The sequence below is a fragment of the Maniola jurtina genome, chromosome 6 (genome assembly GCF_905333055.1).
Source record: "Maniola jurtina chromosome 6, ilManJurt1.1, whole genome shotgun sequence".
Taxonomy (NCBI): Eukaryota; Metazoa; Arthropoda; class Insecta; order Lepidoptera; family Nymphalidae; genus Maniola; species Maniola jurtina.
Window position 1 is genome coordinate 9,079,831 of NC_060034.1, and position 71,525 is coordinate 9,151,355.

General features: G+C 35.6%; 7 protein-coding genes across 9 annotated transcripts; 3 read left to right on the forward strand and 4 right to left on the reverse strand.

Annotated features, from left to right (window-relative positions):
• Positions 1–1,001: 1,001 nt before the first annotated feature.
• Positions 1,002–6,141, reverse strand: LOC123866104 (probable dolichyl pyrophosphate Glc1Man9GlcNAc2 alpha-1,3-glucosyltransferase). The gene is made up of 8 exons (XM_045907461.1): positions 5,883–6,141; positions 5,536–5,808; positions 4,920–5,067; positions 4,205–4,447; positions 3,681–3,786; positions 3,146–3,344; positions 2,032–2,118; positions 1,002–1,575 (listed from the first exon to the last, which is right to left on the reverse strand). The coding sequence occupies exons 1-8, from the start codon at positions 5,939–5,941 to the stop codon at positions 1,098–1,100; spliced, it is 1,593 nt and encodes a 530-aa protein (XP_045763417.1). The 5' UTR covers positions 5,942–6,141; the 3' UTR covers positions 1,002–1,097.
• Positions 6,142–6,893: 752 nt separating this feature from the next.
• LOC123866117 (transmembrane protein 60) lies at positions 6,894–8,032 on the forward strand. The gene is made up of 2 exons (XM_045907479.1): positions 6,894–7,502; positions 7,869–8,032. The coding sequence occupies exon 1, from the start codon at positions 7,095–7,097 to the stop codon at positions 7,500–7,502; it is 408 nt and encodes a 135-aa protein (XP_045763435.1). The 5' UTR covers positions 6,894–7,094; the 3' UTR covers positions 7,869–8,032.
• On the forward strand, positions 7,891–10,553 carry LOC123866113. Its single transcript, XM_045907472.1, has 3 exons — positions 7,891–8,219; positions 8,706–8,940; positions 9,599–10,553. The coding sequence occupies exons 1-3, from the start codon at positions 8,031–8,033 to the stop codon at positions 9,793–9,795; spliced, it is 621 nt and encodes a 206-aa protein (XP_045763428.1). The 5' UTR covers positions 7,891–8,030; the 3' UTR covers positions 9,796–10,553.
• On the reverse strand, positions 10,307–15,728 carry LOC123866101 (anaphase-promoting complex subunit 4). Its single transcript, XM_045907458.1, has 6 exons — positions 15,435–15,728; positions 14,481–14,584; positions 13,244–13,435; positions 12,140–12,677; positions 11,837–12,036; positions 10,307–11,707 (listed from the first exon to the last, which is right to left on the reverse strand). Exons 1-6 carry the CDS (start codon positions 15,550–15,552, stop codon positions 10,547–10,549), a joined length of 2,313 nt encoding a protein of 770 aa, XP_045763414.1. The 5' UTR covers positions 15,553–15,728; the 3' UTR covers positions 10,307–10,546.
• A 1,304-nt stretch (positions 15,729–17,032) lies between these two features.
• LOC123866111 (RWD domain-containing protein 2B) lies at positions 17,033–18,087 on the reverse strand. Its single transcript, XM_045907470.1, has one exon. The coding sequence runs from the start codon at positions 17,951–17,953 to the stop codon at positions 17,069–17,071; it is 885 nt and encodes a 294-aa protein (XP_045763426.1). The 5' UTR covers positions 17,954–18,087; the 3' UTR covers positions 17,033–17,068.
• On the forward strand, positions 17,580–26,464 carry LOC123866109 (COP9 signalosome complex subunit 3). 3 transcript variants are annotated; one of them, XM_045907467.1, is made up of 11 exons: positions 17,580–17,715; positions 18,536–18,769; positions 18,969–19,120; positions 19,945–20,099; positions 20,603–20,699; positions 22,224–22,441; positions 22,615–22,812; positions 23,624–23,776; positions 24,395–24,526; positions 25,200–25,382; positions 26,314–26,464. In XM_045907467.1, the coding sequence occupies exons 3-11, from the start codon at positions 19,066–19,068 to the stop codon at positions 26,392–26,394; spliced, it is 1,272 nt and encodes a 423-aa protein (XP_045763423.1). In that variant the 5' UTR covers positions 17,580–17,715; positions 18,536–18,769; positions 18,969–19,065; the 3' UTR covers positions 26,395–26,464. The 3 variants fall into 3 exon arrangements, with proteins under 3 accessions (XP_045763423.1, XP_045763421.1, XP_045763422.1); XM_045907465.1 differs by having other exon boundaries at positions 18,536–18,722; XM_045907466.1 differs by having other exon boundaries at positions 18,536–18,659.
• On the reverse strand, positions 26,380–29,985 carry LOC123866110 (uroporphyrinogen decarboxylase). Its single transcript, XM_045907469.1, has 7 exons — positions 29,785–29,985; positions 29,281–29,568; positions 28,826–28,984; positions 28,498–28,641; positions 27,602–27,757; positions 26,988–27,155; positions 26,380–26,669 (listed from the first exon to the last, which is right to left on the reverse strand). The coding sequence occupies exons 1-7, from the start codon at positions 29,800–29,802 to the stop codon at positions 26,526–26,528; spliced, it is 1,077 nt and encodes a 358-aa protein (XP_045763425.1). The 5' UTR covers positions 29,803–29,985; the 3' UTR covers positions 26,380–26,525.
• Between the last annotated feature and the right edge of the window lie 41,540 nt (positions 29,986–71,525).

Genomic DNA, 71,525 nt, shown 5'->3' on the forward strand with positions numbered 1-71,525 from the left:
TTACACGACGTCGTCGTCTTAATACTCCAATGAATATTCATATCGTGATCGATGCTCGCTCCTCTTTATTCTCTACAAACACGTGTACGTGTCCCGTCAAGCCTAGAGTGTATTTCGTAAATAGGTATACGCCTTTACGCTAACTTTACCTATAGTACGCGACAGGCCGAGATGGCAATCGAGGTGGGGACGGCCGCTCACCCGCACAGCTCCCACGCTAACCCGGTGCGGGATAGCGCGAGTAACGTGCGGGTGTGCGGGGCGTCCCCCCGACTCATGCCCCGATTGGCATCTCAACCTGTCGCATACTATACCATATCAGTTAATTAGTCTTCACTCTTCTCTATTTGTATCCTAGCCACAGGATATTATAATAGTAGGTAGGTACTATGGCCGAGCATAATAAGTACCAGCCTTATGTGACATGTACCTACACATCAGGCCGGAAACATCTATGCCATCGATGGCGAACCGATGGCACGCGTGCCATTGATGGCACGCAACAAAATATTTTGGGCACGCCGTACGCCACCGATCGACAAAGTAACAATGTTTAATATGAGCAAACGTAGGCGTGCGAGCCTACACTATGCTTCAGAGTGGACTTCGATTCCAGAATCCAGACACATTTAAGCTTGAAGTTTTGTCATGCTACTTTAACCATATTTTCATCTACCTATGCGATATACTTTTGTGCTGCGACACGGATGCGAGCTAAGAGCGGGTAATGGCTCATCATCACATCGTCTCAACCCAGCACCAGTCCACTACTGAGCACGAATCTCCTCTCAGAGTGAGATGGGTTTAGTCCATTGTACACTACACTGAGAACATTCTGGAAAACATTCAAGCATGCAGGTTTCCTCAGAATGTTTTGAGCTTAGATCGTGGTTACAATCATTAACATCTAATAAGAAATTACTCTTAGGCCTTCAAAGCGCCCAATAGCTTAGTGTTTCAAATTCTGGGTCATAGCAAAGGTGTAGAATTAAAACAATAAAAACGTACAAATATTATTTTATATTTTCTTTGACAATAAAGAAAACTATTATACATTTAAATAACCTACGATCTACATATTAATAACAATATGTCACTTACGTTTCTTTTTTTTCATAAACTGACTTAGTGTTGGTACTCGTAGTTAATGTAGGAACACTGCTCAAATTAAACGTAAGAAAATATATATACTGTCGTACCCAAAAGTAGAACACACCTAGGGCGCAATAGACAGAGGTCATCATAAGTGGTAGGAATGGTAGTGTCTTGTCCAGACCCAGGAATGTATGTAGCACATTTTCATAGATACACAGACCTATCAACCCATACAAATACAAACTATCAGACGCCTTTAGTTTAGGTAGAACTAAAAATCCACGTCTTCTACTCGTTTTCGTTTTGGGTTCGTACAAGGAAGGGAGGTAACTGAAGACGATGGATAGGTGCGTTAGTAAGATGAATATCTTGATCGGCAACAAGTTCTTCGGGTAAAGCAGCGGGAATAGCGAGTAGTGGCCCACTACACTCATGAACATGTAGAGCCGGGCGTCCGTGATGCCGAGAACTGAAAGGAAGCTGAAACATAATAATACATTATGTTTTTACACGATTACGAGAAGATATAGTAAAGCAAAAAACTAAAACAGGTACCTACTGATGATTACTGGTAAGATAACATTTAAAAAAAACTACGAAAAAAAATTAACAAGTCCTGTATTTTTAAAAGTTCACAATATATTGCTAATAAAACATCTGACTGACGCTAGAGGTCAACGAATGTTTCGTAAATAGGCCCCTCGAAGTCAATGCCGCGTCGTAGGTGGGCCATGGACCCGAGTTTTTAAATTTATTTAGAAATCAAGTGTAGGTAAAAACACTATCATAAAAATTATAAACACGCGAATAAATTCGCGGACATTAACTCTGCTAGTTATACAAATTTTGGTAATTTCCGTTGGTTATGCCGTTGTTGATTTTAATTGTGAATGCAACTGTAATGGCGACAATGAATAATGATGGTAATTTTCTTACCTGAGAGGGATCAAAATCATCAGTATTGCTTTCTCGTGGACATGCCATCCAAACATGAACGCGCAAGTTGCACACAGTGTTAAGCATCTAAAACAAAGAAAAGTAAAAAATATCAAAATCCGTTCATATTTGGCGGAGTAATCATGTAACAAATATACAAAAATACATACAGTTGAATAGAAAATATCCTCCTTTTCTTGTATTTAATTTTATTACCGAATATATTGTGATATGTATACAAGAGTTGATGCAGTTCAATATTAACATTTTTGGAGCCGGTGCCAAATAGCCGCACGAACCATCTACGCTTCATTTTTTTTTTCTTCGTGGGAGGAAAAAATCCCTACGGACTTCTGCCTGCTGGCAGGGTGTGTCCGACTTGCACGGACTAAAATAACCTCCCCATGTCTGCCAAGGTGAGCACGGAACTGCGTCGCATTACATCATGCTGACCTCCTAGATCTCTATCCTTCATAATCCTATCTACTCTTCATAATATTGTTTGCGACTCCGCATTGGCACCTCATTGGCACCGAGTCCAAAAAATGTTAATATAGAAATACATTAACTCTTGTATACATAATATATTCGGTAAAAATAGGTTTTGATACAAATTCAGTTGTTATAATCTCTGAACTGAACTTAATTGATAAATCTAAAAGTGTTGTTATTTTATTGTATTGCTCTCCTCGTAATAGTCTGCAGGGAACATTGACAATTGGATAGAATTCATGGATAGAATTGTTTTTAGACCTGTCAATTTAAGTTTAGCATCGATGTAAGTTTAGCGATAGCATAGTGACTCGTCGCCTTTTTACTGTTTGACCTTATGTCAAAAATAAACTATTTTTGACAACAAAGCGATCCTATAAGGGTTCCGTTTTTCCTTTTGAGGTACGGAACCTAAAAAGTACTTTTGTAATAAAATTATTTTAAATGCCTTTAGGATCTATAGAGCGTACTTTGACTTTGCTCAGACTTAAGCTTCAGTTAAAACGAGACGGTGTTATGTCGGCAGCATAGCGCTGTTTCTTTTTAACAGTGTCTTAAGCCTAAGAAAAATCCAAGTGCGTTCTATAGATCTCAACCTTAAGTGTCATACATAGCACATTACCTCAAGAAACTGCCACCTCTGTATCTTCTATCGGCCCCCAGATACCATAGTTTAACTAGCGCAGGTGCCATAGCCGCAGCGGTGAGCACGAAGGTGACGGCAGGCGTGATAGTGGGCAGCACTGCGTGCCGGTACTCCTGCACCAAGCCTCCCGTCATGGCCGCCTCCTGGACTACCACAGGGATACCCAACTTGGTTGCTGTAAGCATTCTCTTATATATTACTGTGTAAGGATAGGCTCAAAAGCATGTTTACTCAAAGCAGGTATGTTTCACTCTAACACCCAAGCAGCCTCAGATGTGGACTACAATACACAATTGGAAAGACTTTGTTTAGTAGTGGAAAGACAAGCGGTTCATATCGCATACTGCATGTTGTACCATCGATTTGTCTATTTCAGCAGATCATAGAGAACTAAGCTTTTTGTTTTGTATGCATCATAGTATCCGTAATATTCAGGGGGTCCATTAGTAGATTAACTTGGGATTATAAATATCTTAAGTAGTAGGAAAAGATATTAATCAGATAGACTTACAAAAATGTTGCAGGATTTTATCTGCAAAATTATACAATGCCCAAAAATTTGGGGCCCAGTATGCGTGGCATAAACCTCGTTTGAATGGAAAAAGTCTTGAAAAAACCTAAAAGGAATACCTTGATTTATTTTCATATTGCAGATTGATTAACTATTGAAAACAGGAATGAGCAACTTTGTTAACTGTCAAAAATTGTTTGATCTATATGTTGATTATTGGATGTGTGACTTGCAAGTTTGGATCCAATTCTAGCATGTTAACACATACACACTAATATCATAATACAATGTGAAAGTATGTCTGTCTGCTAGCTATGCCTAAGCCCATCTGTTTAACCGATTTTGATGAAAATGGTAAAAAAAATAGCTTGCATCCCGAGAAAGAACATATGCTACTTTTTCGTCTAGATAATAATTAAAGAGTTACCATAGCGTTTTTACATCATCTAGTAGGAAAGATAGTAAGGTAGCTACTATAGTTATTTCAATCCTAGTAAAAGTGATTGTTACAGAAAGTTAATCACCTGTGGTAATTGGTCAATAAAGGGACCAAACGACAGACAAAACACAAAGATAACTGTTGTAGCTAGTTTGAACAAGTTAGTCACAGAGAATGAATACCACGGTGTGTGGACCCCATCCGTGGAGGATACTGTGAAACAGTACGCTCTCAACAGGTGCACTACATACACAGGCGCCATGTACAAGAATATATGCTTGAAATTCAACAGCACTGCAAACCAAAATGCGGAATATAGGTAGTTATTCTGAAAGAGACCAAACATTGCTAATTAAGTTATAGTTATACTGTATTACTGTGGTTAATTCTACTGCACATTCCTTGAACACATACGAAGCGATTTGCTTCCTCGTTTCTTATCCTAATCACTAGGATATGGAATGCCCTTCCCACATTAGTTTTCCCTTCCACTTTTAATATGGTTACCTTCAAGTCAAGAGTGAATAGGCAACTTCTAGCGTGCTCCATCTTAGACTGCATCATCACTTGCTAGCAGGTTTGATTGCAGCCAAGCGCTAGCAACAGATCAATGGGAATTCTTGCTTAGCTATAGTTAAAGACCTGTAGAGTGATATAGGCTACTTTTTATCCCGCAAAATCAAAGAGTTCCCATAGGATTTTTAAAAACCCCAAAATGAAGTTAGATAGTAGCTATAACAATTTTTATGCTAATATAGTTTTGGGCTAAAAATTGTTTTTTTTTATTTGACAATACTTACTGATAGCATATTTGATATAGATAACAACAAAATGCCGAATAAGAATCCATTATATTGAAAATGGATGTGGTCAACCATAATAAGTCCAGGGTTGGTGATAAGAAGTAAGAACACAAGAAGATTCCCATTTGCTATATTTTTTGTACATCTGTAACAATATCAGCATGTATTAAGAGTTTAACAGAATATCATCCTCATAATCACTGAAGCACTACAGGCCTTGGCTTGGTCAAGCAAACTTACTGGAACACACAATTTAATTAGTACACTGCTTAAAATTAATTCGGCTATTTAAAAACAATATGATATCAAAAGCGCAGTTTCACTCCTGTGGGAATTTTGAGAATTCTAGGCTTTATTATCTGCACTGTCTATATAAAGTATATCTTACCAACCAAACCAAGGGCTTGGGCTGGGTGTTGAAGAGTAAGTCAGCGCTTTTCTTCTAAATATATAGTTAGATATTATCAAGTATCAATTTTGTATTCTTTGTGTATGTATTTTCAATGTTTATATCTCTTAGCTTTTAAGTTTTAGTACAAAAAAAAAACCTTTTTAGTTCTACTTATTGGACCTAGAACTAATTCATCAAATCTAGCACTATTTAAGCACTAACCTGAATGCACCATATATGTATACAATATCCAGAACAATCACAGACAATCTTTGGAAAAGGACAGTCATATCTGAAGCATAATTCAGATTTTCTATTTTCACCATCTCTGGGTCAAATATTTTTGCTACATGAGAGAGGGCAAACTCCAACCAGGCAAAAAACGGAGGATAATCCAGTGTCCACTCAGATGTGTTATCATGATACCACTGTTCCAGGGTTAGATTGTGTGTCACCGCAAGCCAATTTCTGTGAACTTCGAAGTCGGTTGAACGGCTACAAAATAAACGAACATAACAGAGACCAAGTAGATGAGCAATTTCGTTATAAGTATTGCACGTTTTACTTACTAGAGCGGCATAAAAAAGGCCTTTACAGCGGTAACAATAAATATTATTTCGAGTAACATTGTGATATTATTTTGTGCAGAGTTACAACTCAAGGTTCATGTTAGAAAACTTGCGAAATTGCAAATAGTTTTACATTTACAAAAAACATTACACATCTAAATAATAAAATAACTTAAAAGCCGAATACAAACAATATGCTAAACTCAGCTGAACACGAATCATTTTTGTTATCAGCACCATTTGTTTATATGTTCAGCTGTCACTGTCAACCACAGAGGTAAATATAGGAAACTGTCAACGCAACATCCAGGCGCTCTGTATCGGGATCACTCACTACCATAGAGTAGGATGTAAGGGTACAGAGCACAGAGTAGGATTATGCCACAGGACTACACTCGTGCTACGATCGCAAGAATTTGACCGGGACTTCGTCTGTGTTGGCGTTTGCTGGCGCGCGTGCTCTGCCTTTTGGAGTGTTTTTTTTGTTAAAAGTGGCCGGGTTTTGTGCTTTATTGGTTTTTTTGGTAGTGGAACTGACTGGGAAACGCTCTAAGCGCGCGTGTGTCAGCGAGCGCCGGCACAGACGAAGTCCACACTTATATAGTTTCCCTAACTTGTAAATAACTAACTACAAACTTGACATTGGCTAATCTTTTTTTTTCTCTCTCGTCTGGCTTTACACTGATTAGCCAATGTCAAGTTTATAGTAATTTACAAGTTAGGGAACCTGTATGTTTAAGTATGGACTTCGTCCGTGCCGGCGCCCGCCGACATACGCGCGGCGCCCCTTTAGAGCGCTTCTCAGTCAGTTCCAATGGTTCCACCACCAATAAACACCAGCAGAACACAAAAACCGGCCACTTCTAACAAAAAAAAAAACAGTCCTAAAAGGCACAACACGCGCGCCAGCAAACGCCACTACAGACGAAGTCCCTAGCTAATCTTTGTAAAGCCAGACCATAGAAAAAAAAAAGAATTTGACCACAGATAGCAGACCAGTAATTTGACATTTCAGTTTTGTTTTTATTTACATTTTACGTTTTCAGGAAATAATGTGATATTGTCATTGACATATTATTTACTTCGGATAGCCATAGCGTGAAGAATTTTTGACTAATCGAATGCAGAAACATAAAAGCCTTATCAGTCATCACAGAAGACCAAAGCTGATTTTTATTACCAATAGTTTTTAATTTTGCCAGAAACGGCATAATGGCTATTCTACACAGAGCTCTCTTTACGTGGTTTATTTTTTTGGTGTTTTTAATACTCTTATGCTTGAGACTAGAGTCAAGAACACATTGGAACTGGTTTATCGTATTTATCCCGATGTGGGTTTACGATAGCATTTTATTAATATATGTTCTGTTTCATATGGTGTCACATTGCCGAAATGGCATAGAAAGATTTAGAGGTACTATCAACAAAAATGTTTGGTATATAGCAGCTATTGGATTGAAAATGGCAGCACAAATCATAATTTGTATCAAACTAGAGTATACAAAGTTTAATCTGCCAATATATGTGGTGATGACCCCAATCTGGATGTTACTGCCAGTGCTATGTGTGGAAGTGTTTATGCATTTAATAAAACATTCAAGCAGAAGCAGTAGATATTAAAAGTTAAATATAAACAAATAAAGTTATTATTTCTAATACAGAACATAATTTTTACTCTTCTGTGTAAGTATGCAGTGTTGATGCCTATTCTGTAGTTACATCAATGGCTCATAGTGCATTTGCATCTACATGAATGCTTATTGTTAAAGCTAAGCAGTAGATTGACCAATGTCCCCAGTTAATCACTTGCCTGCAAGTCTGATTGCAACCAAGCACTAGTCTTTAAATGAAAAAAATATATAGGTATTAATAGTGGACTGCAATCCCATTTGAATGAAGAAAAGATATTCCACTCCTTAGCCTTGTTTGTATAAACAAACTTGGCAAACCAATGGTACACAATATGTGACGTGTACAATGTTATTATTAGTATTTAGTGAGGGACATGTGACTATGAAGTAAATTTAAACTTGGCACCCATCCATTGACATCACTGCTTTGCAGTTTGCACATTTATGATAAATCTGATTTAACTGCTCCAGCGGTCATATGTGATAAAAAGGAGCCTGAATATACCTGTTATTAAAAATGCAACCAATATCTGAAGTAACCGAAGTTCCTGTAGGGTCAACAGTGGTGTTAAAGTGTGCAAGTAACGATTACAATCACAACTTTTTATTTTGGATTTTGAACAACAACACAATTATTGGCCCTGGAAATCATTTCAATGAGAAAAAGTATAAATATGAAGTATTGTCTGGAAAGCTACATATACATGTAAGTAAAGAAGAGCTTGTTTAATATGTTAATATAGAATTTATCATGGGAAAAGTTTTTGATTGTGTAAGCATAAAGTGAAAAGTATTCTTCCACATTATTAATTTTTTATCTGTCATAGAATATTCAGAAAACCAGTGAGATTACAGTCAAGGGCTAACTTGTAATGGAAAAAAGCTGGGATTGCTAATATACTTAATGCAATATCCATACTAATATTATAAACGCAAAAATGTCTTTTTTTTTTTTAAAAAAAAAGAATATTAGCCATGCTAATCATGACTAATACTCCCCTTTCCCCTCCAATTAAGCGTAAAGCTTGTGCCAGGAGTGGGAACGACAATAGTGCAACGGGTGGGGTTTGAACCGCCGACCTTTCGGAATTCAGTACGTTCCTCAACCGTTGAGCTATCGAGGTCTGTCCGTCTGCTAGCTTTACAGGGCACAACAGTTTAATCAATTTTAATAACATACTTATAATTACAGAATGTTGCACCAACAGAAGCTGGCTATTACCAATGCATATCAAAGCATGTAGATGGATCTAGCCTATCAGTTGGAGAAGTAGAAATGATAGTTCAGAGCCCATCGTTCTCTACTGGGGATGCTATAAAAGTGGCTGCTATTATAATCTCCTTGATTGTTTTAATTGTCTGTGCTGTAGTGTATTATCGGCTAAAGAAAGAATGGAATCAATATGAGCATCCAGCTGAAGCTGCAGGTACAGTTACATACTAATACTTCTCCCAATTGTTTTTTTTTTTGTTTTTATTCACACTCACTCTGGACCACAATCACACCTTTTTGGTGTGGCCAATATGGGACGCGTTTACCTAGAAGATGCCTATTCTCTCTTGTTTAAAAGATGCCCAGAATACAAGTAGGAAACAAATTGCAGAAGAGTATATTCCAAACCTTAGTTTCATATGACACAATATAACATGTGTGTAGATGGAATATCGACGTCATAAGGATGGAAACTCGTCCATTCTTATCAATCATTAGGTTTCTTAATTAATGTAGGTACTTACTTAAAGTCTTAGCTAAATACTTATCACCATGAAAATTAAAAAGTAGGTTAAATAACACTACTGTCCATGTGTTCCTATTCTAAATTTTTTGCTTCCCGCCCTGTTTGAAAGAATCCATAACCACAGACATTGCCTCCACTATTATCAAGATTTCTTTTACTTGACAGTCTGTACTGTGTGTTTACTTTTATTAATTTTTGGTGCAAATAAAAAAATTCAGATGCACCTTGATGGCCAACAATATTAAACACTAGCTTGCAATGGCAGACTGCAAGCTGCAGGCCTTCCCAACACTTATATTTTCACACACATGTATAATTTCCTTTGCCAATCATTAATATTTTACAGATGAAGATGACGAAGAAAAGCCAGACGGTGAAGAAATTTACAATCGCACTACCACTACACTCAGCCAGCCAGTGCCAGGTCCAAGCAGAAATCCCTCTTCTGAACATTTGATATATGGAATAGATAATGAAGGCTTAGATACTGATTTTAATTCTGTATTTGAAAATATACAAATCAAATCTCCTAGTTTAATATAAAGTTAGGGGTTAACATATAACTAATTATTGTTAAGTAGGACTTAAATTTATAATTTTATACTGTTTAAATTATGAATTAACAATCATTAAGTGCTTATCATATTTATTAAGTAGGATTTAAAAAAATTTTTTACTATTTAAGTCAAAAGAGAAATGTGAAAGTGAAAACTAAAAATAGGGCATTATCCTCCAGTCACTTTAGCATAATAAATTTCAAGTCAGATAAGCTGAATGCACTTTAAACTTTTATAACATGTTATATTATAATAACAATTTTATAACATTTTAAAACTGGAGTGCCCCAAGGCTCAGTCCTAGATTGTTCACCATTGACTTAATCTCAAAGGCCTGAAATAATAGTGGCAACTTTTGCAGTAATACTTGCCTCCTGTAAAATTCTCTGAAACTCTACAAATAAGCCTTCAATGGATAGGTTGAGAATCACAGTTAGTGTGTCAAAGTCACTGTATGTAACTTGTCGCATGATATGGCATGCAAAAAAACTTCCAAAGAGTTAGTACCATATTCTGACTTTTTATTGAACATTGTATTGTAAATAATAGTTTAGCAGTAAGTTTAAATTAGTTGCAATATTATTTTGAATGCTATTTGTACATAATTTTTAACTCAGCGATGCATTGTATTTTAATATTTTGAAATTCTTATCCAAAAACAAAATAAAAGTGATTCAATAAGTACTAACTTTTAGTCTAAGAGACACTTCTGTATTTTGATGCGTATTAAACTGGTCTCATGTTCGACTGGTTTGTGAAAGTGGTGTTGTGTCCAAAGTTTCATCTTCTTCATCTTCATTAATTTCCATTTCAAAAACTCTTACTTTTCTGTTGCTATTTGACAAAACAACAGCTACTTTTCTGCTACCTGATACTGCAATTCTGAAGCCATCCATCTTCTCCAGAACTTTGTAAACACTTGAATCTAATAAAGGAGATATATTTTTCTTGGGAACTTTTTCATTAAATACTAGTAATGATTTTGATTTCATGTTGAACTCTATTGAATTTTCCAAAACGATTTTAAGTGGTACTTGAATAAATATTGTGCTATCATCAACACTGGGATGTTTGACGAGCACAGATAAATATTCTGAGGAATAAAATTGTAAGTCTAAAATATATAAATTTCTTTCCGGTGTTTCATCATCATCGCATAACAAACACGAAGAGAAAGAATATTTACAGCAAGTAGCATTGCACAGTCTTTCTTTCACATTAACAGATACAAAATATATTTCTTCTTTTATAATTTCTGTGTCTGTGAAAGCCATCATGAATCTATCTTCACTGGCATCAAATATCTGTGAGATTCTGAAGTTGTTTCTAGCAATTTTATTCACATTTTGATGACATTTTAGGTTGTACAATACAGTAAAATATTTGCCTACATCTTTTGTTCTCACATCAAATATTTTTCCCACTGCAAGTTTTAAATAATTCTGCTGTTGCACAAGTGAGAATCTCCTGAAGTCCATCATAGAAAATATTGTGTCATTATCTTTTAGCAAACAGGAGTTCTCCCTGAGATACTTGTGCCAAGGGTTGTCTTCATCATCAGGTAATATTGTCAGTTCCTGATCCTGCAAATACTGACCGAGCCGTTCTAAATTAAATTTCACTGGTTTTTCTGCTGTATCATTATTATCAACCTGAACATTGTCAAAATTATATAAAAAGTCAGCAATATGTGTAAGTTCTTGTTGTGTAATCTTGACAAAATCACTTGATGTTTGTTCATCTAACAAACGGACTATCACTAGAAACAGCCATCTGAAGAATGCTTTATAATTTCGCATAGACACATCAATCACCTGTTGCAATTCAAGACATTTGTTTAAAAAAGCGCAGCTAGCTTTTATTGCTTCAGTTACTAGTTTTTCTTCTAATCCTAAAACCTAGAAAAAAATTCTATTACATAACATTCAATAGGTTTTTACCTACCTATCAGACTCATAACAATTTAATTATTAGCATTTAATAATACTATAGTAATTTATAATAATATTACTTATGTAAAAAAATACCTTATATCTGTCTGGTATTCTTGTTAAGCCTCTCAATTCCGCCAAGTAATATGTAAGACTTTGTCCTACAATATTTAACTGCTTCAAAACCAACTTCTGAATGGTGGAATAACTTAGCTCAACTGAATTGCCAAACTTCTTCAAACCTTTAGCTGTAAGCTCATTTAGCAAGAACACTTCTAATTCATCAGACGGGACTCCTAAAAATTGAACAATTTACTATCCATTCTCAAAAATATTAAAACAACAAAACAATCTGGTAAGATTGCATTAAGTGCTAACTTATCCTTAAATTAAATGTACCTAACATAAGTAGTTCTAACAAGTCTGCGGAAACTCCACCATCTGGAACTGATGATGCATAATATGCCATTTTGGTGTCCATTTCTAACAAAATGTGTTCCCAAGCTTCAGTTATTGAAATCATAGTTTTATCTAAGTTTGTCACCATATTTACTATTTGACTGTGTCTTGTTGCAACCACAAACAATTCTTCAGCATAAGCTGATAAAATGCTTGTATTTACAAGCGACAGATGAATATTGTTATTGGTATCTGAATATAGTACTTGCATCACGCTAAAATCATCAGACAAATTGATGTCAAGTATTTTATATTCCCCACAATCATCTTTTGTTATCTGAGACAGATGCACTGTTCCATAGGGATATCTTCCAAAGACACTCATATAAATATTTCCTGAGCCATAAGCAATCATTAACATGCTTAGCTGTGTTTGATCTTGGTTTTCTTTAAAGTTTTTTGAAATGTCTTCAGTTACTTGATTTTTATATGTGTTGCTAGGAGAAGGCGGCTTTGGGAGAAATATTGCAGGATCGTCCTGTGAAAGAAATTAAATTTAAAATTATTCTGTTCATAGCTATGTAAATCATAATTTGTTATTTTTGAAACATAAATTTTGACAATGTAAATAATTTCTCAAGTCACTATAAATAGTTTATTTTGAAATGCAAAGTGTTCTGAATTTGCACTGCCCAATTAAATACTAAGGCTGAAATCTATAGAGTGCACTTTGACTTTGGACAGATTTAAGACATAGTTAAAACGAGACAGCGTTATACTGCTAGCATAAATCTGTCTCTTTTTAACTGGAACTTAAGTCTAAGCAAAATCAAAGTGTGCTCTATAGATTTTAACCTAAGACCACAAGTTGCACCAAAACACTGCCCATGCCACAAGTTTAAAACAATTATATTAAAAGAGTACTGTCCGAAAAACATTTTTGTAATCAAAAATAATGTAAATGATAAAAAAGTTGACCTGCAGTGCACTCCAGTTAATCACAGTACTGCAATCACTTATAAATAAAACATGGCATAATATTTTAAATTGATAATTTATTATTATTATTAATGCATATTTATAGTATTATGTAATAGTACTTACATATAGATTATATTCAACTGCACTTTCTAATGTACCAGCCTTAACAGCCCATGTTATGCATGGTATTCCATAATTTTTAGCTGTATAAAATTCTTCTGATGTCTCATAGGAAAAATCATATTTATCAATGATTTCTTTATCTTCAATATCCACAATGCATACTGTGCCATGACTGTATCCTATTGCTAATGCCTACAAAAATTAATTATAATATGAATGATTTGCTGTTATACATTGAGGAGTTCCATCCATCATCTCTGTTATTCATCAGATTTTCACCAGATAAAACTAGCGTAATAGAAGTTTGGGTTTAAATTCTATAAGGATTTGTTTTAAAATCAGAAAATAGGATCATCCATATAGCTCAGCGGATGTGAAGCTGAAATGGTAATGGACAAGGCACATAGTTTGAAAAACCGATAGTTGATGGGGTCCCAAGGTCCTAGAATGTAACCTCGCACTGGAAAGCACAGCTTGTAAGACCTCCATTATGTGGGCAGACAACATCAAGCAAAGGAAACCTTTTTTTAGGTTTCTGTATCTCCAGAGAAAAAAGGAACACTTATAGGATCACTTTGTTGTCTATCAATACAATTAAAACCTATAATTCATCACACTAATATTATAAAGCCGAAAGTTTGTATTTGTATGTGTGTGTGTGTATATGTGTGTGTGTGTGTGTGTGTGTGTGTGTGTGTGTGTGTATGTTTGTTACTCCTTCACGCAAAAACTACCAGACGGATTTGGCTGAAACTTGGAATGAAGAAAGATAATATCCTGGATTAGCACATAGGCTACTTTTTATCCCGGAAAATCTAAGAGTTTCCACGGGATTTCGAAAAACCTAAATCCACGCGGGCGAAGCCGCGAGCATCGGCTAGTAATTCCATAATTATTATTTTTGATTGCAATTGTAGTCTAATATAGAAGCAGAACTTGGAATGTGTTTTTTGAAATTATTTGAAAGGTTTTTGTTTGTTACCTCTTAACTGCTTAGCCATTGAACAAATTTTTATAATTTATGGTATAAAAAGAAGAAGAAAAAAGCTTTATTTATGTTCTTAATTAATAAAATTTATTACCCTGGGAAACAAAGAAAGAGATGATCTTTGATAAACCAAAACTGATGTGTAAAAATTGATAGCAAATGCTAGATAAAATAAAAATTGTAAATCCTAATATTTTTTACAGAATTATTAACATTTACAATTTAAATTTAAATAAATGCTTAGAATACCTTTCCATCAGGTCTCCATGCCATAGCATCAACTGTAACATTTTCTTTAGGTGGTGGTAAATTCCAAACTTTTTGCCAGTGTAGTCTGTGAACCTGAACTTCACCTATGATAATGATGATAATATAAAAATTAATATAAGGTAAATACTATACCTATTTATAAAATTCTTCTAGATTAAAGAAAAACAGAATTTCCATTTACACCTTTGTTTTATTTGGGTTCTGTACCTCTTACGTAAAGGAAAAAGGAACCTTTATAGGATCACTTTGTTGTCTATTTTTCCGTATGTCCGTCGTGACTATAAAAAACTGTATAGGGCACATCCCGTTGACCTAGAAGACTTCCCATTGGCAGGTCTGACTGTCACTTGGCCAGTTTTTTTATTTAATACTAGATGACGCCCGCGACTTAAAAAATATTTAAGTGGATGATCCTAAAAAAATCCTGTGGGGTCACCAAGGTTTAGGAATGGCAAGGTAGGCAATTTCTTACAGCATCAGGGTGGAGGAGTTAGGGCCTCGTGGTCAATGACAAAGTCTTTACTTGGTATAGATACCTTCAATATCAATTTATAACCGACAGTTTCTAAATCTCGTCAGATTTGGTGGTCAGATCCCCTGCAGCATCAGGATTGAGGATTCGGAATCCAAATTTTTTATGGAAAAATGTCGCAGTTTCTCAATCGATTTAAAAAAAATACGCAAATCGGTTCAAAAATCCCAGAGATATCAGTGTACATAGGTAAAAAAACACAACCTCCAATTTTGAAAGTCAGTTATTTCGAAATTATAGACAGACACTTCAATCTTATTTATTTAATTAGTTTAAAGATGCAAAAATAAGTCTTTCTTTTGAGTTAACTGTAGGTAGGTAGGTCTACCTACATTCACATGTTTTCATAAGTTCTTAAATTGTAGTATTGAAAATTTATTAAGTTTCATAGAATTGCTTACCTTTAAAATTGCTAAGAGCTAACAAATCAAGACGATTATTCCAAACCATAAGGTCTACTTGGTTTGCAACATGTTTTTCTTCCATTTGTCTCATTCCGCAATGGTGTATTTTGATCATTTTTTAAATCGTAAAAAAGTAATAGTGGATTTATGAAGCGGGCTGTGATGTACAAATAACGAAAATCACATTAGTACGGTAAAATTCTCAAAACAAAATTGATTATTGATTTGAATTTCTGTATTGGATTTTGAAAAGTAAGTTAACTATCGCTTGACATCTTGATTCTTGACATTGTCAATGACGACCAAAGAGTAAAGCTTTTTTTTTTTCTCTCTTCTGGCTTTACAAAGATTAGCCAATGTCAAGTTTGTAGTTATTTGTAACAAGTTAGTTAAAATATACAAGTATGGACCCCGTCTGTGCCGGCGCTCGCTGACACACGCACGGCACCCCCTTAGAGCGCTTTCCAGTCAGTTTTAACAAAAAAAAACACTCCAAAAAGGCAGAGCACGCCCGCCAGCTAACACCGACACAGACAAAGTCAGAGTAAAGCTTATGCAACCACCCATCCACAGCATCCACACACTTACTGTTTGTCAATAATATGCCGGCACTATACTATACTGGTGTCGCTTCATGCTTGTGGCCAATCACATGCAGATGCAAGCATCTGCAAACACCACAAAGTGCTTTTTTACCCGACTACGGCAAAGCCGAAAGGTAGGGTTATGATTTTATTTATACACATTGTTTGGCCATGGTTTAGTTTGCAGTACCTAGTAGCTACGACAAGGCTCTTTTGGCACTTGAATGACATTGACAGCGGCACGTAATTGTAGAACAAAGGCCGCCAGCAAATAAAATCTCCTCGTTGAAAATGTCAATGTTAAAAACGGAGTAAGTTTTATCTGAGCGAAGCGAAAATTCGTATGTCTATGGTTTTATCTAATTTTAAGTGAATGAGAAATTGGGAAAGCCGTCACTCTTTCCACCAATGCGAGAAAAATAATAAATACCATTGATAAGCCATGGACTTGCAACCTATTATATTTACCTGCTCGAATACTATATTTACGTAGTTTTAAATATAATGGAATGACTTTAATATTAAAAAAAAAAGTGAATTTTAGATTTTTTACTTAGCAACACACCATACACTACACGCGGACAGCATGACACTTGACAGGATGACGGTGTCAGTTCCGATTTTGGCCACGCGCCAAAAGATCCTTGTCGCATTGTATTATTAAAAAAAATTAAGATACACATTACAAAACCCAGACAGCATTTATTATTCAAACTATAGGAAAACCCATCAAACCGATAACATTTGTCCATGACTATTTAGTTCCATTCATAAAGGTACCCCAAGCATTGTAGTACCTACTACCTAGTAACTTTGTTATGGATGGCACAAAAATGAGATTTCAAAAAAATTAGTTACATAGTGATTAATCTTTTTTGTATTGTGAATCATCATTCAATATTTACATTTTAGATAGTTATGTTACTTATTTCAATCAATCAGCCTGTTTGCGTCCACTGCTGGACATAGGCCTTCCTGAGAGCGCTACTTATTTATATTTTAAGTAAGTACATAAACAATTCATTAAAATTATCTGATAGGTAGTAGTCAGGTGCTATTATTGCATAGCCCAAAAAAATCGTTAAATGCTTGAATTAGACCAAACTGTTCCATATATTTTGAAAATTCACTCATATCAGCATGGTTACTGCGTTTTGATGAGGGATTTTGAAAATGTATTTCTTCAAAATTCTTAAATCTTTGCTCTTTTATTTTATTTGATAAGTCAAATATTTCTGTTTTCCTTAATGTAATTTTCTTCCAACTCATAGATTTAATAATTTTCCACCATTCATTGCAATCATCCTCAGTACCCTCTACACAGATTATTCCTGGTTTTCCAGGCAAACAGAATCCTGTCAAATTATACTCTCTGGCCATTTTAGTAATTTCTTCCCTCTTCCTTTTGCTATAAATATGATGAGAAAAAATCCACAATCTTGCAAACTTATCTTTGCACATCTTGTCTTTAGTAGTAGTAGAAGAAACTGTGCTTGAACTTGGTTGTATTATTTTTGTATTATATTTTTCAAGGTTTTCTTGAATCCATGAGATAGCAGTGTAAAGACAGGGTTCTCCAAGGTGATTATCCTTTAAGTAAATAGACAGATCTGTGTTCAAAGCTGTTTCCTGCTGTCTGTTCAATTGATTACACCTTACATAAATATCAGGTTTCTCTTCTGGGTAAAAACTAGGTAAGTTTATTGATACTTCCAATTTTAAATCATCTTTAAATAGATTTAAAGTAAAATCTAAATTATTGGGCTTAAACAGTGTCTCATTATCTACAAAGTGTTTCATATCCCTAAGAACATTATCAGTAAAAAATAAATCTTGTTTATTAGGATACATAGACGTTATTAATTCTATTTCACTCAATTGCTGTGTGAAACAATCAACTAACTTATATCTTAAACTTTCTTCTATTTCCATATTAAAACCTTGTGACCTTGTAATTTGTAACAATTAAACACAGTTGTTAAACAGTAAAAAGTTGACTTTCTGCCACGCACACTATTACAATCACCGACTAGAAAAAAGATTACATTATTATTTATTTACCGTCAATTTACTAGCTACGTGCGACAAGAATCTTATGGCGCGAGGCAAAAATTGGAACCAGTATAATATTGTAGTCTTTGATTGGAACTAACGCCGCCATTTTGTGAAGTGTTACACTGTCCCTTTGTATGTGGGTGGTGTTGCCTATTAAAAAAATCATGAATTCACTGTTTTTTATTAATATCAGAACCATTCCATACGCATTAACTACGCACGCTACACTAAAAATCTGCATCTTAATTACTATATTTAGCACTACGTGAATATAGCATTTAGGCAGGTAAACATGATAGGTTGCAAGTCTATGGCCTATTAATGGTTTTTATTATTCTTTCTCACTGTGGAAACGGCTTTCCCAATTTCTCATTCAGTTAAAATTACATAAAATTGACTCGTTTTTCAACATTAACATTTTCAACATATTCTCTAAAATTGAGGGGATTTTATTTGCAGCTGGCAGCCTTTGTTCTACAACTACGCCACTCTGTCAATGTCATTTAAGTGTCAAGAGATGACATGTAAAATGACATCTGTCAGAATTCCACCGATGTAATGTCCGAAGATGCTGATGCTCTCGGTAATTTTTCTGGTCTAAAAGTCTGCGAAATAAATATCTCCGAATAAAACAAAATAAGAAAAGGTAGTGATTGCATACTCTTTAAAAATAAGAAGAAGAACAATTTTCTGGTTGGTGATAAAATGAAATGGTGAAAAACAAATATCCTCGGAATAAGAACTTTACATAAATCTAAAACTGAAAAAGTTGATTTTTAAAAAATGTTTTTTAATTATTATTGATCTGGGATTCTAATTTTTAAGTTGAGTGCCGGCGCTGGCTTCACGTAACTTCTGCGGAGTTTGATTACGAATTTTATTCTGTTTTCAGAAAAGCCGATAATAATATTTTATGGTTGAACAAAAGTAACACTCAAATTGACAATATTGTAAAGTAAAAGCTAATTAGTAAGACAAAGTTAAATACAATGGCTTCTTCCTTGGAACAGTTTGTTAATAATGTGAGAACTTCTTCAGCTTCAGGTCAGTATTAATTTTTTTACATTTGTGGTAGAATAAACGGGATTCACCTGTTACCTTCTCCAGTCTGTAATGTTCAATCAAGTAATTGTATGTACTTGCCAAGTATACATTAATAAAATCTTTGCAAATTATTTATTTTAAACTAGCTTTTGCCAGCGATAAGATTTATCTGTATATATAAAAAGAAAAGCTGTCTGACTGATCTATCAATGCACAGCTCAAACTACTGGATTGAGCTGAAATTTGGCATGCAGATACATAGCTATAATGACATAGACATGCGCTAAGAAAGGATTTTTGGAAATTCAATCCCTAAAGAGGTTGAACAGAAGTTAGAAATTTAAGTAGTCCACTAGTTAAAGCTAGTATTATATATGTATATCACTGAGGGATAAGATAATGTAGCTATTTATGAGTGAAAGAATTTTCAGAACTGGATCATTAGGAACTTTGGAGACTACCCATTAGGTACAAACTTAATGAATTTTACCTCTTTACAATGTTAGTATAGATACTGTACAGGCTACCTGTCCAGCCGGGCAATTCAGAACACTTGATCCAGTAGGTTATTTATCGTTCTATAAGATGTATTTTTCAATATCAAGTGTTCTGAATCGCCCCTCAGAGCAAAACTAGGGCTTGAGCTCAGCATACTAGTATGAAGTCAGTCTTTCTTTGTTGGAAAGTTATTAAAATGTTATTTGAGTTTATTTTACTTTAAGCATTTAGTGTCCTATTTCTATGTCCTTGTCACTTGAAATAGACTTCTATTTAAGTATTTATTTAGTACTATACAAAAAGCTATTGTACAATTTGTGCTCCAGGAAACTTTCGGGAATTATGTGACACTATTGGAAAATCAGATGAAGTATTGCAGAGGAACAGTGCCCATCTTAACACTGTGCTGGAGACCTTAGATATACAGCAACATTCTCTTGGAGTGCTAGCAGTGCTGGTTGCTAAATTCTCATTGCCTCCAGTAAGTTAAATCAATGTAATATTTATAACGTAGTTGTGGGTAACTATGATTTAAAAAAAAATTGTGGATGAATGAAAATAGCCTTCTATTATACCTAATACTAGTATTATTTTAATACTAGTCAATGCTAGGACTGCCTCCATGTCGATTTAGGTTCTTAAAAATCCCGAGTGAACTCGTAATTATTCCAGGTCAAAAAAAAGGAACAACTATATTAATGTATGAAAGAAGACTTAAAATCCTCTAAGAAAACTTTGATTTTCCAGAACAAAAAGTAGCCTATGCCCGTCCTCCGAATTCAAGCTATCTCTGTTACAAATTTCGTCAAAATCACTTATATGGATAGACAGTGAAAATCTAGCAGACAGACAGACATACTTTCGTATTTCTAATATTAATTATGAATTTATTACATAATAATCTAGTGGTTTCGTTATAATTATGTGAGATAATGCTACTACACTATGTTAACATTTAAAAAACTGATTTAAAAATTTCTTCAGGGCAACAACGATGTGGATAAATCAACAATGTTTCAGCAAATCCATGATTTCATTAATAACTGTAATGGTGAACAAGTTCGATTTTGTCCTGAGCTTTGTAAGTATACCATCATACTTATTTTATTCTAAATAATTTTTATATATATATCAAAAATTGTGTAACCAGCAGTAATCGAACCTGCGTCTTCTGGGTCGCGTTCGACGCTCTAACCACTAAGCTACGGCATTGCTTACTGCCTGTAACGAAATTTGTGATATGTATATTTACTCAGTACTAAAGCGACTGTTGATGCCCTCTAGTAGCGACACTTTGCAGCTATCAAAGCTCATTTTTAACCCCCGACCCAAAAAGAGGGGTGTTATAAGTTTGACGTGTGTATCTGTGTATCTGTGTATCTGTGTGTCTGTGTATCTGTGTATCTGTGTATCTGTGTATCTGTGTATCTGTGTATCTGTCTGTGGCATCGTAGCGCCTAAACGAATGAACCGATTTTAATTTAGTTTTTTTTGTTTGAAAGGTGGCTTGATCGAGAGTGTTCTTAGCTATAATCTAAAAAAATTGGTTCAGCCGTTTAAGAGTTATCAGCTCTTTTCTAGTTTTCTTGTGATAAAGAAGGTTAGATAACCGTTAGGTTCATAATATTATGTCAATAGACAAATGTCAAGCTGTCAAGATGGACGTTGCCTAAATACATAATTATTTATTTGAAAATGATGTTTTGGAAAATTCAAATACTTTGGATCGTCGGGGGTGTTATAAATTTTTAATTTACACTTGTTATTATTATGATATGGCTAATTCTTTTGTTATACACAATCTCTAAACTAATAAAATAGGTCAGGCAGGTCTAATAAATATATTGCTCTCTTCTCATTGCTCTCTGCAGAAAAGGATAGCTATTGACTTAGACCTTTTTTTAGTTTAGCGATTGTGTACAATAGAATAAACCACATTGTATCTAACATGAACATTGCAATTACTTGAAAATTCAAAAGTTGTATTTGAAAATTTCTGCCAATGCTGCGCTTTCCAGTGTGAGTCCTTCAACACGTTAGGAGCCCCAACATCTATCAGATTTTCAAACTATGCGCCCATTGCCACTTCAGTTTTGCAATTTTGAGCTATGTTGGTTGCTTCGTTCTCACATAGATTTCCTCATTTCTGATTTGGTATTATTGAGTAATGATGGTATTTAACTGTTTCATTTTATTTTATTTATTTCATAAGATACACTATCGATACTGTGTTGACATTAAAAATATTATGTTATAGAAATTTGTCTATTCCAAGTACAGTTATTATTATAGTATAGCTATACACAGCATTCTAGTTTGTCCAGTTAAAAAGTTATTAAACAACTAGCTGATGCCCGCGACTTCGTCCGCGTGGATTTACGTCTTTCAAAATCCCGCGGAACTCTTTGATTTTCCGGGATAAAAAGCCGCCTAGGTATGTGTTAATCCAGGGTATAATCTATCTCCATTTCTTTCATCCAAATCCGTTCAGCCGTTTTTGCGTGATTGAGTAACAAACATCCAAACATCCACACTTTCACATTTATAATATTATAATGATATTAAACAAATCTAAGCATGCAACTGTTATTAATTAAAATTACAGACGCAGACTTATGCCATCTTCTGACTGACCACCTTGTTGAACTGAAACAACCCATTAGAGGTATAGAAATCTTGAAGAAGGCAATTAGAAAAATTCAGTTATTTGATTCACAACTGACATCGATCCATGCAGATTTGTGCCAGTTATGCCTGTTGTCTAAATGCATGAAACCTGCGCTTGAGTTCTTGGACACTGACGTTACAGGCATTGGTTTTGAGGTATTTAACATTTGCCTTTGATCATAATCTATATTGTTTAATGATTGAAGTTCTAATTCAAGAATTAATCAATTAAGTAGAAAAACAAATCTTTTATTAGTACAGATAATTGTTATTAGCTGTTATTACTTAGTTTAAAGTACTAGTTTAATCACTTAAGATGTTTGTTTCAGCTTGGTGGTGCAAATGACTCTAAACATTTTCTTCTGTACTATTACTATGGGGGAATGATATACACAGCAATGAAGAACTACGATAGAGCCCTGTATTTCTTTGAAGTAGTTGTCACAGTACCAGCCATGGTTGTATCTCACATAATGTTGGAAGCTTACAAAAAATACATTTTGGTTTCATTGATTTTGCACGGAAAGGTAATTAATTGTATATTAATTTCATAATCTGTACTACCCATAATTATTCTGTAATAATTTTGTGGTGTACAATTAAAGTACATATATTAATTCATACTTACATCCTAGGGATAGACATAGACATAGGCTATTTTTGTCCCAGAAAACTGAAGAGCTCCCACAGGTTTAAAAAAAATCCAATCAACAGTTTTGTACAGGGATAGCAGCTGACATCCTGGACACAGATATCGTGACTTTACCCTGGAAAATTAAACAGTTGCCATTGGATTTTTTTTAAACTATTTTTTTGAATGTAACATCCACATGTTAATTTTGTTCATGTAAAATGTAGTCTATGTCACCCCGGACATAATAAGAAATCGATTGAGACCTCATTCATTAAAATCGGTTCAGTAATTTAAGTGCTGCAGTGGAACATACATAAATAGTCATTATAGTTCCGAATAACCGATAGTGTCGAGCTTGTCTAATCTCGACTTTGGACAGTGCATCGAATCCAAGGCAAAAACTGCTGGGAAGAAACTTGGCACCCGCAACAAATTCAAACTTTACCCCCGACCCAAAAAGAGGGGTTTTATAAGTTTGACGTGTGTATCTGTGTATGTGTCTGTGCCATCATAGCTCCTAAACTAATGAACCAATTTTAATTTAGTTTTTTTTTTGTTTGAAAAGTGGCTTGATCGAGAGTGTTCTTAGCTATAATGCAAGAAAATCGGTTCAGCCGTTTGAAAGTTATCAGCTCTTTTCTAGTTACTGTAACCTTCACTTGTCGGGGGTGTTATACATTTTAATTTACACTTGTTGTTTATAGATACAACCCATGCCTAAATACACATCACAAGTAGTCTGCCGCTTCCTCAAGCCGTTGTCGGTCGCGTACCATGAGCTGGGCACTTCTCAACACGCTGCTATAAAGCACAGGGAAACTTTTGTGAGAGACAAGAATATGGGTTTGGTCAATCAGGTCAGTACCAAAAAAAAACTCAAAATCATTTATTCAAAGTGGTTTTGTTCTCCTTTTGATGGCTAGAATCGTTAGATCATGTAGTGGTGATAATAATTAATTACGTTTGAAACTAAAGCTACAAGGGTACCTTGAGTACATATTGAATATGTTAAATACAAGTTTTTTTCTTTTCCCATAAAGCCTATGCTAGTAATATTTGAATCTTTTGAACTAGTAGCACAGAAGTAGTTCTGACCTTGTGACGCAAGCGAGAGGCACTGATCTTGCTTACTTATAGCGTTATCCACGCACAAATCGTGTGCGAACAGGCTGGCGTTCCAGTAGTAGTAATAATAATTAGTTCGCTTGTATGGAATTTCGAGTGATGTTTGTGTGTGTGTTTTACATCACATTTTGTCAATGTGTATGGTCAAGTGAAATTTTGGCCAAACGATTTTGTATACTTGATTGTACTGATTTTGATAGTAATGGAGCATCTTATCTTATATCGTCACTTCTAATTTCTAGTTGTGCTATTAAGTTACTGTCTCTAGGTATTAACTTTATTATTAGTTATTACAATGATTACCAATTTAAATAGATTATTGATAACTTAATTCATCAATTTTTTTACAGGTGCTAAGTTCAATGTATAAAAAAAATATTCAAAGGCTCACAAAAACATTCTTGACCCTTTCGCTGAGTGACGTCGCTTCACGTGTGCAGCTTTCGGGGCCTGCGCAAGCAGAAACTTATATACTCAATATGGTAATTTATTCCGCTTATCTCTGATTCTGATGGGTCTTTTAAGGGTTATAGCTCATTAGAACCACCCGGCAATCGACTTGAACCGCCTCGCCTCATTTTTTTTATTCAGCTACAAGTTAGCCCTTGACTGCAATCTCACCAGTTGGTAAGTGATGATGCAGTCTATGATGGAAGTGGATTAACCTAAACGGGGTATGCCAGTTTTCATTAAACCCATACCCCTTTGGTTTCTACACAGCATCGTACCGGAACACTAAAACGCTTGGCGGTACAGCTTTGCCAGTAGGTTGGTAATTAGCCACGGCCGATTAATCCCACCAGACCAGACGACATTATGAAATTTCAAATCCCCGCCGGGAATCAAATCCGGGACCTTCCGCTTATAACCACAGCGTTTACCACTGACAGAGAGGTCGTCAAAACTGCACCGCCTCGCTTCATGCGGTTAGTATACTTTATATGTTGTAGGGAGCGTATATTCATAGAAGTCCACATAAAGAATACTAACCGCACGAGGCGAGGCGCTGCAGGTACTGGGTGGCTCTAATGAGCTATGACCTTAAAGACCTGTGCACACTTGCAGAGTTGACAGTGAGAACGGATTTCATATGCCATATAAATATTAACACGTCTTGGGTAGTCTTTGGATACATAATCCCTATTTTTTATTTAGATTGAAGACGGTGAAATCTATGCTATGATAAATCAAAAAGACGGAATGGTGGTATTCCTCGATAGCCCGGAGAAGTATGCGTCGCCGGAGACCCTGTGCGTGCTGGAACAACAAATGGCTGCCTGCACCAAGCTGCATCAATACATTCAAGAAATGGATGAACAAATACAAGTTAACCCTCAGGTTAGTACAAATAAGTATACTCTATAAATACACGGAAATGACAGAGCCAAAAATCTCCGTGAGCATTTACTATTTTGAGCCACCAAACAATAACAAACATGTTTTCAAAAAACATTCGAAATTCAATTCAACTTGTGCTTAGACGTGTCGGCTTCTTATTCAATCTCTATAAAGACTAGCCAACTGCGCGGGAGATATTATAGTGCTCAAGAGTATGCGTATACATAGCTTCACTCTTTATTCCCTCACTCGCACAGCTCGATGGTTCGGAAATCGGACACGACCAGAGAGAAATCAGGCGCAGGACCGACAGTTTTACGTGCTCTTCGAGGCACTGGTGTGAGATACCGTGCGTAAGGGCTAGTACTGAGCATTACTTTACAGAAAACCCCAATACTTAACTATTTTTTTGGCCTAACTCGGGAATCTGACCCAAGACCTCTTCACGGCAGTCAAACATGCTAACTACTAGACGAACGAGGCAGTTTTAAGGCTCCATACCTCAAAAGAAAAAACGGAACCCTTATAGGATCACTTGGTTGTCTGTCTGTCTGTCCGTCTGTCGTGTCTGTCAGAAACCTATAGAGTACTAAACGTTGACTAGAATCATGAAACTTGGCAGGTAGTTAGGTCTTCTAGCACAAGTAAAAGAAAAAATCTGAAAATCGTGAATTTGTGGTTACAGCACAAAAAAAAATGTGTTCATGAACAAATAATTAGTATTTTCAAAGTAAGATAACTTTACCAAGTGGGGTATATATCATACCCGTACGATCTAAAACTGATTTCTATGCATCAGTTTTAATTTATAGTGCGAAATGTCGGAAGAAATACCCAAGTACGGAACCCTCGGTGTGCACTGACTCGCACTTGGCCGGTTTTTTTCAAGAACTCGTCACTCGTCATTCTGATGATGTGTATATTTTTTCAGTATGTGAAGAAATCGGCGGGAAGTCATGATGAAGATATGCCAGCTACAAGTCAAAACTCAAAAACAACTTATACAATGTAGCCATATATTTCATTTAAACCACATAATTTTAAGATAATAGTCAAATAAAAATGTTAAACATTAAAAAAAACAGTATTATTTCCATAACCTTTAACAATACATAACAAAACAAAAATGTGCCATACACCAATTCATATAGCTTCATGCACCGATTCGGTAAATACAGTCATACTTTCTAGTGGAGTTTGTGGTGTTATTCCATGTCCTAAATTTGCAATGTAGCGATGTTTACCAAACTTTTGGACCATTTCAATAGTTAACTTCTTAACTTCTTCCTGAAATACAAAGATAGTCTTGTAAATAAGCATATTATACAATTAAAGATTAGGTAAATGATAAAAGAGCGTGGATTTGACCTGCAGCTCCCTCCAGCAATGCGCTGGACTTCAATTACTTTTATGCATGGCATAATATTGAATATGAATTTTATAATTCAAATTCTCAACCTATTTCAACAGGCACAGATATAACTTGGATTTTTGGAGTATAATCATAGGTATAATTAATGTTTCCATACAAAGTAAATGAAGATTCCCATCAGATTTTTAGAAAGCTTTGCATCCACGTCGACTAAGTTAGCTGTTTATACTTACTGGAGGCTTGTATAGGTCTTGTGGGTCAAGATTGCCCTGTAATGTAATATTATTTCCAACAATTTTTCTGGCTTCAACCGGATCTACTGTCCAGTCTAGTCCAATGGTTTCGTAACCCATCTGCGCTTGTACGTCTAGGGAATGGCCACCTCCCTTTGCAAAAATTGTCTGTAGGAAAGTAATTTATATTATGTAGTCTATCAGACTATATTGAAGACATAATATTATTAGTCCTTTACAAAAATATGTTAAGAGTTAAAAGTGGACTGGTACAGTTTTGTTCACTGCTCCTCAGTAATTACAATATTTTGATGGAAGTGTCTAGAATCTAGATAGCAGCAAACGGTCTTTTAATTTGGAAAATTACTAAGCCACAAGCAATGCTATTAGTAAAATTTGTCTTCTGATAAGATTCAATTTTCATTAGTGAAATGTCTAATATGCTAGCAATCATTAAATAAAAAAAATATCCTGTCGTAAGTTATCTTTTAACTGACTGTTTTTTAAATGGGCTATGTCAGAAGACTCGCTCTGTGGGCCCTTCATTCAGCTCACTTTATCAACCTTCTATTGTTCTGATCCTGTTCGCCAGCTTCTCTATTTTAAACACTTACCATAGGCACTTGATCCAAGTGTCTTTCCTGAAGTTTTGCTTGTACACCTTTCCTTATGTCTTTCAAATATGGCACAGAAAATTCTATGAACTGTTCTCTTGTGAGGTGATCTGCACTTGATTCAAACACTTGCAATAACTGAGCTCCACTGTCAACCTTAAAGTAATCATTTAAGTGTAACACAATAATAATAACTTAATTAAAAGTATTCTTGATCACTTTTTAACCAACGTCCAAAAAGGAGGTGGTTCTAAATTTGGCCTGTATCTTTGTGCTATGTGTTGAGCCCTTGTAAGTGGGAGGTCTATTATAACTGGAAAATTGATAATTTCTAAATTGGCTTAAGTTGTGTATGATATATGATGTAAAAAGCCACTATTTACTGCTATTGTAGTAAATCTGTACCCCAGTCTGTGTATCTGTTATATCCCAAGTAAAATAATGTTTCAATCTTGATTATATTATGTCAGGGCTCTCTCCGTCACTCGTTTCCACTCGTTTCATACAATCGTAATTCCAATTTCATTTGAATGTTAAGCAACCAAAGTCCATGAAATTTTGCAGACATATTCTAGAAACTAATATCTGTGTCTGTGGTGTTTTAGATTTTTCTAAAAATATGTAGTTTTAAAATTACAGGGGCTCAAAGATTTGTATGAAAATTTTAAGACCGCGTAACTTTGAAACCGAATATTTTAACAGAAATCTGGAAAACCACAGACATAGATATTAGTTTCTAGAATATATGTGCAAAATTTCATGGACTTTGGTTGCTTAATATTCAAATGAAATTGGAACTACGATTGTATGAAACGAGTGGAAACGAGTGACGGAGAGAGCCCTCTTAACATTAGTTGAGTTAGATAACTTCTCAAATAAATGAAATAGTTATTTACCTGCATCACTAAATAATCAATGATTACTCTGGCCAATAGACTGAGGAGCCTGTGAACGTCTTTTGGGTACTTCTCAAGCCAATCTTTAGTTTTAGACATAGTCTTGCTGCCTCCACCTTCTATCATATACCCCATTAAGGTAAACTGAAAGTGATATAAATTTATATTATGCAGACTTTTATAAATTAAACCTTAAAATTACACTTCTTTAGAAAAGTAATTTGAGCACAGGCTAGCCCGTCCATAAAGGTGAAGGTGACATAATTATTATCATAAGTTCCACATGAAATAAATAATTTCATTTCATCATTGAAATAGTCAAACTTACTGGTGCTCCTGTAAAACCTATTAAAGGCACTTTTCCTTCAATTTTATGTCTGGTCAGGGTAATGGCATCACCTACATACTTCAATCTTGATACTGCACCTTCCTCCTTAAGGTTATCTATTTCAGATACATTTTGCAGAGGTTCAGGAAAAACAGGACCCTGAAAAAATTATGTGAAATGGCTTTGTTGCATTTTTTATCCTAAGATATTTGTAATATTTTATATGTACTTGTCAAAAATAAACCACCATTTTGTACAGACTAAAGTTAATTGACATATTAAACATATTGATACAAAAAAATTGATTGATTGTGCAGTTAACTGCTTAGACATGCCTTCAAGAACTTAAAAGCATGAAAAAATTTAAAATACCAAATATAACAAGAACAGTACAAAAATATTCATACTATCAGAAAACAAAATTAAGATACTTGATAATAAAATTTTAGTCATACCTTTCCTGGATGCATCTCTACAGTCATTCCTAGTGCTTGTGGTATGACGAGAATATCACTGAATATGATGGATGCATCCAAATGTTCATAGCGTCTCAATGGCTGCAGAGTCACTTCACAAGCTAGTTCGGGCGTCCGGCACACAGTGAAGAAATCATGTTGCGCTCGAACTGCCTGGAACTCTGGCAAGTAACGTCCAGCTTGCCGCATCACCCAAACCGGCACTTTATCCACTTCCTTGCCACATGCCGCTTTTAATAACCTATCGTTCTTCAATGGAGGGAAATTCTAAAAATTATAAGCATTTCTTACATTGTATTCAATAAAAATATATTAGGTTTAGCAAGAAACAGTTAAATAATAAGTAAAATAATTTTTAACTGTTTCTTGCTAAACATGAACTTCCGCAAAGTAACGCCTGATTCTATCCAATATTTAATATATTAGGTGTAAAGTATTGATCTTACAACATTTCGTTTTCGAGTTCAAATTATCATTATCTACCTTGTTAGTATACTCCATTCTGCGACACGTCTGTTTAAGATAAAGTAGGTATTTAACTAAAACTATATCACTGCCTCTGATAGTTACTATTAAGCAATGTTTAACTATTATTCTGCTTAGCAACTAATAAGAATTAATTATTGTTCTTTAGCGGTAAGCGATAACAGCTGTTCACTTCTTGTTGTTTTGTTTATGTCACGTGAAATGTCACGATGAAGTTGTCAAAGTCAAATTGTTGACAGTTGACATAGAAACGACAGATTATAAATAAAGCGAGTTCTACACCCTAGAGTATGAACCCGAAGCCGTGTAGTCTACACGTCCTCGGGTCCACACAAGACTGCGTGGAGTCAGGGTGCTCAGATTTTGTTCTGATTTACTTATGTACTTATTATTTGCGTGCCTCTAAGATTTACTGAGTATAAGCTGGTTAAGGCGCAAGCGACGGGTCTGCCCGCGAAATTCAAATTTGTTTTCGCAATGTGTAAACTAATACGACAAAGTAGACTTATGGCACTTTAATTGCGGCAATGGCAGTATCATTCTCACAGGTTTATATAAAAATATTTACTTAAAAGGGTCCAGTTTAAGAAATTAGCTCTAGTATCAACTATAACTCACAAATTAGTCCATACTAGAGCTAATTTCTTAAATTGGACCCTTTCAAGTAAAGATTTTTATATAAACCTGTGAGAATGATACTGCTATTGGAGCAATTAAAGTGCCATAAGCCTACTTTGTCGTATTAGTTTACAAATTGCGAAAAACCAAAGAATTTCGTGGGCAGACCCCTCGCATCCACCTTAAGTCCAAAATAAACAATATTCACAGCATAGATATGTACAGAACAGTAGGTATGAACATTTACATTAAATTGTAGTAGGTACACACAACAGGCAATTTAATTTAAAACGTGGTAGATCTTAAGTTTTACTGTAAAATTCAGGCTTTTACAGTCGCATTGCTTAGGTATGGGTTCTTATCTATCTACTACTATACTTACTAACTATACTAGTACTACTTACTAAGTATAATACAGTTTTTACGCTTTAGATACTTACCCATTTTTCGAGTGGTAGATAGCTAGATGTCTACATTAAACAAATGTAATCTTATAGGAAGAAAGCAAAAAGTAGATAGGGATGTTAAATACACAAAGTTCGCGAGAGGACCTCGTCTACCTGCCGTCGCATTTCTATCAAAACGTAAAAAAATACAAATGAGAGGGGTCCACCAAAGTTTTTGTTATCGCAGCGACACACTGCGACCTATCGCTATATGGATTTTTTGTGTCAAACCTTTATCCCACTTGCCTAATAAAGTTTATTCGCTTTAGAGACGCAAGGTTGCAACTCGATTATAGTTTGGGAATTATCATCATCAACATCCCCCCAACGCTGACTCACTGCCAATCTGCCAATCCACACTTGGCTAGCGTGGCGGGCTATGGTCAAACTGAGCACGGGTCTCCTCTCCGAATGAGAAGGGTTTGACCATACTCCACCACGCTGGATTGTGGATTAGTAAACTGCCAATTAAATGCCAAACACAAACTGGGTAGGTATATAAAGTGACGGACGCGTTCAGACTTCGGACCGACAGACGAACGGTCTTCCAGCTTTTCTGAAAAATTGCTTTTGTTTCTGATGAATGTTAGCAGTCACCATGTGGCTTGTACTGACGCTACGTTTTCTGGTGTGGGGTCTCATGCCAGCACCTTGGGATCCCAACGCATGTTCTTTGAGCTAAGCCATGCCCATTGCTAATTAACTTTTGCAATTCGTTATCGTCACCCTGCTGGTCGTGTTTGTAAAGTGTCTGTAGATACCAATAAATATTTTTCATTCTTATAAGTTTTATGCCATCGTCATTATCATAAAGATTATGATCGATTTTTGTGTTCATTACATCGAATATGAGTTGCATTAGTGTTCCTCTGAACCTAAAATTGCATAATTATTATTATAGCAACAGAGCTTCGGATACAGGTGCCGCTGTGACTTGTGCATTCTTTGTGCGGAGTTGTCTATTGACACCAACCATGGATAATGTCCGTGCCTGTAATTTTTAAAAAATGGTCAAGTGCGAGTCAGACTCGTACACGAAGGGTTCCGTACCCCCGTAATTTCCCTTCTTTTTAATTTTTCTTTCCTTTTAATTTTTTTTCATATTCACCCTTCGGGTACGAAACCTTAAAAACAGATGGTTTATATAGATCTTAAAATCTAACGCGGAATTTAAAAATATTCAATTCAACTCATTGAATTGCATCGTTCCAAAGTTACTTACATGCACTCCTCCATACCTACCTACTCATTCTTTATCTGAATAGAGAACATTAATAATATAATTAACAGTAGTGTGGGAATATTTCTTTTGTCTTCACAAAAGAAACAATATATTATACGCTATAATTCGGACAGGTCCGTTATGTCTGCAAAAAACGAAAACTTTTTCTAAAAAAGGTTCGCATATCTGCGATTCCCTTTTTTACAAAAGTTTTTTCACCGTTATCAAAGTTCGGTGGGCCCAGTAGGGGTGATTTAGAAATATAATAAGATTAGCTGATTTTTAGGGTTCCATAACTCAAAAGGAAAAACGGAACTCTTATAGGATCACTTTGTTGTCTGTCTGTCTGTCCTGTCCGTCCGTCCGTCCGTCGTGTATGTCAAGAAAACCTATAGGGTACTTATCGTTGACCTAGAATCATGAAATTTGGCAGGTAGGTAGGTCTTATAGCACAAGTAAAGGAATAAATCTAAAAACCGTGAATTTGTGGTTACATCACAGAAAAAAAAAATTAAAATGTTTAAAACACATTTTTTTTTCAAAGTAAGAAACGATACCAAGTGGGGTATCATAATATGAGAGGGCTTTACCTGTACATTCTAAAACAGATTTTTATTTATTTTTAAGCATGATAGTTTTTGATTTATCGTGCAAAATATCGGAAAAATACCCGAGTACGGAACCCTCGGTGCGCGAGTCTGACTCGCACTTGGCTGGTTTTTTTTATTACTAAAATGCTAGAAAGTTTTAGCATGTCACGATTCAGGTAGGTAACGTTAACTTTAATATGCTATGATCAAAGTAGTCAAAGCTTTTACAGTAGGTAGGTATGTACCAATCTAGCAGGTCCTTGTGATCATATGAATTTCAATCAAAAACAGCACAAACCTTTTTGTCCGAATCCGATATGCTATTTGATCTGAAAGTGCTACGCAACTATACCTTCTCTCAGGTTTCCCTAAAGTTTCGCTAGAATTTTATTTTAATTATACCTACCTACTTACTTAGTAACTCTTAGTTTATGTAGGTTTTATATATTATAATTATTATGTACCTACATAGGTAACTGGACGAATTACGAGGGACAGGATTTTTGGGCTATAATACGAAAATTATTTTACATTTCAGGTCAACACTACGAAAATTGTGTGCAAAAACTTAGTGGAAAACTTGTTGACCCCTGATTTGGTTCGTGAGATAATGTGGTCTGCGACCTGCGAACTATGCCCGAAAGCCTTATCAACTAAAACACGAACATTTTTATATTAGCCACTTTTTCTTGGTTTATGTTTTTACGTGGAACGATAAAGTAGGTACCTACCCTGTGTATGAATTGTACTTACCAAATTTGTACATAATAATATTTAGGTATATCAATTTACTCTTATTAAGTAAGTACTTTTTATACCTTTGTAAGTTTTCGTTTATTTTCTCTCTAAGTAAATAATAATATTTAATCTATATTTAAGGCTAGCATTTGTTCACGACGCGGACGTGACTGCGTCCGCATGGATTTAGGAATTTCTAATCGGGAACTCTTTATATGTTTTTCGAGCAAAAAATCATCTACAATTTACATCACTCTTTGCACGCATATAGGTAGGTTACCTATATGCGTAGTCGTCTACCCACCTGTGAAAATTCTCTCAAAATCAGATAGATCAATAGTTTTTTTTAATGAGTTTGGGACTTGGGTAAATAACCTTTTATTAAAGAGTAGCTAAGTAATTAAGTACATACCTATCTATTACGAAACAAAGAGACACTTTAATTTTATTTATTTGTACCTATATTAGGTAGATAAATATAGTTAATAGGTACATAGCAAACATCTACTTGCTCGCTCTGTAGGACTGAAAATCCTAGCAAGTGGCATAGTAATATTATTACAATACCAATATTAAGATTTCTCGCTGGTTGTAGACCAAGGAGAACCGATCCTTCTACGGAGGAAGATATTCCGGACCAGTGACAGTGGTAGATTCAAATGACGATTCCAAAGCATTTGTAAACGTTTACTTGAATAAAAAATCTTTTTAGTAATTTCTATTTATTTTGACTAGGAAGGATACAAACCAAACTTTATTTTATTTTAATTGGTAAATACGTTAGGTATGTTATAATATTCATACGAGAAATAACTTCCTCGAAATTTGGAAGGTGCAAGCAAGCAATAGCGAACAATTGTCACTAATGCAGGGCTCAATTTATTTACGAGACAGCAGCTAGGGGCGAACTCGAACATAGTCACTCATGAAAGATAGAATAGCAACACATAAAAATATTTTTTTTGTATCTCATTTTCGGTGGCTAAAGCGGCGACAGCATAGTGGTTAAGAAGTTGGCCTCTTATTCAAGATGTCCGGGGTTCGATCTCGAGCACGCACCTTTAGCTTTTCGTGGTTATATGCGCTTAAAAAGCCATTAAATATCCCTTTTTTAAAGGAAAACTTCATGAGAAAATTTGCATGCCTGAGATTCATCTGTTAGGTTTTCAAAGATGTGTGAAGTCTGCCAATCCACATTCGTATCCGCATTCGAAATGTACCTACTGAACTAGCGACATTATAGTAAACGATGTCTAAATGAGACATCAAACAGTAAATATACGTAGAATATTAAATAAATTGACCACAGCAGATTTAGATTATAATAGATACAATGGCCACATTAGCGCGTACGTGGCTGATTACAATTATGCATCAAGGCGGATCATCACCCTGAAGGGTTATTCTGAAGGTTGGCGTGCGAGCGGAAGGCGCGTTAAGGTTCTCCAAGGTTTTCCCTGTTCGCACGCAAGAGGACATTGACTCAAGCATTGTAAACAGTTCCTTATCTCGAGCTTGCTTTGCTGCGTTGTTGCCGTTTGATGACTCGCTCACAGCTTTATCTTGAAGAAAAATGTAGTCAGCTATGTATCTAACCCTGGCTGTAAAGTATGTTCTAAAATACTAGAAAAGACGTAAAAAGCTCCTTTATTTATACCACCTGCCATTATGATTTCGTCTGCATGGATTAAGGGAATAAGGTTTTTTAAAAATCCCGTGGTAATTACTCTTTGATTGTTAGAGATAAAAATATCCTATATCTATCTGTGCCGGGGTGCTAGCTTTCTCTATCTATTATGCATAATTTCGCCAAGATCAGGTTCAACGGTTGAGCTCTGAAAAAGTAACAGACAGTAAAATAGGTAAGTAGGTAGGTAAGTTTATTAGTATATCTATGATCTGATCATGGATTCCGTAGTTCGATGAGTCCGTTTGTATGTTTGTGTACACATCACGCAAAATCACGCACTGGACCGAACGCGACGCGATTACGAATGAGTGAACAACATAGCTATGGTGAAAACAAATAAAAACATGTAAAGTTATGTTCCTGATTCCTACATAGACCAGAAGTAGATGTGCTTGCCGATTAAAAGTTATACCTACTTGTAAAAGTTTAATTGAATAAAAATATTTTGAATTTGAATAGCCCTATGCCTAGGTAGGGGAAAGTGGGGAACCACGAACACCTAAGAGGAAATTTAAATAAAACAAAGGAATAATGGCTTACACTTTCTTTCATTGCTTCTACTTATCCAGCGAACTAATTCATTTTAAATTTTTTGATAAAGAGGAAAATCTTAGATAAAATAAAAACCTTTATTGTTCGGAGACTACAACACTAGGTATGTTTATATTTTGAGACTATTTCCTTGAGTACTTTTTTACTTACTAAATTTACATTGAGGCATTGAGGAACAATGCAAAGATATGGTAAGTAATTAGAATAAATTTAATTATATATTATACATAATATTTATTTTAGTAAAATAATAATAACTATGATTTAAGAAAATTACCTAAAAATTAGGTAGGTAAGTACCTAGTAATGATTAACGAAGTTGAAAGGGCTAAAAATTGTGTGGCATTGATAAATTTTGTTGTGAAGAATATTTTAAAATTTATGTATGAATCTGTTTGAAAACAAAGTAAAGACACTAAAGATGCGTAGATTATTTATTATTAGCGCTTATTTAATACGGAAGCATGGCTGTGGCTCCGATTGTGATCTCAAGAGCAGTGTTCGCACAGCGCACTAGGTAAAGTTTCGTTGTTGATATGAGCTGAGCGGTAATTTAGAAAGCAGGTTTTTTGCTTTTACGGACAGCTGCCCACCAATCAAAATCCATTTGCAGTTGGGGTTGCTCATAATTCCACGAGTCATGTCGGGCGTCGGTTGTTTTGGTCAAAAACTGAATAGGAATCGATCAATGAATGACTTCAAAACAGGGCATCTGATATATTGTTTGTTTTGGTAGGTAGGTAGACGTAGGACCTATATAATACATTAATAAATAATGTGATCTAAGATATGATCTAGGTATCATAGAGAAAACCTACAAGCAAAATCTTAAGTTCCTATGTATGACTAGGTGTTTTATAATAGTCGACCATTTCATGAAATGGTGACATTTTCATATTCCAGGTTAGCCCGCTTCCATCTTAGACTGCATCATCACTTACCTCCAGGTGAGATTGCAATCAAGGGATAACTTATATCTGAATAAATAAAAAAATATACCTATATACCTACCTACACTGTTTGCTGACCATAAAAACATTCTAAATAAGGGTAGGACAGACAAGACTGCGTGGAGTCGGGGTGCTCCAGTAGGTATTTACTTACTTGTGACTATTTCATGAAATGCCATTGAATTATTATGTAGGTATTTAATAACGTGAAATGCCACCATTTTATGATATAGTCTGGCGCTTCATGAAGTGGACAATTTCACGATCTGGCTACGACATTACTAATTGTACCGTTTTGACAAAAATCACGAGCTCTGGATTCAATTTCAGCACAGTTTTTGATCATTTTCTTCGAAATTAGTTCAAGTTTCAAGTTCAGTGACCGAAATAATGAACTTTGGACTCAACTTCAATACAGTTTTAGGACTTTTGTTGGAAATGATTTAGAATTTGTATTCAGTGGGTAAAAAACATCCGGAATAAAGTAAAAAAAGTATTACTTTGATCAGAAGTGTACATTACACTTTTTGTACGCCAGCTTCTTAGCTTATTATTTTCGGATAAATACGGACTCATGAAAGTCTAGATTCTACAAAGGTTAATAAATAGGTAGATTGAGCTACTAACTCTACCAAGAGACCTTCCATTTTCATTGGAGGGGGAAAAATGAGGCGGCGCGGCGCGGCAGGGCTTCGCGTAGGCGCGGTGCGTCCGCGTCGCCTGCGCGGGCGTATAGTCTTTTACCTTTTTTGCCGCTTTACCCTTGCCTTACTATATCTACGCCTATGTATGGATTGTATGGCGATTGCCTTACTATAAAGCTTGGGCAGATATAACGCGTGACGGCAGCATGTCCAACGCGGCTTTTAGAATTTCGTGATGCAAGGAACTGTTAAAAGCATTCACAATTTCATACTAGTAGAGACGTAGTGCATTGCTAGACCACATGAGTAGACTGGTACTTGCTTGTTGTGTAGGTACCGCTGCCGTCGTACTTCACTGTGTGATTTAAAAAAAATGAAAATAGCGGGCAAACGAGCTGGTGGATCACCTGATGTTAGGCATTACCGCCGCTCATGAACATTTGCAACACCAGAGGAACCTCTAATCTAATGCGTGGCCGGCCTTTCAGGAATTGATGTCTATATGTACCTACTTACAGTCTATCTTCTATTTCTATGAATAACATATCAACCACCTTAACCCACTGGGTCTAAAAACATGAGATTTTACTTAAAGTTTCTTTTAAAGAAATTGTACTAAATAGGTACAACGGATTTTTCAGATATTCTACCTTGAAAAATTTGTATAATAAGTAGGTACTTAGATAATTTGATGCACTCTGTACATTTCACACGGTGATATTCTGCTGTCTCTTGTCGTCACGCTTTGTGTCTTTCCAGGCTTTTATTATCTCTCCCAAACAGGGCTCTTGCAGGTAAATGATGATCCTCGTTTTTCTTATTCTTATTTGTTTCGCTACGGGTGGAATTTGGTACGCGCTGTTCTTGCTTAGCAATGATGCTGTGTTCTTTTAAATTATCAAAGGCTTTGTTAGAATTTAGAATATTGAATAAAAAAATATATTTCCAACTCACGGGTGAAGAAAAACCCCAGTCGAAAAAAAACGTATTAAATAACTAAACTACGTAAGTATATAAAGGCTACAGCTGCTATGTATGGTACCTACCTACCTATAGGTACTATTATAGGTATCTACATATAATACTTAAGAGCGTTAACGCATGAGCCTGGTTGGCAAGTTTAGGTATTTACCCGAGGTTCTTTGTTTGTTTCCGTGAACGGACGTACCGAGTTCAGTTTAGTTTATAACAAACCGTTTTGATCCTAGACGATTTCAAACGGATTATTTTTTCAATATTTTTAAGTATGTGGTGTTAGTTTGTCGTTTTTTTAAAACAGTGATGTTTTTTAAAACAGTGTATTGTCTTTATAGATTAAGTACGAGTGAATAAAACTTATAATTGTAGTCAGTACTTAATACTAATCTTTTATATACTTGTGTAAGTATAAGAGAGTCAAGAAATTATACAAAATTCAACTTTCCTTATACATATTTACGAAAATATGGTTCCTTTATCATGCACAGTATAAATAATTACACCTACTATATTAATTTTCACATATATATTTATAAAGGCTGGTAAAATAAATGTGAAATCCGTCTAAAATTTAAACAGTCTTAAATATTTCATTTGCAATATTATCAAAAATATAATGCAATGCTACTAATACTCATAAAGACATTGAGCAATTTTTCTTATTTATGGTCCTTTACAATCTTTTCAAATTTTATTGTAAGTACTAAATCGTACTTACCGTAAGCGCAAAACAATGGACAGTACAATGAAAGGGATTAACAGGTACAAAAATGCAGATGTTACACTTGAGTAGGTATTTATTCATCAAAAATAAGTGCACTGCTACGCGAGTCAGCTAGGGATACAAAAACAAAATAAGATAAAGTTCAAAACTGAAAGTACGAAAACTCACCAACTACTTTTAAAGACTTCACCGCAGATGATTGATTATATTTGAATATGTATAAATCATTATATACATGTATTCGAAATTTTCATAGTAACTGCTATGATTTGATATTGAACTCGATCCATCTATTTCAAGTTTATTTTTTCTTGATATACATTTTTTTTTCATGTCATGTGTAGGTAATACCAATTTCGATATACTTTTTGGGTTTTGTAGGTTATATCTCTTACATTCGTTTTGATTATGATAAGTTCTTTTATGACATATGCCAATATAGCCTCTAACATACGGAATGGTAAAGCTAAGCTAAAGAGAGATCTCATTTATCAATTTAATGTGCAGTTTGGCAGTAATAAGTGAATTGATGAGTCGATAAACAAACAAACACGCAACACAACACGTGACAGGTTGTGATGGCAATCAAGGTGGGGACGCCCCGCACACCTACACAATCCCTGGGCTAATCCGGTGCGGGATAGCGCGGGTGACGTGCGGGTGTGCAGGACGTCCCCCGCCTCATACCTCGATTGCCATCTCGACCTGTCACGTACTATACATAGCTGCCGAAAACTCAGTCCTCCCTTAGTTGGATAAAGAATTGTTTTATTCAAAAATAAAACCATCATAAAGATCCACGAGGGATGACCACGTGCAAATGATAGTAATTATCCTATTGTTTCAGGTGTTATGCTAGAGTGTACAATGTATACAACCAAAATCTAAATATAAAATACCGTACTAATGCTGTAAAAGACAATAAACTAATGCTATTATGCAAATGCAAAAAAAGAAATCATAATGGAATACAAGAAACCGCGCTAATGCCATAAAAGGACGATGAATCATCAAAATTTTATTTAGCGGCTAGGACAAATAGCAAGGGTATTGGCATATAGCATTGTCAGCCGGTAATAACTGTAAAACTATAAGCCTTTAAGAATATTTAATTCTGAAAAGTTATAATTCTAGTCAATAACTAATTATACAAAATTCAACTTTCTGTTTATTTAAAAAACATGGTTTTCCTTATCACAAACAGTATAATGAAACCTTGAGTATTGAGTTTTACAAATTTATAAAAGCTTTTGAAATAAATGTGAAACCCATGTAAAATTTAAACAGTTAAAAATTAAATTTTTAGAAATTATTAAAAATATAGATCAATGCCACTGCTCTGATAGGCATTAATCTATTCTCTACCGAAATCGCGTTTTACAATCTTTTCAAATTTTGAAAATTAAATGCAGCTATTTGCTCGAGGCAATACTTATTTATTAACTAGCTGATGCCCGCAGCTTCGCCCGCGTGGATTTAGGTTTCTAAAAATCCCGTGGGAACTTTTGATTTTCCAGGACAAAAGTAGCCTATCCGTAATAGCACGTCCCCGGGATGCAACGCATTTCTGTACCACGTAAAAACATCTAAACGGATGATCCTTTAAAAATCCCGAGGGATCACCAGGATTTAGGAATGCAATTCCTTACAGCATCATATAAACACAATTTAAAAACATACAAAAAGTTTTTATCTATCTTTAAGAAAAAATAGCGAGTATTAAAAATACCTAGTATTGAGAAGTGATAGTCGCACTACAATTTCAGGTAAATCGTAAATAATCCGATAACAATTGCTAAGCAAACAAGCGTTACGTCCGTTCTCGGAGAGGCCTCGGCCGGTACTGATTTCCTAGTTCAATTTACTATTGCTCGTTGCACGGTTTTGTAGTGTGTTTCAAGATTATTTTTTGGAAAAAAATATTAATTAAATTTAGGTTTTTTTTTTCTGTATATATTGCCAATATGTTCTTCTTTAATGAGTACTTAGTTTTATTTATAAATGAAGATAAATAACCCACCTAAATGACAGTTTTATGTGTCTGTAGTTTTATGAAATTATGACTTTTTTGTTTGAATTTTTATAATGTAAAAAATGCCAAACGAAAGATTTGGTTCTGTCATCTTATTAGTTCAGGACCTTTTCTTTGGTAAATATATTTCTTTGTGAGAATCGACCAAGTAACTTTTGATGTAGTGAACGTCAAAGATGACACGAAATCCAAAATTCAGTAATAGTCTTTTGGTATTTTAGGCAATAAAAGATAAACTATGAATAAATTGCAAAATGTTTTCTGTCAATTTAATAAAACAGGAAATATTCTACAAAGTAGTATATAAATGTTTTTCATAAATGCAGTGTTTAATAAAATATAGGGGGGCAAAATAGCTTAAGAATAGCTCATACCGGTTCAACACTCTTAAGTACCTAACGAGTTAAATAAAGGTATTATTTTCACTGCATGGGTCTATCTAGCTTCTACTTAATAAGTGAATTTTTTTTTCTACCTGTTTTCTCTTAATATTTATCTATCAAACGGCCACGTTTAAGTGCGGAAACCAGGCCAAGGAGAAGAAAGTAGAAGATCTATCTATTAATGCACAAGTAGGTAGAAACCTAGGTAAGTAAGTAGTTCCAGATTTTCCTTTAAGCTCCGCACCGCATAAAGCGAACGAAACTCGACATAAAAAACTTAACATAATCAAATATCCTTTGCCTGCCGTTGTCTGCGTAAACTCACATGCCGAAACACACCACTCGTTTTTACGAATGCGTCTAAGATTCCTATAAGAAAGTCAGTTGCACGGCTAGGAAACCGACAGTGTGCATCGGGCCTCGGAATTCGGGTTCGGGGTGAATACCCTCGTGTCAGTAAAAACTATTTTCAAGGTTAGCACGGCGCAAGGAGGGGAACGTCGCGGGTCGAGGTGCAGGGCGAATTCGGCGCGCGGGCAGGCGGGGGACGCGACGCGCCGAAATGCTGATAGCCTCCGCCGCGCCCCTCCCGCAGCCCGCAGGCCCTCCGTTGTCCCTTGATGCAACTCCACCATGCGGTTTGCGATGACTTTCCAACTTTGAGTCTTTGACTTCATTGTGCAGTGATTGATTGACAAACTTGGTAGGTAGGTAGTATGTTTCTATCGAGGTAGGTAAGCCTGCGTGTGGTGCTTACCTAGGTAATAGAAATTAATTGTAGGATTAGTGCTTCTCTACCTCATATCTACAGGACCTATGTAGTTACTTATCTAAGTCGAAAAGAACCTCGGTACCAATTTCAGTTGCATATGATTTCAGATAGTTACCTACTTAGGTACCTATTCCTTTCAGAACAAAGATAAGTCTAGGTCTGCCAGCCCGTGGTGGAATGATCAAATCCTTCTCACACTGAGAGGAGGCTCGCGCTCAGTAGTGAGCCGGCGATGGCTTGATGATGATGATGATTATGATATAACTACTTAATTGTCGTATGTATTCTCCAAAACTTTATCAGATTTGTCTGTGTTCAGTCAAGTTCAGAAGAACATTGAACATGACTTCGTGCAACATTGTTATTATTCAGTAATGGTTAAGATATTGTTACGGATTCAACATCATTGTCAGGAAATCAAGTAGGTAAGTAAAAATCGTAGCTCTATAAGTTTTTCAATAAATGAAAAACTGTCAAGCCTACGCAGTGTGACTAGGTATGAAGTACTACCTAACATTTGAAGCACAGTCAAATGTAATTTTTTCAGAAGTTTCAGCTGTTTTTAACTTTTTTACCAGCGTTGGCTACGTAAATTATTCAAAACATTTTCAACGTTATCGGCGTTTGTTAATTAGGAAGAGCGCAGTAAAACTCGCAGCTTAGCCGGGTGGGTGCAAAGCCTGAAACAAACACAACGCGTGGAAGGTAAGAGCTTCACGGCAGGACGCCATAGGTAAGTAGGTTTATACTGAGTGTTCGCGTTTATGTGTAGTAGTTTAGGTTAATTTGAGGAGCTGGTGAATAGTAGGTACCAGACTAGTCCACGAAATTAAATTTTACAAGATGGCAAAAAAATGAGACCACGAAGGCCTTAATTGACTATTCTAGTTTTGTTTGAAAGCGCATTTTTTGAGGCTTTTTTATCCTACTTCGAGTAAATTCACAGCTTCACAAGCCTGCCTGAAATGTAGAATTTTTGAAAGGGGTCCTCTGTGTCATAAAAAATAATGTGCCTCTATCCTTATCCTAATACCAACCCCTATCTAAATAATCATAACATCTCGTTTTCAGCCCCAGTGGTTTGAGCTGTATGTTGCTGTGTCAGTCAATCAGTTGCTCTTGTTCTGTAGCAAGTCAAAATTCAACGCGTGAAGCAGATGGCGCGCGACGGCAAGAGCGCGACTCCAACGCACACTTCCCAGTGTGAACGATTTCATTTCCTTGCGGTTACCTATAAATTCTGGGAGCTGCGTTGGACACTTTTCCGTCCCGCCGCGCGTCCTGTTTGTTCCAGCCTTATTTAATAAGTTCCCCTTCGTGTAATTCGCTATTAGTCGACGTTTGCACTCGGCTTTTTACCTTAATGAGCTTCCCCCGTTACTTATTCGGGCCCGGCACACGCAAACAATACGCATTTTAGTGCAGTAGTTAGATATAAGCTAGCTAAATCAAAACAAAGAAGAAAAATTCACAATCAGTACCAACTTAATTTCGCTAAAATTGCGAAGTTAAACCTGCCTAAACACATTGCAGATTATATCTAATTTTAGTTTGATTTTCAGATTTTTCGGTATCTATGGATTTAGCGAATCTGCAGTAGGTACCTACATAATAATGAGTGTTTAGTGCATAGGTAATAGTTACGAGTCCTAATGTTAATCAAAATATCCGACATTTGTTTTTACGGTCGACTTTCTAGCTTCAAAGCTACACGGCATAATATTATGAAAAGCACCGGAACCGCTTTAACCGCTTTATAAAGAATGTGATGCAAAGTGCCATGCCAATTCTTTTCTCAAATGCATCATTGAACTACTACGAGTATGTAGTAGGTACTAATGAAATGCACCAATATCAGAGTGAACTACACCGATACGTTGAGTTTTAGTAAGCAAACGTTCCTGCTATGTATGAAAGGAATATTTTAATAGTTGTACAAAACTGAAATTAGTCTTATTAAATACTAGCGACCCGCCCCGGCTTCGCACGGGTGGACATTTACTTTTATTCTATGGAAAAGTGGTTATAATGGCTAAAATATAAATGTTTGGTTTATACTATCGCGGACTTTTTTGTAGGCATTATTGAGTTCTACAACTTTTCTATAGAAGTCAACCATACATCTCTAACCATTTAGGCAGCGTTCGCGAGAATCGTTAACGTACGGCAGTTTTTTCGACGCCTTACTCCACAATTTTCACTACCACGAAAAATCCTATCTATTTTCCGGGATAAAATATAGCCTATACGGATTCGGAAGAATCCCTCTAAGTAATGGTAAAAGAAATTTTGAAATCGGTCCAGTAGTTTTTGAGCCTATTCAATACAAACATACAAAAATACAAAGGTTTCCTCTTTATAATATTAATATTATAGTATAGATTTGCCAATTAAAAGGTGCTCATTAAAGCAGTCGACTTTCAGTTTCTTCGTGAAAGGCAAAACGAATTTGGGCACCACATACATAACAATTAAGTGGGCTCTACCGCTCTAGGATAGTGCGTGCAGGAGGTGCGTGCGATAGCGATCTCCCAACGAGCCCCGCTCCCCTCTCACCAAAACAACAATCTAAGTTAAGGTTGCCAAGCCAGGTGGATTTCTAGGATCGTCCTCGGAACTGTAACTCTATTTCAAAACAAATGCAATAAACCTGACGGATTTCTTTCCTTGGATTTCTACTATACCTACTGGTGATCTCTTTTCAAAACCAGAAGTCCATATTAAATACTTACTTCTTTCGGTACAAGTTCACGGGTCGTAGGTAGGTGCACGTTAATATGACTAGGTACCTATTTCACCAGAGTGCAATAAGGACAGTGGTAGAGACTTGCTTAACTTTAAACATAATAATTACTAGCTGTTGCCAGTGACTTCGACCGAAATTCCCGATAGGAACAATTTGATATTCCGGGATAAAAAATCGCCTGTCTCTGGGATGCAAGCTATCTCTGTAGACTTACCTACCAAAATTCGTCAAAATCGGATAGGCCGTGAAAGATTAGCAGACAAACAATCGCGTTTATAATATGGCATGAATATACTTACCTATATTTATATTCTCTATAGGCCGTCGTCGTGGCTATGAAGACTTTTTAATCTTGCTATACTTGGTTTATCGAATGACGAAGTCTTCTCCATTCGCTACTTCTATAAAGCCTAGCCATAGAGAATTCGTAGAGTAAATACCAATAAGAATTTTTTGTAAGTACTTAATTTTGAAAAGTCCCGGAAAAAGCGGTTTCGTATCTGGCAGTCCTATTCTAAGTATTTGAGCGGAGGGTTTTTTGCGCGAAGCCCAAGGGTGGCGGAGCGCAATCGCCCGCCACCGCACAAAAAATACTATTAAATAACTCAACAGAACCGCGGGGCGGATTGTGCGTGCTCGTGATCCAGCCGAATTAACGCCGGCGACAATGCCTTAGCCGGTTCAGCTCGAGTATTTCTACACTGTTTTTGTTGGCGTGCGTTTTGGAGATTTAATCCGTAATGAGATTACTTATTTACAGTCGAGTCTTTGGGTGTTAAGAATGAAAATGTTTTCATTATCTGGATTCGTACAAAAGAATTTGGGGAATATTATAGAACTTACAAGCCAGGTCATACCTAAGTGTCTAATCTAGAAAAGAAAACTTTTCCTTGCATATTCCTTTATCCGAATCCGCCTGGATAGCGATCACACTCCAGTCGTAACCAGCCTCAAAGCATCTTATGAGTTCCGGCTGTGGGCTGGAGAGCCAGTTCCCCACTTCCAATCCCCTGGAATGGTACATTGCCTGCGGCCATTGGGTCCATTAACCTAGAGACTACCAATGCTGCATCATTCATCAAATTCTTGAAAAGCCGAGGTTGCATTGGAGGTCCTTCTGGTGGTGAAAAAGGTGCGGTGGTCGTTTGCTCGTTATTTTTATTTAAAAAAAAAGAGTTTTTAGCACAATAAGACACTGAGGACTGAGTTTAGATAAGTAAGTACCATCTCAATGAAATAAACACTGTACTTACTTACTACGTAGCTAATCCTTTTTAAACTATATATTCTTCTGATAGTTACTTGTTTTGTTAAGATATTTCCCGCCGTAAGTCACCGCTAATTACTCAAAGTTTTATTGGTGCCACATGGCTGAAACATCATAGATTCGGGTTTTACAGTGTTTGTACAGCAGCCGGTTATTATTACCATTCATTAAAGTTATGTTACTAAATATAGGTAAAGTTTAAAATGACTTAAATCCATAAGTAGGAACCATTGCTTGGTTATTGGTTTTACCTTCGGGTAGGTCTTGTTTGATATCGTAATATACTTACTTAGTTATAACTGGCATAAGTAGGTAATACTAGAATCTATTGATCATCATGTATTTTCGTTGGTTTGTTGGATCATATTTATCTCTTATGCAGTTAATCTTACCTACTAGGTACCTACACAAATGATTTGTAAACTTCAATAAGGCAGCTTTGTAAGTAAATCGGTAAGTAAGTACTTAGGCATCTAATCATGGGTCGGTAGGTAGAATAAACAGGATCAGCCCGGCTAGCATGGGCAATAGATAAAAATTATATCCCCCGATTATATCCACCGATGTCATAGAAATCAGTGGATATAATCGGGGATAAAATTTTTATCTACTGCCCATGCTAGCCGGGCAGATCCATGCTGGGTAAGAGCGGATTGGCAGAACATTATGGAAAACTTTCAGCGTTATTTAATTGCTTCAAACGCACATAACTAAGAAAAATTACACGTGCGTGCCTAAGATGGAACCACGGATCCCCAAACTATCACCAGCGTAGGTAGGTACCTCATCATCATCATGATTCATTGCCGGCTCACTACAGAGCACGGGTCTCCTCTCAATATGAGAAGAGTTTGGCCATAGTCTACCACGCTGGCCAAGTGCGGATTGGCAGACACCTTGGTAGGTACCAGCTTAGTTGGATTCCCCTTGTAAATTATATCTGGGTTATTGTTTAAATTTCAAAATGGCAAAATCCGAAAGCATTAAGAAATCGATAAGGTAAATTTGAATTTTTAAAAAGGGAAACAGCCCAAATCAGACTAGCATTCGTATGCAAGTCAAAGTGATTAATGATTATTATACTAGCTAAAGCAAACAAATTCGCTAAGTATGTTTTAGAAATGCATAATTGAGTGATTTATGACTCGCAACCATTAAGTAAGTAAGCGTTTGACAGGCCCCTGTTTCGAGTTGATGAAAGAATCCTGAATTTACAACATGTGTTCGGGGTCATTGCCACTAATGCCACTGCATTTGGCAATCCGATCGAGCGACATGTTATCTGCTAATGGTGTTGTTTTGACAGATGCTTTTGAGCAACAACTATTTGGTTAATCGATTAAATTCTCAAGAAGATCTTATCTATAAGTACTTAAGTTACAGTCTTTCTCAAAAAAGAATAGGTACTTATTAAAATTCATCATATCTACACTAGGGTAGATAGGTATAGACTCCTCTACAATACAGCTGTATACTCTAACTCAGCACTTGTTACCTGAATAGGTACTACGTTACGTTAATATTTTCATAAGAAAAGTCTATTTTCTATTGGTACTTAGGTGAACGTTTTGCCGTTTTGGATGACGAAATTCGGCTAAGAGGGTAGGTACCTAAATATTTCTTCTGAGGTCAACCCATCGGCGGCCCACTACTGAGCAGCTACGGGTCTTCTCTCAAATCTCAAAATGACCAGACTGTGGACGTTTATCTTATCGGTTGATGATGATGAATTAGGTGCTAAGTTTAAATTATTTTAATTAAGTAAGTAAACAAGTGATTTATAAATGGAAAAGAGATTTTGTTTTGCGGAGTGACCTTTCGTGTGTCCGGCGAGTGGCGAGCGAATCGCGCGAAAATATCGATTATTCTTATCTTATCGTTATCGCTGGCGTGTCGTGCGGTCGCTCACATAAAATAGGAATCAAACTCGCTCACGAACACCGGCAATCTTTGAACTAGGAGCACAGCGCATGCGCCGTCTAGCCGGCTGTATTGGATGCCACCAAACTCCGCCTTCAAATGAATAATTCCAACTTCGCGAGTTTCTTCATACTTAGTTCATGCTAATTTCATAACACGATGCAAGTGGCGCGATATGACCATGTCGCATTTACCTACTGAAATCTTTGGTAAATTGTATAGGTACATAGTAGGCAGGTAGGTAGGTCTTATAGCACAAGTACAGGAATAAATCTGAAAACCGCGAATTTGTGGTTACATCATTTAAAAAAAATTAAAATATGTTCCAATTTTCAAAGTAAGATTACCTGCACATTCTTAAACAGTTTTTTATTTATTTTTATGTATTACTTATAATAATTTTTGATTTATCGTTCAAAATGTTAGAGAAAATACCCGAGTACGGAACCCTCACTGCGCGAGTTTGACTCGCACTTGGCCGGTTTTTTTTATTTTATAGACTAGCGAGCGCTTGGCTGCAATTAGTCTGCTGGCAAGTGATGATGCAGTTTAAGATGAAGCGCGCTTGCCTAGAAGATGCCTATGTACTTTTGATTTGAAGGTACTCATTTTAAATTGGAGGAAAAAATATGATCTATCTACTTTTTTGCATCTACTGTTCTAGTCCAGTTAGTTTCTACAATCTGCATTGAAGAAAGTCGCTCCGAGCGAGGCCTACCTAATTAGCGCATTAGTATCGCACCAATGTTCTTGGAGAGAATTAATTATAATACTTATGTATTCGTTAGCATGTGAAAGCATTTATTTAAACTAGTTTGCGGCACATTCCACCTGCTATATAATCCGCGCTGTTTCGCAACTGTACATACCGGTATCTATGTCATAGTGTTGGAGCGTGACAACGGTATATCTCGGCTACGGGAGAGAAAAGGACGTAAGATGAAGACCGGACTTCGCAAGAGGACGGAGGGGCACAGCACTCAGTACCTACCTACTTTTTGTTATCTGTTCGCGAATATTCTTGCGCAACGTACAACGGGGAAAATAGGTTTCTATTATCATTGAAAACATGCCCGATATTGCAACACTTATGACCCCAATTCGAACCAATGTCCTTACCCAAAGGGCTTATCGACATGCCCTATCTGTCCAATAAAAAACAGTATTCTTTTGAGCGCTATGATTCGACTTCTTATTAAATAGCTATAACTATGATTAAATTCGCGCCTGATAGGTCTACTGTAAGCGGCGGGGAAAATATTGAAATTTCATGAGATTCAGCGACTTTTTTTGGATTTTCAGGGTCGCTTTTATTATTTAGAGTGACAAGACACCACTATTGAATATTTTTAATGAAGCTACTTGCAAAATTAAGCCTTTCGACAATACCTAAGCTATGTATATAGCATATAAATGGATATAGATATACCTACTTTATGGAAATACCTATCCGTTCGTCGTAGCATGCGTAGAGTCAACCTACTAGATGGTTTTTTGGAAGAGTCACCTATGTAGCTGTAATGAATGGGTCATTGCCTGTACTTGGGTAGGTCCTACCTACTTGGTTCGAGATACTTAGATGCACGCAGTAGTATGCAGGTCATATAGGCACATAACACTGCTTACCCTAGTTGAAATGGCTTAATGCTCCTTTTCATAATTATTTATCATTAACTACCTATGTAATAGACTCGAACCCTATGCACGCTACTAGATGCAGATGTAGGTATCTACTTAGGTATTTTTTTCTGTTGAAGTAAGCAGCTGATTTAGACAATACCTCTAAAAGCCAATATAACAACAAAATAAGAAGTAGATAATACCTAAAGCTACATGAACATGCCAAGATTCGTCAGTCAAGAGTGCATAGACATTTTTTATTAGGCAAGCACGCTCCACCTTAGGCTGCATCATCACTTGGTAACAGGTTTGATTGCAGCTAAGCGTTAGTCGATAAATTTGAAAAAAGAATGTTCCACGTCGTCGTTATCAGTACGACAAGCATGGGCCCTCACGTCCGCGACGGCTTGACGTAAACACGTTGTGGTTACGAAAGCGCGCGAACCAGAAGCGGCTGGATTCGCGCTCCATAACTACGGTCGTGCCACCGCGCCAACATGGCGGCCACACGTCAACCAAGTCAATGGCCTCCAGCCTGCGCTTGCGCAACTACACGCGCGAATCTCAACAGCAAAACAAAGTCTTTTCTACGCATGTGTGCTGTCAACACAGGTACACCTACAAGCTTACGTTGTTTGTTTCATTTCTGCGTGTTGCGACTGCGCCTGTGTTAGTGAAGGGCTTCGGCATTGCTGATTAATTTAATATTAATAGTATTGGTGAAGGATTTCCTGTACTTGCATACCTAAAAGATAACGATAATTTAACACAAATTAATAAGTCTCAATGTTAAACTCTGTTGCTCAACGTTTTTTTGACAAAGTTTAAATTCTACCTACGTTATAATAGAAACGTCTACATTAAAAAGGTAAATCGGTAACAATTTTAGGTAAATAGGTGCTTTTGAATCCACCTTCTAATAAGTACCTAGGTGAACCTAGATATTATACGAGTCGGAATGATAAAAAATTTGTATTTTGTCATTGTGATTTTGCAGTAAATACCCATAGGTAAATATTTTCCGAAAAGTCTACCAATAATTCTTTATAATAGATCATAAAGAATTATTGGTAGAATTAGTGATAGATCACTGTATGTATCTATGTACGTCTACGTGTTAGGATATGTAAAGTACCTATCTAAGTACTATAATTTGATCTATCTATTTTTGACCCTTTACCTAAACAGTTTCATTGCGTGGGCAGTCTTTTAGTAACAGCTGTGAGGTACCCAGCGTTATGGCCGTGGTAGCATTTGCATTAAATGGAGACAGATTAAAGATAACAGAAAGATAGGAATGACAATGAGTAAAAAAACTAGGTCAGAACAGTAATATGGCAACAATTACCTACCGACTTACCGAGCGTTGAAATAAAGATTTCGAGTAGGTCTACGGTTTGTCAAATGACGACAGGACTCGGTGCAGCAGGCATTGCATTTATCATCATCATCAACAACATACCGGTAACCCAATACGAAGCATGGATCTCCTCTCAAATGAGAAGGGTTTAGTTTAGGATATAGACCACCACGCTGGAAGATTAAATCAAGTATAAATAGTAATAAGTACCTATCTACTCTCAGGGACTTGAGTAAATATTCTCAGGCATGCAGGTTTCCTCAAGATGATTTTCCTAATGACATAAATTACTTAGGTTGGTAGGTATAACGCACAATATACTCTCTTAGATTTCCCAAAAGGGTTTTCTTCATCGGAACATATTTTTTCTACAAAAATACATCTTAAATACATATTAACTAGGTTGGTACATACTTAGTTGGCTTCAAGAAATCTGCGTAATGGTTTTTATATCTGTCGCAAATTGTAGCTGTCGTTTTATTCTGAGGTACCTACTGCCTAGGATACGTATTGGCTCTACTTACGTGTCCTTACTAAGTCTAGGTCATCACCATTACCTCATCACTATTGGTACCTAGAACCCTGGTAGAAGCCCTGGAAAACTTGTCAATATCTACTTATACTCATTACTCAATAATGAATTTTAAATACGTACCTAGGTAAGACTAAGTAGGTACCTATGGCTCAGGTACCTACCTAACGAAAGATTTGTTTTCGTCTCAAAGTATATTAAATTTCAAGGAGAAAAGTTTTACGCGACGAAATGTTGTCTTGAATGTAGTTTGCAATCACGTTGCCAGCGCGACAAAAATACAATACTGAACAAAGATGTTAGGTATTTTATATCGATAGATATGGCTTCTGGATGCACTATCATTTTACTGAAACAAAAATAGTGTTAATTTATGGACAGACTGACATGGTACCTATGGTCTATAAAAACTTTTTGATGCTTAATCGATCATTGAGATTTTTCAAACCAAAAAATCTCTTTTGTAAGATTTAAGATTAAGAGATAAAATACAAAACATTCATCACAGTAGTAAGTAGGTGATACCTAATATATTTTATTTTCACGTTTTACCTAAGTTTCAAATAGCGTCATACAGCCGCCATACTGAATTTTATCAAAACAAAAAAATACAACCAGTGTCCCTCAGGATGATGTAAGGATTCTAAGATACCCCACACATACAAATCTGTTCGAGCATTTAAAAATTATAGTATAATAAAAAAAGCTCACCTACATACATACTTGTATGAACCCTGAAAACATGTTATTATTTATTTGGGCAGTCGAGTAAAACTAAATAATAACTAATAAAATTAAACATAATAAATTAATAAGAAAATAGTAAAAAGTGTTGTCGCTTCTAGGGCTCGTAGAGCTGCGTAAGGTGGTTACGACTTTATGCTACGCAGTGCTACGGTGGACTACGAACGGCTGGCGATTATTATTTAGGTCAGCGACAGTTTGCATGTACATTACAAGCTATTGGAAAATTACAGCAAATACTTGCACAGAACTATTTTATTTAAACTGAAACGTTTCATATGAAATTAAATAAAAAGTAAAAACTAGGTAAGGAGGTATCTAACTAAATTCTAATAATATTAGTAATCAAAGTTTGGATGTTTCTTTCTTTCTTTCTTCTTTCCAAGTACCTACTAAGTAGTTTTGTCCGACTACCTATTTATAAAACCTACCAATCTAAGTAAGTGTATGAAAAAAATCTAGTCTACTAATAAAATGAATTTCCAACAAGCACCTATAACATACGTTTGCTGAGATCTGACATTTTTAAGTTTTTGATTTTTCCTTACGTAGTTACCTATGTAGGTATAGCAAAGAAAGATACTGTTGCTGTTTCGTTACTTTTCAAAGAGTTAATTAAATACCGGCCAGTTTTTTGTATAAAATTGGTAGCTTTGCACGACGACGTGGGCAGAGTGCGGAAAACTGTATAGCAAAAGTCTTAAGGTTCTGTTTCATGGGTACGTCCATGGTTACCTTTCAAATATTCAAAAGTTGTTGTGCATGCGAATCGGAAGTGTTCGGATGAGGTCGCGCCAAGCGACACGTGTAACTTTGGCTTGCGCAATCAACCTTGCGCTCGCGAATAATACGAAGCTACGCACTGCGCTAGGCCCTTCTAGAGGCCCTTATTCCATATGCCATAGAGGTCATTAACTAAGAATTCAACAGCAACGTTCTGCTGTAGGCATAGAGAGATCTTGTGATAGATACATATTTTATTAATAATGATGGCTTGTTTATTTTCAGTGTCTCATGGTCTCAAATACTTATTTTAGTTTGTTTAAAGTTAATAATCTCCATTAAAATAGGTATCTTCCAAAGTAAATAGATTTTAAAATATTGTTTTCTTAGTAGTCGTAATTAAATATATACTTAGTCGTAATTAATTATGGATTTTCCTAGACTGAACTTATAAAAGTAAAGAGCTCTACTTTATCATTTATGGGTAAGTACCTAGACCTACCTATCTATTGTAATCAGAGATGGTTAATTTATTGATTGATTTATATAATAATAATAATAATAATCCTTTATTTGCATAATGTGTGTTACAAGATGTTGGTAATTATTACATAGTTCAAACACATTAGCCGTAGCGGCGTACAAATATTTTGAATGATAATTTATAAATGAAGTGATATACTTAATCATTATTTCATTATTTCATGCAGTTTATATGACATGCATTAATTTATTATTAGATACATTTGGATACAAATTGATCTAGATTTTAACAAAAAAATAAAACAAATCAGATCAGATATTAAAGTTAAAACAAATAAGTAAACATATAATGAAGATAGTGTCAAATAATTAAAATGTCTGATGAAAAAAAATGAAAAAGTCAGTCATGAACATGGATCAATGTCATGAACTCATTAACAAATAAAATGTTGTAAAGATGTCAATCAAATCAAAATTGTTTTTTATCATACTGGAAATATTCTTCTAAAGAATAGAATTTTTTTCCTTGCAGCCATTTCTTCAACTTTTGCGTAAATTGTTTTATTGGAAGTGATTTTATGTCTGATGGTAATTTATTAAAGATTTTAACTGCCATGGCGTAGCAGTTTTTGTTAAATAATATTGTCTTTGGTGCTCTTGTAAGAATTAGTTTATTAGGATATCTTAAAGATCGAGTTTGAGTTGTTTCGCACATGGTCTTGAAAATATGTTTGTTCAATTTGACAAATTTTGAAATTTCTAAAAATTTTAAATATATAATAATTATTATTACTTAGCATTTTTTTTATTTAGAAATCTTTACTGCACATACACACACATTACAGGAAAACAATACAAAATACGGAAGAATTTATACAAAGGGTGCAAGGGCGGCCTTATTACTAAGACTCTTACAGGCAACCTTTGGTGAACGGATTAGGAGATATTATACTTAATTATTAATGTAGGTAAGTACCTACTTATATTAATATTACAAATGCGAAAGTGTGTCTGTCTGTCTATTTGCTGGTTACCTTTTCACGAACCATCGAATTTTGGTACAGCGATAACTTGCATCCCGGAGACGGACATACTGGGCTACTTTTTATCTAACTAAGTACCTAATTCACGGGCATTATAGGTACTTAGTGGGTACTTAAACGTAAATAATACAGGTTAGTAGGTAATTAGTTTTGAACATAAACAGAACTCTACGCATCCGAATTCAAATCGTGTTGTCTGAACTAAATTATCTCTACAAAGACTTACGAATTTAAATGTTATTTTAGTTTCAATAGCGAATCAAAGGGCCTCGACAGCGGCTGTAGAAGGTCGTCGAGACCTTAGCTGATGCCCACGAGTGTTAGCATTGATAACAGCACGTATGCAAATCGTCGGTACTTGTAGTTAGCTCGCTGGTCTACTGCACAATTTACAATATGTTTCCAGTAGAATATTTACAAAAATGCTTAGGTATGTACTGTGTAGGTGATAATATACCTAATACTCATATACTTTAAATTTATTGTTTGTTGTTGCGTTTAAATGTGTAAAATAAAATAAGTCTATAGACAAATACTTAGATGTTTGATACAAGATAGGTGTACGTAGATGCTAGGTAAGTTAGCAGGTAAGTACCTACGTACCTATCTAATTTATATGTACTTAATTTAATTTTAATTTCACGAAAGGGGTTGGTTGGATATAATTTATTTTTATTTTATTTACAAATTACTACAAATACCTACATACTTAAATCCTATGACGAGCCATATCTTAACAATCGCAAACTTTTACGACTACTTAGGTTGCAAGCTACAACCTAAAATTAGATACGTGAGTATATTATAAAACAAGTGTAAATTAAAAATTTATAACACCCCCGACAAGTGAAGGTTAGTTAACTAGAAAAGAGCTTATAACTTTCAAACGGCTGAACCGATTTTCTTCGATTATAGCTAAGAACACTCTCGATCAAGCCACCTTTCAAACAAAAAAAAACTAAATTAAAATCGGTTCATTAGTTTAGGAGCTATGATGCCACAGGCAGATACACAGATACACACGTCAAACTTATGACACCCCACTTTTTGGGTCGGGGGTTAATAAATAATTGCAGTCCATATTATAGTAGGTGTGGTAGGTACCTAATTATATTGAAAAGGTAATTTTCGTAATAGAAAGATCCTATGGAGGTACAATGGCACATACGAATAATATAGATAACCCGAAAATAATTGTTCTTTTCCGTCAAGGTAACAAAAACGGTACTAATAAATAATTATCTAATCTCATTGCTATCCTTGTTATTGAGGCAAAAATATACAACTCAATGGCAACGGTTGTTATTTTCAACCACTTTAATGTGCGGTTGTTTGAATTCGAACCATTATTTACAAGTGTAAATTAAAAATTTAAAACACCCCCGACAAGTGAAGGTTATAATAACCAGAAAAGAGCTGATAACTTTCAAACGGCTGAACCGATTTTCTTGGATTATAGCTAAGAATACGAGTACTCTCGATCAAGCCACCTTTCAAGCAAAAAAAAAACTAAATTAAAATCGGTTCATTAGTTTAGGAGCTACGATGCCACAGACAGATACACAGATACACAAGCCAAACTTATAACACCTCTCTTTTTGGGTCGGGGGTTAAAAACTTTGATTCGCCCACCGTAATTATGCGATCTCATCCGGTATTATCGTTTAAAAAAATTTCACTTCACTGCACCCGCTCAAAAAGTGCGCCTGAAAATTTCAATTTAGCACACGCAGTGAAGCAAAGTCAGAAAAGTTATTGCACTAAGGTTTTGAAGTTGTGTTTTGGCATGTTTCTAAAAGTAATGATCAACAAATTGCATAAAATAGGTTAAAACTTTAAATAGGAACCTACCCACATAAAAGTTGTTAAAAATGCACATGTAGAGGATATAAAAATTAGACCTGTAAATTTTGATACTTATTTAACTATAAAAATTTATAAGATTGCCCTATACGTAGGTAGGTAGACAGATTTAGTATACTGTGGTAAATATTTTATTAGCAGCGTAAGATATCACGGAATATTTGCCTAATTAATTTTACGAAATCACAAAATTCGAACATTCCAGAGACAAACTCAGAGATTTTAGCGGAGAAACGAGAGCGAATTAATTCAGTGTTGCTACCGGCAGCGGTTCAAGGAGAGCCCTGCCTAAAGGGCCGCGTCAGCGTCACGCGCTGCCATTGACCCACTTGCGCCGCCGCCGCCGCGTGCGCAATGCGATGGTATACTCGCTGCTGAAAGCCCTTTGCGATACTCACATATCACGTATGCACGTACCTAGCTAGGTACTGATTTTTTAAATTTATAGAATTCCGTATTTCCAGAGAAAAAGGAACCCTTACAGCGTCACTTTGTTGTTTGTCTGACTGCCTGTCAAAGCCATGTTATCTAAGGAAATCTGAACGTGTAAGTAGAGTAACATTAACACAGAATCATGAAAGGCAGGTAGCAAGCTTAAGTTAAGGGAAAATCCGAAAACCGTGAATTTGTGCTTACTACATCACAAAAAAATTAAAAAGTGTTAAGTAAGTGTGCGAGTCCAACTTGCACTTGACCGATATTTATGTTTTATTCAGATTCTTCTAATTTTATTCATTCAGTCTTCGCAGTGGTAGTGATATGCAAGATTAATTCCGATATAATTTTACTAAAATCTCACCACATGGTAAATTATTGATATCGCAGTCTAAGATCAAACGGACCTGGAAGTAAATGGTTAACCATCAGAAATTACGAATACCTACCAAAATGCTCCTGCTGAGATTCAGTAGTAGAAAATCATAGAAAATAGAAATCATCGTAGTCAATTTTGTACCAATAATATGACTTGTGCGCGCGAGTGTGTTATTTTTCAGCGGACCTCGCGGTTGTTTGTGCTACACATCTCAAGGCGATGTGGAGCGCCCTCCGCCGCAAATAATTCTGCTATTGTGAAACAACAGCCCGCTTATCACCTCAGAACCTTGCTCGGATCATACGAATTACGGTCAAGTTGACGATTCCAAGATTATTTTTGTAATGATGATAAAATTTCCGTACCTACCTAACTACTTATATCTATACCTACTTCAATATTAGATAATTAAATTTAGGAAATCACAGCAAAATTAAATGGCTATCGTTGGCTCGCACTAGCTTCATAGCAAAGATTAGGCAGAGAAGATATAACCTAGTTCTTAGTAGAGTGGATATAACCTAGTTATTATAGTATGGCTTAGTCGAGTGGATGTGGAATGGTGATGATCGCATTGTTTAGTTTAGTTAAGGGGCAAGAAAGTTAGGAAGGTAAATGTCGACGACAGTACAAAATATACTTAACTCTCAAGTTACAAATTGTAACATAATAATATCGAAGCTTTTTTCATGAATACTTTCTATCTTTGTTGTACCTATTCTACTCCCTTTACAACCTCTCGCACTGCCAAGGGTCACTGATAGAGATCTCTTATAGAGATAAGTGCTTCCCTATCCAATTTTTCTTTCTTTTTCTCTTTATTGTACCAACTTTCTGATACAAATTTAAAAAAAAAATTGACAACCAGATACAAAAAAACTTAAACTAATTTTAATGGGTGCACCTATAAGTAGTTACGAATAGGTAAAAAGAAAAACTTCACAAGTAGGTATAGTACCCGATGCATTAACTAAGCAACTGAAGACATTCAAATATTTAACAATCTGATAGGTTGATTGAAGTGTTTCCGTAACCGATATTTCTCATTAAGCAGTTTGTTTGGTGTTCGATAAAAAATCTATGTCCGAAGGGCAGCCGGTGTCCGCGGAAGGGTTGGTTCCCTGAGGGCTGAGAAAGTGAGGCAAATAAGCAGATGGCCACGGCTACAATTACATAATCAACAGTTATCATATTCAAGCGAGTGCATTAGATTAGGTAAAAAACAGTCCGAACGCATGTTCTGTGAATGTTTGATTTTTTGGTATCCTTCGTCTTTCCTACATATAACAAACTCTATGCAATGTAAGTATATCCTACCTTGCACTAGATTGGTCATTCCAAACAAGTTGAAACATCGTGTTTATTTTGGTCAATTTCCCAAGCAAAACCTGTTGAAACGTCAATTTATTCACCAGAGTTTTGATAGTAATTTTTTTGAGTAAGGGCGTTAGTTTTCTTGATTTTACTTAGTTTTCTTTCTATGTACCTATAGCTGAAATAAATCACATTTCAAATGTATTATTCAGATAATTTTTATGTACCAATTAGACACTTCGAAACTTTTGTCTCATATGTGACTTTATCGTAACGACTGAATCAGTGTCATAATTAGAAATTAGGATATAATGCACTGATTTTGTAATTAAATATTAACTTCTAGCTGATGCTCGCAAATTCGTTCGCGTGGATTGAGGTTTTTAAAAATCCCGCGGGAACTCATTGATAAAAAGTAGCCTATGTTTCTCTCTGTCCTCTCAATTATCTCTATCCAAAAATCAAGTCGATTGGTTTCTTAGTTAGGTCGTGAAGGAAGGACCAACAAACAAAAACACATTCGCATTTATAATACCTATATACACGGATAGATACTTGGGTAACTACATGAATCTGTACGAATGGTACGAATATAGATTTTGATCGTGATTTAATTGTACCTATAGGTAGGATTTTGTTTGGATACACTTACTCTGTGTAATTGGTTCCATTTCATAATAGATATATGATGCCCGCAGCTTCGCCCGCGTGGATTGGTCAAATCTCCTGCAGCATCAGGATTGAGGAGTTCGAATCCAAATTTTTTATGGAACAATGTGGAACAACAACAAAGTTCGATAAAAAAAATACGCAAATCGGTTCAGAAATCTCGGAGATATCAGTGTACATAGGTAGAAAAACATAACTCCTCCATTTTTCAAAGTTGGTTAAAAAAGTAGCCTTGGTTAATCCTCTACTTGTCTGTGAAAGTCGCGTCAAATTAGGTTTAGCCATTCCGAAAATTGGCCCGTTCAAACAGACAGACACTTCAATTTTATTTATTAGTATATATGATAGATGATTCACAGTAGGAAGATGAAGAGAAACCGAAAGTAGAAATGAAAGCAGAAGATGTGTATTTTTGTGAAGTCACTAGAGCAGTGGGTAATGATGATTGTCTGTTTAGACTGCAACAAGCATTTCATTTGTATTGAACTTCTTTACCACGGAGCAAGCTAATCACTATTGTTTTCAAGTGCTACAATTCATTGCTGCTTGGGTTGGTCATACGTTTTTTGGGTAAGGGCTAAAGCAGTAAGCTATACAGTATGAAAAGATTTTCAAGGTGGAACTGTTCATGATAATAAAAGTAAAGATCACGATGCGCTATGTAGCCTATGTACGTAACGGTGCATTAGTGACTGAGTCACAGGGAACTGACCTAGCATGCTGCGGAGTGCATTGACGCCGTCTCCGACGCATTTATCGCAGCATGCCTCTCGAGATAATGCATAACAAGCTTTTTGTGATGAATAACACATCTGTTTACATGTACGTATAAGACTATCTGAATAACTTGAAAGTTCAAAAGCCCCGGACTCGGTGTATCGCAGACGATCCAATGGTTTATTCAAGTCGATTTCATCTCTTGCGGAATAATATAGGTAGGTATGGTAGATTCTTGCTCAAAATGATTAAAATATTAAGGAATGAATCTTTAGATCGTGTATTTGAACAACTAAGTTTTGCGATAAGTATCTACTGTACCTACTCACTCATGCAATTATTCTATAGCAACCTCGATTGTCGAATCTCGACACAGCTTATGATTTTTATGAAATTCACGGTGGAAAATTGTTAATATAAGGGTAAGTAAAACGGTAAAAGTAAGGGTAAGTATATGAGTTTTGGAAAAGTTTTAAGTCCTACACAGGACTAAGTTTTGTTAGATAACACTTTTGGTTACTTATCACTCAATCAATTAATCCTTACTCTAATTGGAGGTAAGTAAGATTAGGTAAGTACTAAATTATGTTATGATTTATGACATTCCCTGATTTTCTGCGATAGGATATTCTGTAGCCTATTGCAGTAGATAAATCGTTTCTTTCAGGAACCTCATAATTACATGTACTTAAGTGAGCCCTTTGTATTTAAGATGGGCATTTGCCGAAGTAGAAAGAAAGAAATATAAATATAAAGATTTTTATTCAAATAAACTTTTACAAGTGATTTTGAATAGGTAAGTAGATGATAAATTTTCATGATTAATTGTCTAATTAGATTTTATTCATCTGCGACAGCTCAAAACTCATTTAACGGAATTACACAAGGAACTAATCTCCATGATTATGGGGTCAATAGTTGATACACTATTAACAGAGGCAGATGGCTAGGTAAATGTGGAATAAGCTGATATCGGGCATGATCTGCAAGCGTATGCGCCGACGCAGCTTGACTGCGCCGGCCAATGGCGGCCAAGCCACGGATGCATCAAATTAATTCACCACAAGGCGAATTTGAAAAGCCCTCATGAAATTTATTCTCTAACTAGATAATAAATAAGGGCACGGAGCATACTAATTTGATTCCTGTGGCGCATATGAATTAGAAAATACTACAAATAGCCAACATGAAACTTAATTTTTATTTATGTAATTGCAAGCAGCGACATTTAAAATTTTTGCGACGGGTCTGCCCGGGAAATTCAAATTTAATTTGGTTTTTCGCAGTTTGTAAACTAATACAACTTAGGCTTATGGAACTTTAATTGCGCCAATGGCAATATCATCCTCACTCAAAAATTAGCTATAGTATCGACTAATTTGTGAGTAACTCATGTCAAACTCATTATTTTGACTAATTTCTTAAACTGAACACTTTCAAGTAAAGATTTTTATATAATCCTATGAAGATGATACTGTCATAGACGGAATTAGAATGCCATAAACCTACTTTGTCGTATTAATTTACAAATTGTGAAAAACCAAATTAAATTTCGCCGGCAGACCCGTCTCATGCACCATAAAACGAGTAAAATATAACATTCTTACCTACCTATTAGTTTCTATCTTTTTATGTTTAAATTTCACTTTATGTACAAATCTTCTGAATAACAACAGCCTTTACCAAATGCGAAGTGGAAACATTTTTAGGGTTAGCATTTATTGCGAACCTAATGCAATAATTAATATGTAACGCGAATACATAATGACTAGATGTTCTGAAGCTCAAAATAGGTAGGTAGGTTTCTGCCTACTTCAGTTCTTGATATTATTTTTACTGTTTATTTTATTCTTACATGTAGCAATCTACACATCTAACCCGGAAGGTAATTTTCCCATTTCATTTTATTTTTTATGTAAATTGCAGATTTATAAATCTTCTAAATAATGGTTGGCCTACAGTCTACACCAAATGCGAAGCGGAAACATTTTGTAGGGTTGCGATTTATTGCGGACCAAGGCAGCGCTGCCGGTGACCCTTTGCTTTAATTGCCTACAAAACACTCGCCATTAAAAACTGTGTGATGTCGAGAAGTAAGTTTTTTTCAAAAGGCATCATGAGAAACGATCACATTTGGATTGTGAAGTTTTTCTCAATTAGTAGGTATATTTATTATTTAAATATTATATTGAAATAGAATACTTGAAACTACCTATAGATATACCTACTTAAACTTAGTAAGAGTACGATGCAAACTTGTTTACATAAGAGCAACCGCCGGGCTTCTTGCTGGTTCTTCTTGTTAGGAATGGCATTCCGAACCAGTGGTAAATTCTTTTGACGATTCAAAAGCACTTGTAAAAGTTTATTAGAATAAAAATATATTTTATTCATCATATATTCTAAATCATATTGCTTTCAGTCTTGAAGGAATGCAATTTTGAGGGATTCTCGATATTGTACTTAGCTTATATGTTTCTTTACTTCATCATCACCATGACCCATCCAACCCATCCCAGATTAGTAGTGGCCCAGCGATGAACCCATCGCTGGGCCACTACTAATCATGGGTCTCTTCTCAGAATGCAGAATGGGTTTAGGCCATATAGTCAGCCACGCTGGTCCTGTGTGGATTAGCCGACTTCGTACACCTCTGAGAACATCATGGAGCACTCTCATGGATCTCTATCATGCATGCATTCTTATTTAGATGAATATTATTTTTTACAAGTCTAAACGATATGCATAGCATATGTTTATAGCAAAAAATGGGAAGATTGCATTAGATCCACAATAAATCTAATGACACGATGCCGTATACCTATATAAGTTTCATAAGAACAGGTAGAATTTTGAACTAATGACAAACATAAGTAAAAGAGTAATAAGTAGCGGGCTTTTGCTTTTAAACAATAAGTCTTGAGTTGTGGAAATAGAGCTTATTTTAACTGGGACTGGGTTTGCGTTCTTCTTTCGCTTTTTACAAAGTTTAGTGAGGGTTGCGGGGGCGGAGGTCGTTCGCTGAAAGGGTTGTGTGGGAACGGAGGGCACCTGCGTCTGCACATGGTGCTCGCCACTAAGTTTTTATACATTTGTGCAGAGAGATCAGTCTAATGCAGTTTTTTATCGTCTGCTGTTCAATGGAGCAACAAAGACAACTATTTGGGCTGAATTGTTTTCAGATTAGTCAAAAAAGTAAAAACATTTATCTAACCCTATCGCTAGCACGTTTGACTATTATAATACCTAATCATTTTTATCTAGGTAGACCATAGTTAAGTACAATTGTAGGTAATTACTAATTACCTACATAGAGGGAAACCAAAGTTTTAATAAAATGTCAGAGGATCTAAGGATGCAATGGTATTTTCAGTGCCTGAACTATAACCATACATTTTTCATGGGGACTTTTCAACTTCTTATGATGGATAAACTTGATAGGTATCGATATTTATAAGTATATCTTGGATTCTCCTTAAATAAACATGTAATTTTTACTAAAAGGATACAGTTTTATAATTCAAAAAACCATAAAAATTAATGATACTTTAATGGGTTATATTCTTTATGATATAATTAAGAAAATCTTGATAACTTTTACGGCGATCATGTCATACAGATGGCGGGAAGTTGCTGCGAATGTACGGTTTCCGGTTGCCTGCCGCGAACTATCATTATTCTTTCAGCAAATACGTTATGACTCCGATTATCCCCTCTATCGACCAAGTGTTTATCCAACGGTCTGGCAACGTCATTAATTTGTGTTAAACGACTTATTCGTGTTGCTATTAAATCCTTCTTTTGTCTACCTACTTAAAATATGAACTTAGAAAAAATAAACAATCTCTAGGTATATTTTAATGATAAGTTATTCAAATCTACTCTAATCAGATTTTTAAGCAAGTTTTAAAATAGTGTACTTACCTACAATAAAATTCCAAAAGTGATTAGAGAGCTTACATTTATTGAAGGTGACTCACGGAGTGCTTTTACACAAGTATAAGTATAAGTTTTAATTGTAAAAAATAGATTTGCATGCTTGAATATAAAGAACCTATCTAACATCTGATTGATGGTAAGAAATGTTTCTACAAATAAAGAATATTGATTTTTGAATTTATAAAAAAAAATCAGAAGATAGTTTCAAAACTGGCTATGTACCTAATAGTCTACAGTAGAAATCAGGCATTATAGACTCCAATCAAGCACTCTATCAATCTATTTAAAAAAACCATAACAACTGAAATTCATTTATAATAACAAAATATGTCTTACTGACGACATATTTAAAGTGACAACAACTTTTCAAATCATTTTGTCGCAACTTTTTTCGCCGAAAATATTCTCTAACGGTTACAACCAGATTGTAATCAATATAACTGTCAGCACTTCCCTGATCTCATTGAAATTTGTGGGAACAAATTATTGCAAACACTTGGCTTGTATGAAATTGAACAAAAACATCGCATAAAACACCATAGCAAAGCTTTTTTGTGAAAAAACCTACTCCCACGCTCTGAAAGGGTTGAATTTACACCTGACCTAGATTGCATTTATGAAAAAAATGTTTTTATAAACTTTTTTGCGCTTTATTTCCCTTGTAGTACTTTTAAATTCAAACTTACTAGGGTGACACTGAAGTTTATACTTATCAAGGAAAAACTTGTATCTTTTCAAAAATGAATGTCAAATTTCACATATTAGGTATTATGCTTAACTTAATTAAAATTTGCGTCACATACACATATACTGCACCTAGTAAAGTATGATACGCGAAAGGTCCTACCTAGTACCTGGGTGTATCTACCTAAATTAGGACTCGCAACCAGTCTGCGCGCTCCCATAGTACCTACTACCTACCAAAGTGTTCATACGAGTCAAATTCGTACGAAAACGCATGGCTAAAGTGTGGCTAACTCTAGATACTCTGTGAACTTCGCTTTGAAAGTGAAAATATAATAAAAAGTACCTATCTACTTATCTTAAAGTATTTATTCTGGTTTTATACCTATTACTACTTAACTTAAATAAAAACTTTAGTACTTATCCGAAAATACTTACAGCTTACAGTCACCCTATTCACCCCAAGTTGCACAATACGCAAGTGGATTGTCGAAACGCAGGTAGCAAAAGGGTTATCCGCTTATGCAAAAAACACAATGCTATCCGATTAACACTCGATAATAAGAGTCGCTTTTAAAATGTTAACGTTTGTATTAAAAGCTCATGCCTTTATCCAGAGCGTGTGCTGATTAGCATAGAAGTAGTCATTAACATTAATATTATTCATTCTAATGTAAATTAATGCATGATTATATTGAGTTGTGCATTGCACCTCTGCTTTATTTAACCGAGACGGTACCAGAAGGAGGGTAATGGTTGTTACCGGGGGAATCACGCGTAGTATTTTTATTTTACGATTTTCCATATCATTGAATAATTTATTTTTTAAAAGGCAGACACATTATGACACATGGCAATGGTTCTATATTAAACACCTATGAGATGAATATCAAATTTCAATCTAACTGGTTCAAACTAATTATCAAAATAATAATTTGAATGTTATGCCTATTCATTTGACTCGTAAAATACCTACCTACATACCGATCTCTTTAATACTTAACTTATCTCTTTAATAATAATTAACTTTTCATCATCAATATCAACCCATCTAACTACTCACTACTAAGCACGGGTATCCTCTTAGAATAAGAAGGGTTTGGCCAAAGTCTATAACGTTGGCCAAGTGCGGATTGGCAGACTTGACGCTCCATTGAGAATTTTATGGAGAACTCTCAAGCGTGCAGGTTTTAGTAAAGTATATCTAAATTCAGAAGTGGTTATCTTTGAAGACAAGCTGTCGGTATTTACAACTTACACGCCCATTTAATATTAACCAGCTAGTAGACACAATTTCCTTGAAAAAGATTCAATAGATAAAACGTTCGAGGTAGCGTGCGTGTCTTGTAAGACGTAGTAACTACGCTTTCGTTAACTCGCTAGTTCAAGCTAGGTGAATTCGCGGCCTTTACGGACCTCATAAAGAATTCATCGGCGGCAACGCGTGAGGAGGGTGAAAAGCTGACAGGCGATGTGTTGCAAAATGAATAAATTGTGGCGAGAAATAGGGGCAGTTCGCTCGGTAACGACCACCGCGTCTCAATAATGCAACCGATGCCGTAGCTTCGAACGAGCCGTGAACTGAAGTTGTAGCAATGCTAAAGTGGCTCTTTCTATACCAGTCGCGAGTTGTAACGCGAAACGGGCATTGGTAATGAGTTTGTTCGCCGACACGATAATGCCATAGCAAACAGTTGCAATCGACAGTTCGCAATGCCGCCCTCATTCCTGGCAGAACTCCTGTAGTAATGAAAGGTAATTTTGCGGCGACTTTAATTATATCATTACTGATCGTACAGGAGGAGGAATACCTACCCAATGTCCACATAAACCGTGAGGGATTTATCGATTTAATTTGAATTTGATCATCATCATCATTATCAACCCATCGCCGGCTCACTGGTCACTACTGAGCACGTGTCTTTTCTCAGAATGAAAAGGTTTTGGCCATATCCCAAAGTTCATTCACCACGCTGTCCAAGTGCGGATTGGTAGGCTTCCTCACGATGTTTTCCTTCGCTGTTAAATTAGTGGTTACTGGATTGAATTGTAAGTTGATAAGTCAGTCAGTCAGTCTCTTCTTATATCCATAAGTACCTATTGACATAAATACACACTCTCTGTTTTCAATTCAGTATCTACACTTTAGGTTCGCGGTTAAAGTTTTTGCCGGTGTCAAAGTTCAGCCTCAGAACAGCGTGAGAAACAGGCGCGCCTTACAAGCAGCCCTGAAACTTGCAGGGGAGTTTTTGTTCAGCCGAGTTCAACAAACTCCAATATGCTTCAGGGTAAAGTTTAGCGCCTTCTTGATGTTTTATTTTTAAAATTATTTAGGAGGGTACCTATACTTATGTAGTTGGTAGAACGGTAGCTAAATCATTTGATTTTGATTAAAAAATACGCACCGAAAATTGGATAAAGATGCTCTTGGAATTTTAAAAAGAGTGGTTCATAGGTATAGATACATGTACAACTAAAAAAGTAAAATTATATACTATACCTATCTACCTATTGTTTACAGATTTTATAGATATTAGAAGTCGATTCATTTATTAGGTAAGTAGTTATTCAGAAACTTTTCAAATTTTTGGAGTCTGTTACAAAATAAACTAACTTATCACGTTGCATCCAAAATCAGAGCGCGTTTCTTGTTTTTGTGGCAGTTTTTGCACAAAAATTCTCTTTCACAAAAACCAATATACCTATACTAAATGTTTGCTTAGTGACAAAGCAAACCTTCGCGCCGAACGTCTTAATCTTCTCAAAGAGTTTTTTGGTAGAAGATAGGTAGGTTCTTAAATGACCAAAAAACATGATTAGAAATAAAAAAAAATTTAGGAAGGTATGTAATAAGGTATGTACTAGGTAAGTACTTACTTTAAACTTTATTATTTCTTTGCAATTCAAATTGCAATCGTGTTGTCTTATTCGATTTTTCCATAAGATCGATTTCTAACTAAGCCGTTATATACCTATAATATTTGTTATTTCATAACTAGGTATTTCATAAAAGTATTATATAAATTATATATTATAAAAATATTTTTTTCATAATTAGACAGGTATATGTAGGCACAATATATTTGGTGGAGTGGATAGCACTTAGATACCTATCGGTAAGCGCAGTGTAGGACGAACTCCAGTCCACTGGACCGATGACTTAAAGAAGGTGACGGGAAAAAGCAGGGCGAGGAATAGGTGAAGGACTGAGTTTGGTAGCGCGCTCTTGAAAAGGTCGTCCAGCTGTGGACGCAAACAGAACATATTTGACACGATACCTGGGTATATCTAGGTATAATAATTAAGATTTTCAGGATTTTTCAATACAACGCACGGCTTGACAAGTCTAACACAAAAAGTTTGAATTGAATGCTAAATGGTACTTAGGTAGCTACATCTTGTGGAAATCGGTTGTGCTTTAAATAAAACGGTTGTTTCCCAATCTTGGGTCGTAAGGTGACCTGCAAGGCTATTCTGTATCTTTGAAAGTTTTCGTTAGACATTGAGTCCAGTTAGAAATCCATGAAATTTAGGTCACGTGTTTTTCTATTCCGTATCGAATGCGTGGCTAACTAATTACGAGTATCTAACACTTGGCAGTTGGCCAACATTAACATAGTAGCGTATTTTATCGACTTTATATGGCCAAATTAAATATCTCTGCCTGACAGGTAGCGTAGTAGAAATGTAAGACTTTTTAAATTGTACGACTTCGACTAGTTTTTAATTATTATCTATGGACATTTGACATTGACATTACATCAGTTTTAATGTAAAAGAATATTTTAATGTAAAAGAAGTACCTACATATCCTATAATGATTGTGATTATTACTAGGTATTATTACAGGAATATTTGTAATGAAAACAAAGTTCCTTTTATTGTTAAGTTAGAGTTTATTTGGTTTATTTAATTACTATTTTAATGTAAAAGAAGTACCTACCTACATATCTTATCAAGTTTGTTTATGTTGTTCTATAGATTTCCAACTTCTAAAAATATGGTGTTTACTCAGAAAAATACTTTGAAAAAATTTATAAAAGTTAAATGATTTGTGAATCTGTATGGTTTTTAAAATAGCTGGTTTCAACTTAGCCAATCTCCTTTCGGTATATTATGTACCAAATAATGAATTTAAATAGTAGACATCATTTACAGTTAAGAATTATTAATTTCTACTGTCTTCTATGGCAGAATTTGTTTCATCTTCCATTTTTCTACTCTGCTTCTTCAACAGATCTCCTTGTTTCTGATTTGATCACGTAGAGACACTGAGAATTAAAGCATTACCACTTCAGCTTCACCACTTGTTGAACTTTGTTGGTTACTCTGCTCTTCATCCCTGAAATAATCGACGTCTCTATACCTGAAAAAAGCTTCTAGCTATGTTAATATATAATGACAACTTTATAGTTACATAGTGTGCCATAATATAATGGATATTTTCAGCGTTTCAACTATCGTGAATGATTTCCAAATTATAAATATATCAAGTCGACTCCTTGAAACTTTATGTACTTAGTGAGTACTTCCCGAGCATTGAGTGCATTGGTTACCTCACGTAGACATCGGCTAAAACATGGTTGGGACATCGTATTGAAGATAGATGTCCCCATTGGGCGCTGATATGTACCCGTGGCATAAAAATGCAGAGCTGCTAGGATCTGCAATAAATATAAAATCCAATTTTTGTGTTAAATTAATCTCAATATTTTCTTCCTCAATATAAATATCAGAATTTTATTTTTATTTGTTATTTTATTTTGTACCAGAAAGTTGTAACAATTAAGAGACAAAGAAAGTAAAAGTGGACAGGGAAGCACTCTATAAGAGATCTCTACCAGTGACCCTTGGCAGTGCGAGAGGTTGTAAAGGGAGTAGAATAGGTACAAAGATAGAAAATAGGTACTTTAGTACCTACATGAGACTTATCTTTAGTTCAATGCGAACAGCTGTCCTTCGTCGAGCGGCTTGGAGGTGAGGCCCGAGTTCCTCTAACACCTGCTGGTAGCCAGCCTTGCTCAAACGAAAGTTCGCAATGAACTCTGTTTCTGGCAGCTCCATTGGGTTATACATATCGCGCAGCCTGCGCCTGTGGACCCGTAGCGCCTTTTGTTGGCGCTGCTCTTCAGCATGCCCCATCAATACGGCACGAGCCATATTTTTTTTTAATTATTATCTACAACATTAACATAACCACAAAATATAGTACCTACTTGCTTACAAAATAACAATAATTTAACTCCGACCAACCAACCTTACTTTATATTACTTACCTTTTTACAACTAATAGGTAAGTACCTACCTAGGTACTAGGTATCAATTTTTTATTATAATATATTTTTCTGAAAAACCGAGCGGAATTCAGCCGATTTGTAATTAATAAAAATCCTTCGAAATTAAAACATCCCTACATTCGTTGAGATTGCTAAAAAAATATTACCTCTATAAAACGGACGGATTATAGTGGCGAGTCGCAAAACACTGGTCCCGACTAGTTGTTAAAACGATCGTAGCCACCTAATAAAGTTTCTAACTACAAACTGTCATTGTTGCTTAGTGAATAGAGTTTTAAAAACTATCGATACGAAAACATACGTGAAAAAGCATTTCCGGTTTCTATTCCATCCCATTAATGGCTATGATCGAGAGTCATTGTCTATGACGTCATCTTGGTTAAAAACTGACGTTAGCGAATAGAAAATTTGAGTTTGACATTTAATTATTAGAAATTTTCACGAAATTAGTGTGCCACTGAGATACAGCATAACCCTGCTGATCGTGCAGAATACAGTTATTCCACGATCCCTCCCACGTTTTTGCACACTTCAAATGGAAAAAAATGGAATTTTATATACGGTTTCTCTACCTGCTCGTGTGGCTTGCAGATTTGATATCTTTTGTTACCAATTTTTTGCTTTAATTTGTGACAATTATACCGGTATATGACTTTTTACCTGGGACCGCTTTTTTCGTATTTTTATATTCGATGTTTTTGACATTTTGCACGTTAGTTTGTTTTGGCGATGGGATAGCTGGATATGGGCTTACTGCAGACACATATTTTTATAACGAATATCTGCTAGGTGCCTATCAGTAGTTAAGTACTATTTTATTTTATTTCTCCGTTGGGAAGATAACTTTCTATCCTCTTAATATGAAGCTACACATTTTATTGTTATTCGGAAAAAACCCCATCTTCAACATTAGCTTTTTCTATAGTGTAAATTATTGTAGTGGTTTCTTATAGGTAAGTAGTATCTATTAGTATTCAGACTCAGATAAAATAGTTTAAATCCCACATGGGTAGCATATACCGACATTCCCTTTCCATCACACCTAAATCGATTAGGGACGATCTATTAAAAGAAAAGAGTCTAAAGGATATTCAGGTAGACTGATGATATTGCGTTTTATAAAATGGGTTGATGCTTAAAAAACGCGCTCTCTCTGCATGTGCCATTTAAAAAGGAACTTAAAAAAAAGTGATTGGTAGGCAAAGAATGGCTGGCGAGAACACGGGAAGGGTTAAGGGTAAAATGTATGCGAAAGGGCAAAAAATTTGATAAAACGCTGTGTCTTATAAGAGTGGCGTAGTGTTTTGGCCTTTGAGAAGGCTTCAGAATCGTAGTTTGCCTCTACCTCAGGGAAGTACCAATACGGCAGGGGTGTATTATAAAACTTTAAGGGAAGGTACAAATTGCAGTCAATAATCAAATTTTTTCACGTGTCGAAACAAAGAAGTAAAGAGGGGTATTTTTTGCGCCGCTTTCACAACATGTGCAATGCACAATCGTCTGACCCAGTTATACACTTCCTCCGCATTAAACTGTTAATAGCATATCCGCGTCAATTCAAGACAAAAACTATTTGATTTCGTTTGGTTTCGAACACTTTTATTTACGTTTTGTGATGTAGGTACGAGTTGGTAGGTATGATTGAGTTAATATTGTTGTTGGGT

What these genes read in the sequence shown, in the direction of transcription:
- LOC123866111 (XM_045907470.1), bottom strand. Translation starts at nt 17,953, where the DNA reads ATGGAAATAGAAGAAAGTTTAAGATATAAGTTAGTTGATTGTTTCACA.
- LOC123866109 (XM_045907467.1), top strand. Translation starts at nt 19,066, where the DNA reads ATGGCTTCTTCCTTGGAACAGTTTGTTAATAATGTGAGAACTTCTTCA. An exon ending in GAGAACTTCTTCAGCTTCAG is followed by an intron (nt 19,121 to 19,944) that starts GTCAGTATTAAT and finishes TTTGTGCTCCAG; the next exon opens with GAAACTTTCGGGAATTATGT. An exon ending in ATATGGGTTTGGTCAATCAG is followed by an intron (nt 23,777 to 24,394) that starts GTCAGTACCAAA and finishes ATTTTTTTACAG; the next exon opens with GTGCTAAGTTCAATGTATAA.
- LOC123866110 (XM_045907469.1), bottom strand. An exon ending in TTGATTATTTAGTGATGCAG is followed by an intron (nt 27,758 to 28,497) that starts GTAAATAACTAT and finishes GATTACTTTAAG; the next exon opens with GTTGACAGTGGAGCTCAGTT. An exon ending in AAGACCTATACAAGCCTCCA is followed by an intron (nt 26,670 to 26,987) that starts GTAAGTATAAAC and finishes TTTGTATTTCAG; the next exon opens with GAAGAAGTTAAGAAGTTAAC.
- LOC123866101 (XM_045907458.1), bottom strand. Translation starts at nt 15,552, where the DNA reads ATGATCAAAATACACCATTGCGGAATGAGACAAATGGAAGAAAAACAT. An exon ending in CATGGAGACCTGATGGAAAG is followed by an intron (nt 13,436 to 14,480) that starts GTATTCTAAGCA and finishes TAATTTTTGTAG; the next exon opens with GCATTAGCAATAGGATACAG. An exon ending in GAATACCAGACAGATATAAG is followed by an intron (nt 11,708 to 11,836) that starts GTATTTTTTTAC and finishes ATTTTTTTCTAG; the next exon opens with GTTTTAGGATTAGAAGAAAA.
- LOC123866117 (XM_045907479.1), top strand. Translation starts at nt 7,095, where the DNA reads ATGGCTATTCTACACAGAGCTCTCTTTACGTGGTTTATTTTTTTGGTG.
- LOC123866104 (XM_045907461.1), bottom strand. Translation starts at nt 5,941, where the DNA reads ATGTTACTCGAAATAATATTTATTGTTACCGCTGTAAAGGCCTTTTTT. An exon ending in CTATATCAAATATGCTATCA is followed by an intron (nt 4,448 to 4,919) that starts GTAAGTATTGTC and finishes GGTCTCTTTCAG; the next exon opens with AATAACTACCTATATTCCGC. An exon ending in AGAGGTGGCAGTTTCTTGAG is followed by an intron (nt 2,119 to 3,145) that starts GTAATGTGCTAT and finishes TCTTTGTTTTAG; the next exon opens with ATGCTTAACACTGTGTGCAA.
- LOC123866113 (XM_045907472.1), top strand. Translation starts at nt 8,031, where the DNA reads ATGCAACCAATATCTGAAGTAACCGAAGTTCCTGTAGGGTCAACAGTG. An exon ending in CTGGAAAGCTACATATACAT is followed by an intron (nt 8,220 to 8,705) that starts GTAAGTAAAGAA and finishes TTATAATTACAG; the next exon opens with AATGTTGCACCAACAGAAGC. An exon ending in GCATCCAGCTGAAGCTGCAG is followed by an intron (nt 8,941 to 9,598) that starts GTACAGTTACAT and finishes AATATTTTACAG; the next exon opens with ATGAAGATGACGAAGAAAAG.